This window comes from Astyanax mexicanus, chromosome 6, assembly GCF_023375975.1.
Source record: "Astyanax mexicanus isolate ESR-SI-001 chromosome 6, AstMex3_surface, whole genome shotgun sequence".
Classification (NCBI taxonomy): domain Eukaryota; kingdom Metazoa; phylum Chordata; class Actinopteri; order Characiformes; family Acestrorhamphidae; genus Astyanax; species Astyanax mexicanus.
In genome coordinates this window covers 6838261-6910349 of record NC_064413.1, presented here as the reverse complement: position 1 = coordinate 6910349, position 72089 = coordinate 6838261, and the positions used below count along the sequence as shown (strand labels likewise).

At 37.7% G+C, this 72089-nt stretch overlaps 1 protein-coding gene across 2 annotated transcripts; it reads right to left on the bottom strand.

The window, feature by feature from the left end:
• Positions 1 to 28616: 28616 nt before the first annotated feature.
• rasip1 (Ras interacting protein 1) lies at positions 28617 to 66186 on the bottom strand. Of its 2 annotated transcripts, none has more exons than XM_022673992.2 (16): positions 65843 to 66186; positions 58122 to 58243; positions 53875 to 54332; positions 53201 to 53458; positions 51256 to 51488; positions 49009 to 49167; positions 46910 to 47114; positions 44725 to 45023; positions 43472 to 43633; positions 40147 to 40187; positions 39162 to 39316; positions 37973 to 38085; positions 36141 to 36432; positions 34468 to 34631; positions 33224 to 33365; positions 28617 to 30809 (listed from the first exon to the last, which is right to left on the bottom strand). In XM_022673992.2, the coding sequence occupies exons 2-16, from the start codon at positions 58241 to 58243 to the stop codon at positions 30631 to 30633; spliced, it is 2982 nt and encodes a 993-aa protein (XP_022529713.2). In that variant the 5' UTR covers positions 65843 to 66186; the 3' UTR covers positions 28617 to 30630. The 2 variants fall into 2 exon arrangements, with proteins under 2 accessions (XP_022529713.2, XP_022529712.2); XM_022673991.2 differs by having other exon boundaries at positions 65859 to 66186.
• Between the last annotated feature and the right edge of the window lie 5903 nt (positions 66187 to 72089).

The following is a 72089-nucleotide window of genomic DNA, read 5'->3' as shown; positions in this document are numbered from 1 at the left end:
ACAAGCTAACTTAACTAAAAGAGCAGAAACTGTACTAAAGCAAAAGTACAAATATACTATCAGAATCTAACTCAATTAAATTTAAAAGAGCAGAAACTTCACTACTGTAAAGTTATGAGAATCATATCAAAAGCTAAGTCAACTAAAACAGCAGAAACTGTACTAAAGCGAAAGTATAAATATAGTATCACAATCTAACTCAATTCAATTTAAAAGAACAGAAACTTCACTACTGTAAAGGTATGAGAACCATATCACAAGCTAACTCAACTAAAATAGCAGAAAACGGACTATAGTGAAACTGTAACCCATACACTATCACAATCTACCTCAATAAAAAACAAGGAAATTGTAGTAAGGAGAACATATGAGTACTGCATCACAATCTGACTCAATTATAAGAATAAAGAGACTGTACTATAGTGTAATATGGGTATTGTATGAAAACCTAACTCAATTAAAAAAAAAAATAGACTGTACTATATTATAACATGGGTATTGTATGAAAACCTAACTCAATTAAAAGTGAATAGAATTTTACTAGAAGATTACTAAAGTAAAAGTATGGGTACTACATCTTAATTCAAAGCAGATACTATCATATTGAACAGGGGTCGGTAATTAAAATTGGCCGTGGGCCAGATATTTTCCAAGTCATTATGTGCCAGGCCACAAAAAAATAAAAATCTGTTTTGGAAAATGAAGTGTAATGGGATGGAGTGCTACAGACTAGTAGCTCTCCAGCCCAGTGGGTTGTTGAGCCCAATTGCAGAACAGTTTATTCAAAGCATGTAAACCCAAGAAAAAAAAATAAAAAATGAATAAACACACCGCTCCTCACGCGGGATCGAACCTGTGTCGTCTGTGTCGCGGTCAAATACACTACTGCTGCCCTGGCTAGTGAATTGGGACACAGACGAGAAAAAAATGCCCTCATAAGGAGATAGGGAGCCCAAGAACGGGCGGGAAAACAAAGAACAGGCGGAAACTAAAGTCACGCTGAGTGCAACAGAGAGGAGAGGAAAGTAAACAAAAGCTCGCCAGAGAAGCTTTTTATTTATTTATTTTTTTCCATTGTTGTTCTTTATATAGTTCAAGGAAACGCACGGGCCAGATGTTTCATGCTTGCGGAATACATCAATTAATTAGCACTACGCTAAAAGTATAGGTACTGTTACACAATCTAACTCAAATAAAGGTGCTGAAAATAAATAATAATGAACATATTGGGTACTTTATCACAATCTAACTCTAATCTAGGAGTGGAGAAAGACAAAAGACTCTGACGTAGTGTACTAAAGTATGGACACTGTATTACACTCTAACTTAATTAATAAGTTTAGTGTACTAAAGTATGGGCACTATTACAATCTAACTCAATTAATAAGTTTAGTGTACTAAAGTATGGGCACTATTACAATCTAACTCAATTAATAAGTGTAGTGTACTAAAGTATGGGCACTGTATTACAATCTAACTCAATTAATAAGTGTAGTGTACTAAAGTGTGGGCACTATTCAATCTAACTCAATTAATAAGTGTAGTGTACTAAAGTGTGGGCACTATTCAATCTAACTCAATTAATTTGTATAATGTACTAAAGTATGGGCACTGTATTACAATCTAACTCAATTAATTAGTGTAGTGTACTAAAGTATGGGCACTGTATTACAATCTAACTCAATTAATTAGTGTAGTGTACTAAAGTATGGGCACTGTATTACAATCTAACTCAATTAATTAGTGAATTGTACTAAAGCATGGATACTGAATTACACTCTAACTTAATTAATTAGTGTAGTGTACTAAAGTATGCTTACTCTATTACAATCTAACTCAATTACTTAGTGAATTGTACTAAAGTATGGACTCTAACTCAATTAATTAGTGAATTGTACTAAAGTATGGACACTGTATTACACTCTTACTCAGTTAAAAGAGTAGAAACTGTACTATGTTGAATGTATTGGATATTATATCACAATCTAACTTAGTTAAAAGCAGATAAACTGTACTGTAGTATAAGTACAGTTAGTGAATCCTGATCTAACTATTACAAAATACAGAAACTGTACCATATTGAGAGCATAGGTACTTTAGTACAGTATAACTCAATTCAAATAATACAGCTTTTAATAAAATTGAACATGGGAGTGAGGACTTTTGTGATCGTTGTTGTACAGCAAAGGCAAACCTTTTGTCCAAAGTTGTTGAATTATTGGTAAGCAATTAGCAAACTTACATAAAGTATCTACATTTTTTAATACATTTTTTTTTATCGGTTAGTTAACACATTTATATATGCCAAAATTACTTATTTAAGAAAGCTCTGGTCTTCGCTTTTTTACTGGCCACCAAAGTCCAGGCAGTGGCTCTCTGATCTTATTTATTTTCCTTAAATTGAAAAAAATAAGTTTTTTTGTCTTGGATGACATCTGTATAATTTCATAGAACCAGGGATCGTATGATTGCATATTTTGAAAAACTCATAATGAAAATGATTTAATTTTCTCCTGTAAGTTTTTCTAAATATTATTGGTATGTGAATAATAACCTGTTCATCATTAATAATACAGTGATACATAATTAATGATGATAAATTATGTCATGGTTGGTTTATAGCCTTTGTTTGTTATTGTATATGTTTTTGACTACATATATGCATATTGCCATGAATGCAATACAAAATGGTAAAAGTAATTTGAGGTGAGTAATGGCTAGAGGAGATAGCAGCAGCTGAACTCTTGCCTCACCCTGCTCTGGTAAATACACTCCCACCCCAACCCCCATTAATTCTCTCCAGATCACTGAATGGAATGTGTTATATGACCCTCATTGGGACAGATGTATTTTTAGAAATCTGTTTACATACCCAATAACCCTCCCACGCAGGCAGGGTCAATGTCCATGTACAACACTGATCTCAACTCATACACAAACACCCATGCCTGTCTCTTATTAACATCGCCCACTCAGTCTCTCGCTTTCTTCTCACCCTTCCATCCTCTCCTAGGTATGACAGGAATGTGAGGAATGGCACAGTCATGGATAGAGGGAAATTCCCCGAAGGAAAGACAAGAGGAAACCAAGAAACAGACAGACAGTTGAGAATGGAGGTGGAAGGAGGGATGAAGACATGAGAAAAAGGCCAGGCGGAGGGGTCGGCCGGATGGGCGGCGGATGGTGAGAGCTAGGGGAGAAATGAAAACAGGCTGTCTTTGATGGAGCAGGATCAATTGGCTTGGCGGCCAGTAAGGCGCCAAGAATGACTCACCCCAAACTGACCGCAGGTCAGGCACACCTCTCACTGCACCTTCTGCAGGACATCTCTCAGACCCAGGGCCTGCACTGCACACTACCCTCATACCTAACCAGTCTGGCTTTGTGGGTCAACTGTCTAGGTCATTGGAAAGGCGAGAAAATATGTCCTGGCTGACTGTAGCCCAACAAAGTTCTCTCTGAATCAGAATCAGCTATACGCCCAAACAAAATCTGTCCGACGTGACTTTAGCGTGGCAAAATTCTGTTTCATTTGAACCCACTGGTAACCCAACAAAGATCTGTATGTATTTAAGTGAAGGCCAAAACATTTTGCATTGCCTGACTGTAACCTCGCAAAATTCTGCCCAATCCAGCTATTCCAAACAAAGTTCCATCTGAACCTAACTGTAGATGCCAAAGGAGTGTAGCCCAACAAAATTCCATTTCTACCTTACTGTTGCCTAAGAGAATTTGATGTGAGACTGACTGTAGCCCAACAAAATTCCATTTATACCCGACTGTAGTCCAACAAAAGTCCATTTATACCTGACTGTAGCCCAACAAAATTCCATCTATTCATGACTATAGCCCAAGAAAATATAATCTATACCTGACTGCAGCTCAACAAAATTCCATCAATACTTGACTGCAACCCAACAAATTTAATCTATACCTGACTGTAGCCCAACAAAATTCCATATATTCCTGACTATAGCCCAAAAAAATCCATTTATACTTGACTGCAGCCCAACAAAATTTAATCTATACCTGACTGTAGCCCAACAAAATTCCATCTATTTCTGACTATAGCCCAACAAAATTCCATATATTCCTGACTATAGCCCAACAAAATTCCATTTATACTTGACTGCAGCCCAACACAATTTAATCTATACCTGACTGTAGCCCAACAAAATTCCATCTATTTCTGACTATAGCCCAACAAAATTCCATCTATTCCTGACGATAGCCCAACAAAATTCCATTTATACTTGACTGCAGCCCAACAAATTTAATCTATACCTAACTAGAGCCCAACAAAATTCCATTTATACTTGACTGCAGCCCAACAAATTCAATCTATACCTGACTGTAGCCCAACAAAATTCCATCTATTCATGACTATAGCCCAAGAAAATATAATCTATACCTGACTGCAGCCCAACAAAATTCTGTCTATACCTGACTGCAGCCCAACAAAATTACATTTATAACTGATTGTAGACCAACAAAATTCCATCTATTCATGACTATAGCCTAAGAAAATGTAATCTATTCCTGACTGTAGCCCAACAAAATTCCATCTATTCCTGACTATAGCCCAACAAAATTCCATTTATACTTGACTGCGGCCCAACAAAACTCAATCTAGACCTGACTGCAGCCCAACAAAATTCAATCTATACATGAATGTAGCCCAACAAAATTCCATCAATGCCTGACTGTAGCCTGACAAAATTCTCTTAACCCGAAATTTAGCCTGACAAAATTTTGAATTATAAACCAGACTGTATCCAGACACACTTCTGACCTTGACTTATCTGTAGCCTAAACAAGTTTGTCTGAACCTTAGTATAGTCTAACAAATATATGCCCAAATATGAAAACACAATTTCACTTTATTATGGCAAAATTCTCAAAAAAATCTATACAACTATACCTTAAAAAAATGATGAACCAGACTAAAGTCTTAATGTAATTTTCAGTGCATCCAACATTAAAGGAAGTGTTTTATACAGTAATAGAAACTGTACTCAGTGTACTGTGTGCCCCAATCCCACACAAGCAGCACAGACACGGAAGGATTGGGGATCATGGTGTTGAGTGATCTAGAACTAATATAACCCAACTCTGGCTTAAACCAGAGCAAAGCTGAACGAGGGAGATTGGATTATGGGACCGCCGGTGTAGTTTCTCAGTGTTACATCACCATTTACACTGCAACAGGCCGTGAGCAAGGGCATGCCGTCTTCCTGTCACCCTGACAAGGAACACACACATACAGTTCTGACCTCACACACATGAGGCCCTGATCCCTTATATCGGGGCTTAATGCGATGAGTCGAAAAGAAAGAAGCAGGAGCAATGTATCTTGGGCGGAGGCGCAGACGTGTCTGCCAGTAAAGAACGGTCTGGAACGGCGGTTGTGGAGACCCACAGGGAAAGAGAAAGAGAGAGAGCCCCGGCAGAAAGGGAGGAGCAGGGATTCTGGTTAACGAGGCATTGCCCAACAGATCGGCAGGAAGAAACAGCTGTGTCATCTGCCCATCAGGATAAAAGGAAGAATGAAAGGATTGCTTAATGTTTTCTTTCTCCGACAGTCACTGATGTGGAGAGCGAGACGACTTTTGGCCCCGTATCAAGCCACGCCCAGTCGATGATTTACAAACGACATGCTGTAATTTGCTCAAATGAGAGTGCGAAGGGGAGAATGATGTCAGAGGGTTTTCCGTGCTGCTGCAGAGCTGTTAGCTTTCACACACACATACAAAGAATCCCTTTTTCAATAGCCTTCAATTAAACAAAGAAATTGCTAGTGAAGCAGCATCATGGAGCCCACCTGCAGAAGGTCTGCTCAGGTTGGGACATCACATGAAAGAAAGGAGCCAGCTACCGAGCTCCCATTAAAGTACAAAGTACATGTGTACATGCTACACATAACCTATGCTCAATTATGTTCAATTAAAATCGATTTATATAGCAGCTTTACAGAGATACAGGTTCAAGACTCTAATGCAGTGGTGTCCAAACTACGGCCAGCGGGCCATTTGCGGCCCGTTTCCTTTTTTGGAGCGGCCCGAGAGGTATTTTAGAAATAGAATGAAAGTTGGTCCGCTGTTAAGCAGGTTTTTATGATGTGAGATTCAAAGTTTGAACGCTAGGTGTCAGAAACGGGCCAAAGAGTCTAAAAGCGGCGAGATTGAAGTTGTAGCGCAGAAAAACGGGGCAAAGTGTCCAAAAGCGAAAAGAGTGCGCAGTTATAGCGCAGAAAAACGGGCCAAAGAGTCTAAAAGCGGAGAGGGTGCGCAGTTGTAGCGCAGGAAAACGGGGCAAAGAGTCTAAAAGCGGAGAGAGTGCGCAGTTATAGCGCAGAAAAACGGGCCAAAGAGTCTAAAAGCGGAGAGAGTGCGCAGTTATAGCGCAGAAAAGCGGGCCAAAGAGTCTAAAAGCGGAGAGGGTGCGCAGTTGTAGCACAGGAAAACGGGGCAAAGAGTCTAAAAGTGGAGAGAGTGCACAGTTATAGCGCAGAAAAACGGACCAAAGAGTCTAAAAGCGGAAAGAGTGCGCAGTTATAGCACAGAAAAATGGGCCAAAGATTCTAAAAGCGGAGAGAGTGCGCAGTTGTAGCGCAGGAAAACGGGGCAAAGAGTCTAAAAGCGGAGAGAGTGCGCAGTTATAGCGCAGAACAACAGGCCAAAGAGTCTAAAAGCGGAGAGGGTGCGCAGTTATAGCGCAGAAAAACGGGCCAAATAGTCTAAAAGCGGAGAGAGTGTGCAGTTATAGCTCAGGAAAACGGGCCAAAGAGTCTAAAAGCGGAGAGGGTGCGCAGTTATAGCGCAGAAAAACGGGCCAAAGAGTCTAAAAGCGGAGAGGGTGCGCAGTTATAGCGCAGAAAAACGGGCCAAAGAGTCTAAAAGCGGAGAGAGTGCGCAGTTGTAGCACAGGAAAACGGGGCAAAGAGTCTAAAAGCGGAGAGAGTGCACAGTTATAGCGCAGAAAAACAGGCCAAAGAGTCTAAAAGCGGAAAGAGTGCGCAGTTATAGCACAGAAAAACGGGCCAAAGAGTCTAAAAGCGGAGAGAGTGCGCAGTTATAGCACAGAAAAACGGGCCAAAGAGTCTAAAAGCGGAGAGAGTGCGCAGTTATAGCACAGAAAAACGGGCCAAAGAGTCAAGACTCAGTAAGAGGAACCTATCCTCCTGTGGTTGAGAAAAGAATAGAACAGAAACAACTGTACAAAAGATAATGTGGAGCTATAGCTAATGTAGAAACAGGTTATGAGTTATGGGTGTAAGTCTGTGTAAATATTTAAAAACTTCAGTTTGAAACAGTTTAAGCATCCATATGTTGGCTGGGCAACATCAGAAACAGTGTGTTTAGGTGTTTATTGTGCAATAAACAAATCAGTTTGTCCCTTGCCATTCCCTTTAAGAGCCAGGTGTGCTCTGACTTTGGCGCATTGCTGCAGTACTGTGAAAATGTATTTGCCCCCCTATCAAAACCAATCTAGCACTGTGTGAAAAAGTATCTGCCCCCTAAACCCAATACCTTGGTTGTGCAACAACTGCAATCAAGCTTTACCGATATCTAGCAACGAGTCTTTCGCATCTCTGTGGATGAATTTTGGTCCAATCTTCTTTGCAGAATTGTTCAAAATTGTTCAAATTCAGTCAAATTAGTAGGTTTTCAAAGATAAACCACCTGTTTAAGATCATCCCCATCCTCTCAATCAGACTTTGACTTTTCCTCTCTAAAAACTTGAATTATTATTATTATTTTTTTTTAAAGTCATTTAGAAGTGGACTTGTTTTTGTATTTTTTGGGTTCATTGTCCTGCTGCAGAACCCAAGTACACCGAAGCTTGAGGCCTCAAACAGATGTCCGGACGTTTTCTTTCAGGATTGTCTGGCAGAATTCCTGCTTCTCCAGGCCCTGAAGCAGAAAAGCAGCTCCAGACCATCACACCACCACCACCACCATGTTTTACGTTCAGTAAGATGTTCGTTTTCTAAAATTATGTGTTACGAGACACAAACGTTCCAAAAAAGTTAGACCTTTGTCACTTTAATCCAAATTTAAGTCCTGGGAATCATCTAGATTTTTTCGGTTAAATGTGAGATGAGCTGTTGTGTTCTTTTTGGTCTCCTATGGACATCATTTTCAACCAGTCTCTTTCTTATTATTGAATAATTAACACTGACCTTAACTGAGGCAAGGGAGACCTCTTTAAATGTTCTGTGAATGTTGTTTAGGGTTCTTTTTTGACCTCCTGGATGAGTTGTCCATGCCCTTTTGGAATCATTTCAATTAGGAAAGGTCCACCAGTGATTCATGTTTCCTTCATTTGTGAATAATAGCTCTTACTGTGGTCTGCTGGAGTCCCAAAGCCTTGGAAATGTCTGATTTGAAAGAGTCTGTTTGAAAAGATGTGATAGAGGAAGCACATGCTAGTCTTTACCCTCCCATTACTAGGGGAATTCATAGCCAGATGGTAGAGACTACAAATTGCTAAAAAATTGGGGAATTACGTTAACATTACATGAGCCTTTCAGTATTAAGTGATTATTTTCAGTAGCGTCAATTCCGGCCTATGGAATAGGGCTGGAGTCCAGCACTGTTTCACCGCTAAGTTGAATCAGGTGTATGTGGGGAAATCCTTATGCCTGTAAATCTCTGACCTCACAACAGATTAAGTCAGTTCTCATTCTTCAGGATTTGGTTACAGTTTCATTTGGACTTAAGTTTATATCAACTAAAAATGTCATGCATCGTAATGATGATCGATCGTAATCCGCTGCATCTTTACACCCTTAGAAATGACCAGACTGTGTTGGACTGAGGTCCTCCAGGAGCAGTTAGAGCAGCTGAGAGAGGATTTACAGTGCAGGGTATTGTAACGAAATTCAGGTTAGAGAAAACAAAGCGGATTTTGTGAGTAATGCAGGAGACAGGAGTAAGCAAGGAGCTCAGGTCTCCTGAAGCGTCCAGCAGCCTGAAGGGTTTAAGTGCCTATTAGTGGATTGTGGAGGCGTAATAAGGGTTGATGGAGTAGACGGAGGGCTGCAGCCGCAGCCAGCACCAGAAATCCTCACCATGCTTCTGGAGTAGAGAGGGAGAACCAGAAAGTGAGGGAGAAAGAGAGAGAGAGAGAGAGAGAGAGAGAGAGAGAGAGAGCAAGCGCTCCCCTTTCTGACACTAATATGGAAAAAACCTTGTTTGGAGTGAATACGAGTGCAAATATTATTCTTCCTGGGTATTACCACTGCGAGCGCCTCGGCACGGCCAGCTAAAGCGGCACAGGACAAAAAGCCCAAAGACTTTCTCAGCACCTTCAAAGGGAGCCTACATAAAATAAACAGGGCCATCAGATTACAGGCGCTAACTCGGCTCACTGTTGGGCCCGGCAAGTGTGGGGTCCGCTCAGTCAACACGATGACGCAGGACGGAACAAAAGTGCGACAGAAAAAGCAAAGCCTGTCGGAACACAGCCCCAGCCCGCAGCACTGCTGACCCTACTGACCAGCGCTCCATACAGGAGAGAAAAGAGGAGAAAAGAGATCTGAGAGAAGAGGAGACGAAAAAAAGAGAAGGAAAGGGAGGGAGGAAGCAGAAAGAAAATTAAATCAAAATTTGAGAATATCTGAGAAAAGAAAAAAAAAACACAAGACATGAGAAATGAAAAGATTTGATGATATTTGAGAAAAGGTGACATTCGAGAAGATTTAAATCCCATGGGAAGCCCATTTCTAATTAAGTTAATTTGGCTCCTCTGGTCCCTTAAGTTAAATCTAAACTGACATGCCAAATTGACCTCTGCCATGTTCAATCCACAGTTTTTTCTTTGTGTATCTTAAATCTTGGGATCAGTTCCTAAGGGGAGAGAGATATAGTAAGTGCTGGGCAGTTTGGGTGATTCTCCTCTGTGGGATGTAGCTGTAGGTTTGTAGCTACAAGAGCTTGATAGATGTGTTGCTAGTCGCTTTATGGGAAATACTTTGATAAAGAGGAGTCTAAAAAGTCATTAAACTAGCAACAACAATCACTAAAAGTTGGCAAACACTTTGTGTAACTTCTGTGGATGAGTGCATATTATGGTGCAGTGCATGCTGGGGATTGTAGCGCAAATTTGAATAGAATACCAAATAAATCCTGTGGGTCCAACTGGATTTGACTTTGCTCTAATTAACCCTTGTGTGGTGTTCGGGTCTGTGGGACCCGTTTTCATTTTTCATCAAATGATACTAAAAAAATATTTTTTCTAACTCAAACTCATTGGCATTGGCTTATTTTTGGTGAAAAACATATATCAAAACACATTTTCAATAAACACACACTGTACACCCCCCCCCCACACACACATTTATATTACATACAGTATGTTTGGCCAAGGGCTAATAAACATTGCTTCATTTTTTAAATTTGAAACTAAACAAATTTTCTACTCATATCTTGAGTTTAATTCATTTTCTTTTACATTTTATTAAAAAACTAATAAAAAAAGAGTAGCACTTTTTGACTGCTGTCAGTCCTACACTGTTTAAATCCACAGTTTGATTTTTGCTTTGTGTTAAATATATATATGTATATATATATATATATATACATATATTAGCTAGGCCAATTGTCCCACCCATTCAGCTGTTACTCTATACTGCTCTATATCTTCATCACTAGTGATGCTTTAACACAAGAAGGGTTAAGATTAGCACACGCCTCCGCCGACACATGTGAAGTCAGACTCCGCCTCTTTTCTAACTGCTGCTAATGCAGCATTGCCGAGTAGCATCACAGCACACTTGGGAAAAAAGGGGACAAATCACACTAGGAGTGATGAGGGGAAAGAGCGCCATCTACCCACCCAGAGAGAGCAAAGCCAGTTGCTTTCTCTCAGGGCTCCAGCAGCTGATGGCAAGCAGCATGACTGGGATTCGAACTGGCGATCTCCCGATTCGTTTAAACTTGAAGCTGAATGCTTCATATAACATTCATGTTTAGTATTATATTAGAATATTAATATATAGAGATTTAGAAAAGGAAAGAGAACATCTGAGAAGTGAAGAAAATATTAAGCAAATCGAATTAAGTGAAGAAAGAGGGGAAGAGAGTATATATATACAGTGTATATACTGTAGCTATAGAGAGTGGCGGAGAGTAGAGGACGGGTCAGAAAATAAACTGTGTGCTGGAGGGGTCTGCAGTAAAAGAGGGCGGTGCAGGGGGAAAGGTGGAGAGGGAAATGGAGAGTAAGGGTGAGGGTGGAGTGAGAGAAAAAAGATGAGAGATGGAGGGAGTGGAGGAAAAGGTAGAGCGAGAGAGTGAGAGGTAAAACGGATAGAGACAGGCCAGACAGAGTCTGGGGCTGAGCGACTGGAGAAAGTAATGATATTTAGAGGTTGAGTTTGTGTGTGTGTGTGTGTGTGTGTGTGTGTTGAGGTTTTCGAGGGTAACCCCAGTCACCTCTCTAACACTGGGCAGCCTCTCTCTGACAGTATGACATCACAGGGCCCTTTTATACGGCGGCCCGTTGATGACGTAATCGACCTGGCAGCGGGAGAAAGTGAATGTGTCTCTGGAGAGAGCCTGGGTGTTTCACTCGCCCTGAGTCTAACCCCAAACACACACACACACACACACACGTTTGTTTTCAAACCTTGTCAGGACATGGGGTCACATACACACACAGTACTGTGCAAAAGCCTCAGGCCATCAAGAAAGACCTAACTCAGCAGTGTGTGTGTGCGCGCGTGCGTGTGTGTGTGTGTGTGTGTGATTAAACTTAATATAATATTAGAATAAACACAAATAAACATAAAGTCTGTGGTCACTAATTGTGAATACCAGTAATAAACTCTATATAGCTTTAGAATTGTGGTCTGTAGTCAGTAAGTGTGTTTACCTGTAATAAATTCTATATAACTTTAAAATACTAAACCCAAATAAAACTAAAGTCTGTGGTCAGTAAGTGTGTATACCTGTAATAAACTTTATATAACTTTAAAATACTAAACCTAAATAAAAATAAAGTCTGTGGTCACTGAGTGTGAATACCTGTAACAAACTCTATATAGCTTTAGAATAAACCCAAATAAACATAAGGTATGAGGTCCATATGTATGCATACCTGTAACAAACTCTATATAGCTTTAGAATTGTGGTCAGTGGTCAGTATGTGTGTCTACCAGTAATAAACTCTATATAGCTTTAGAATTGTGGTCTGTGGTCAGTAATTGTGTATACCTGTAATTAACTCTATATAGCATTCAAATACTAAACCTAAATAAATAAAAAATCTGTGGTCAGCATGTGTGTCTACCTGTAATTAACTCTATATAGCATTTAAATACTAAACCTAAATAAATAAAAATCTGCGGTCAGTATGTGTGTCTACCTGTAATAAACTCTATATAGCTTTAGAATGGATATAAATGAACATAAAGTCTGTGGTCAAAGAGAGTGTCTACCTATAATTAACTCTATATAACTTTAAAATACTAAACCCGAATAAAAATAAAGTCTGTGGTCAGTAAGTGTGTATACCTGTAATAAAATCTATATTGCTTTGGAATTTATGTAAGTAAAAATAAAGTCAGTGGTCAGAGAGATTGTCTACCTGTAATTAACTCTATATAGCATTTAAATACTAAACCTAAATAAAAATAAAGTCTGTGGTCAGTAAGTGTGTATACCTGTAATAAACTCTATATAGCTTTAGAATTGATCTAAATAAACATAAAGTCAGTGGTCAGTGAAAGTGTCTACCTGTAATTAACTCTATATATCATTATACTAAACCCAAATAAACATACATTTTGCAATCAGTCATATTGTCTAGTCATAATGAACTCTATATAACATTATTAAAAAACATAAATTTAGCAGTCAGGAAGAGTGTCTACCTGTAATTACCTTTATATAACTTTGAAATAAACATAGTCGGTGTTCAAAGAGTGTCTACCTGCAATTAACTATACATAACATTAGAATACTAAACCCAAATAAACATAAAGTCAGAGGTCAGAAATCCAAATCCAAATAAACATGAAGTCAGTGATCAGAGAGAGTGTCTACCTGTAATGAACTTTATAAAACATTAGAATTCTAAACCCAAATAAACATAAAGTCAGTAATCAGAGAGCGTGTCTAACTTTAATTAAATCCATATAACATTATATTAAATCCAAATAAACACATAAAGTCGGTGATCAGAGAGTGTCTACCTGTATTAAACTTTATATAAAATAAGAATACTAAACCCAAAAAAAACATAAAGTCAGTGGTCAGTGAGAGAGTCTACCTTTAATTAACTATATATAACATTAGAATAAATCTGAATAAACATATAGTCAGTGGACAGAGAGCGTGTCTACATGTAATTAACTCTATATAACATTAAAATAACCCACCATAAAACATAATTGTAGCAGCCAGTGAGAGTGTCTACCTGTAATTAACTCTATATAACATTAGAATAAACCCGAATAAACATATAGTCAGTGGACAGAGAGCGTGTCTACATGTAATTAACTCTATATAACATTAAAATAACCCACCATAAAACATAATTGTAGCAGCCAGTGAGAGTGTCTACCTGTAATTAACTTTATATAACATTAGAATAAGCCTGAATAAGCATATAGTCAGTGGACAGAGAGCGTGTCTACATGTAATTAACTCTATATAGCATTAGAAACAACAACCCATAAAACATAATTGTAGCAGCCAGTGAGAGTGTCTACCTGTAATTAACTCTATGTAACATTAGAATAAACCCAAATAAACATATAGTCAGTGGACAGAGAGCGTGTCTACATGTAATTAACTCTATATAGCATTAGAAACAAAAACCCATAAAACATAATTGTAGCAGCCAGTGAGAGTGTCTACCTGTAATTAACTCTATATGTAACATTAGAATAAACCCAAATAAACATATAGTCAGTGGACAGAGAGCGTGTCTACATGTAATTAACTCTATATAACATTAGAATAACCCCCCATAAAACATAATTGTAATAATCTACCTGTAATTAACTTTATATAACATTAAAATAAACGTAAAGCCAGTGGTCAGTGAGGCTGTATAAACGTAATTACATCTATACATATATATGTATGTGTGCACTCTATGAAGTCAGAATCTTGCAGCTGGCACAGTCGCTGGTGTTTCTACAAGTCAGGTTATTTTGGTTCTGAAAATGTATAAAAACAAACACACACACACACACACACACACACACACACACACTTTTGTGCATATGCACAGAGCAGTGAAGGAAAGTATGGGCGGCTAGACTGAACTTACCACAGTGGGCCCAGACATGGCCAGTGCTCACACACACACACACACACACACACACACGCACACACACACACACACACACACACTAGCAGAGCTTTCCAATTAAATCATTGTTGATCTATTGATATGTTTTTAACCCTTGTGTGGTGTTTATATTTTTGTTACTCGTTTACTTTGTTACTTGTATTTAATTCAGCAAAATTAAGCAATTTTACATTAAAATGCTTTACACATGCTTGCTTCACCTAAATTGCAAGCAATATAAACAGCTTACATGGTTAATATTTGCCCTTTACCTTTCTTATGTTACATTTCTTTCAAAAAGTGCTACTCTTTTTTTTATTAGTTTTTTAATAAAATGTAAAAGAAAATGAATTAAACTCAAGATATGAGTAGAAAATTTGTTTAGTTTCAAATTTACAAATGAAGCAATGTTTATTAGCCCTTGGCCAAACATACTGTATGTAATATAAATGTGTAGGGGGGGGGGGGGGGGGGTGTACAGTGTGTGTTTATCGAAAATGTGTTTTGATATACGCTTTTAAAAAAAAATGAGCCAATGCCAATGAGTTTGAGTTAGAAAAAATATTTTTTTAGTATCATTTGATGAAAAATGAAAACGGGTCCCACAGACCCGAACACCACACAAGGGTTAAACAGTGTTTTGCAGTTCAATTATCCAATTTTCAAATCCAAAGAATAAATTAGCATCAGCTTACTGCAGTCTGGTCTAAATTATGGAGTAATTACGACAGCAGCCAAAAGAATTTTAAAAGTCTTATTACGTGAAAATGATTTACATTCATAAAGAATGTAGTGCAGAGCTCTGCATATTTCTGGCTCATTACCAGATCTCTGCTAACATTTTACTAAATAAATAGAGTCAGCTGACACTTTCATACATCTATTAATTCTTTGCCACATTGTTAGCATTGTTAGCACTGTTTGCTCAAGGTCTTCTTCTAAAACCAGAAAGTCTCTCCTACATCAGTTCAGCCCCCTTCAAAAGGAACAGCTTCTGTATTAAAGCTAACAGTAAAAGCAAAGTAATCCAAGGATATAAAGTCAGTAATCCCCTCTGATCGCTCAGAGCTACAGCTGGCTAATATGACCATATATTATCTGTTGTAAAGAATTAGTGTAATTATACACTTTTTTTTGTTCCTGAGGGCTGTTTCTTTCCAAAAGTACAGGTTGACATTGCAGTTGGAAAAAAAAGTATGTGAAGCCTTTGGGATTACTTAGAATTCTGCATAAACCATTTAAAATCATTTAATATGTTCTGATCTTTATCTATGTCACAACAATAGACAAACACAGTCTGCTTAAACTAATACCACACAAAGAATTATGTAATATTATAAAAAAAATGCATGGTTTTATTGAACACAACATGTTAACATTCACAGTGCAGGGTGGTAAAAAGTATGTGAACCCCTATAGGCTAATGACTTCTGAGAGCTAATTGGAGCCAGGAGTCTCCAATTGCAGTTGCTACTCTGCCCAGGCATGGTGGTCCTGTAAAGATGACTGCAAGAGCACAGCGCAGAATGATCAATGAGGTGTCCACCAACTGAAGCTCAACAGAGGATGGATGATGCAGCAGGATAACGACCCAAAACATAGAAGTAAATCACCACCGAATAGATAGATAGATAGATAGATAGATAGATAGATAGATAGATAGATAGATAGATAGATAGATAGATAGATAGATAGATAGATAGATAGATAGATAGATAGATAGATAGATACTTTATTGATCCCCGGGGGGAAATTCTTGAATGGCTTCAACAGAAGAAAATACTGGGCCTTCTGGAGAGTACTGACTTCAACCTAATTGAGATGCTGTGGCATCAGTGATTCACACCAGATATTCCAAGAATATTATAGCTGAACTGAAACAGTTTTGTGAAGAGGAATGATCCAAAATTGGAAAAGGTTATAAAGCCATTTCTAAAGTTTTGTGACACCAGCGAACCACAGTGAGAGCCATTATCCACAGAATTACTCCAAAAGTGCAGTGACAACTCTTCCAAGAGGTCGCAAAATACGCCACAACAACATCCAAAGAACTGCAGGCCTCACTTGCCTCAGTTAAGATCAGTTCTCATGACTCCACCATGAGAAAGAGGCTATGCAAAAATGGCCTACAGTACATGTAAAACATGGTGGTGGTAGTGTGATGGTCTGGGCCTGTTTTGCTGCTTCAATACCTAGAAGACATTCTGTGATTAATGGAAGCATGAATTCCAAACTATCTACCAAAAAGTCATGAAGGAGAATGCTAGATGTCCGGCCATTTGTTCGTGACCTCAAGCTGAGAAGAACTTGGGTTCTTCAGCAGGACAATGATCCAAAACCTACCACCAAGTCCACATCTGCTAGTCAAAGACCTGACCTGAATCCTATTGAGATGCTGTGGCATGACCTTAAAAGGTGGTTCATGCTGGAAAATCATCTAATGTGGTGGAATTGCAACAATTCTGCAAAGAAGTGTGGGACAAAGTTCCACCACAGAGATTGAAAAGACTCATTGCCGGTTATCGCAAACACTTGATAGCTGACATAATTTCTTCCAAATTCCAAATAAATTTAAAAAATAAATATTGACATTTAAAGCATTTATTTGCAGAAAATGAGAAATGGCTGAAATGACAAAAAAGATGCAGAGCTTTAGACCTCAAATAATACAAAGAAAACAAGTTCGTAATCATAAAGTCATCTCAGTTTCTGAATCAGTTTCTCTGATTTAGCTATTTATAGGTTTATATTTGAGTAAAATAAACATTGTTATTTTATTCTAGAAACTACGGGCAACATTTCTCCCAAATTCCAAATAAAAATACTGTAATTTAGAGCATTTATTTGCAGAAAATGAGAAATGGCTGAAATATAAAAAAAAAAGATGCAGAGCTTTCAGACCTCAAATAATGCAAAAGAAAACAAGTTTATATTCATAGTTTTAAGAGTTCAGAAATCAATATTTGGTGGAGTAACCCTGTTTTTTAAGCATCATATTCTCCTCCACCAGTCTTACATACTGCTTTTGGATAACTTTATGCCTTTACTCCTGGTGCAAAGATTCAAGCAGTTCAGCTTGGTTTGATGGCTTTAATTTGGTAAAATCAAAGAAAATCTTTTTTAGTGTGTTTTTTTTTAGTGTTTTTTTTTTTTTCAGAGCTGAATATACAATATATTGCATTTCTGTGTGTGGAAACTCCATTAATAACAGTTTTAAAAGCTCATAGTTTACTGTCACTTTTACGTCACACTTATGACACTGCAGTTCTGCCTAGAATATTGCTTGGGTGCCGGCAATCTCCTGAGAGCCTGAAGGCCTTGGCCTGGAAAGTCCCAGCAGTGCCTAATCAGCATTTCACAACAGAGAGAGAGAGAGAGAGAGAGAGAAAGAGAGAGAGAGCAGCATTCCAGAAGCACTGAGAATGAAAGCTGATTACAATTAACACTGTATGGGGAACCTCTGACCCAGTCTGACCTGTAGTTTTAATATGTTTTTTAAGGCTGCATTACTATAAAAAAAAAATCTATCCAACACATTAGGAATCATTGGACACATTTTCTCTGTATGATAATATTATCACCCCTGTTCTTTACCAGAGCTATAAACCCGACAACAGCTGTTCCTAATGAGACTGAGCACAGAGGTCCTCCACATCTCTTAGCTAGCCTTTAAACAGCTGCTCTTTATGAGAGCTTGCTAAACAGCAGCCCTACAACAGCTAATCCTGATGGTGAGACATCCTTCAGATCAGCCAGCTAGCGTTAACCCTACAACATGTACAGCTCTGGAAAAAAATAAGAGACCACTTCAGTTTCTGATTTTTCTATTTATAGGTATATGTTTAGGTACAATGGATATTATTGTTTTATTCTATAAACTACAGACAACATTTCTCCCAAATTCCAAATAAAAATAATGTCATTTAGAGCATTTATTTGCAGAAAATTAAAAATGCCTGAAATAACACAAAAAAGATGCAGAGCTTTCAGACCTCAAATAATGCAAAAAAAAAAAAAAAAAAAGTTCATATACATAAAGTTTTAAGAAATCAGAAGTTCAGAAATCAATATTTGGTGGAATAACCCTGGTTTTGGTATCATGTTCTTCTCCACCAGTCTTACACACTGCTTTTGGATAACTTTATGCTGCTTTACTCCTGGTGCAAAAATTCAAGCAGTTCAGCTTGGTTTGATGGCTTGTGATCATCCATCTTTCTCTTGATTATTCCTGTCTGTCCTCGTGCCTGAGTGTTCCCCACGTGACCTGTGCTCCTGTGTTTCTGTCTTAGTACTTTTCCACCTGTGTTAATTTGTAGCTCCGCCCCCTAGCCCCAGGTGTTTCCACTTCCCGTGTTTGTATATATATATATAGTCCTCCTGTGTCACTTTGTCCTCGTCGGTCTTTGCACCTTCTCCTGTTGTTTTGTCTATCTGCGTTTTCTCTTGTTTATATCTGCGTTTCCTCAGTTATTTACTCTGTGTTTATTTCTTGTTTATCTTTTGTTATTGTCTTGTTCCTTGTTTATTTCCTTGTTCTGTTTTGTTTTCTTTATCTAGTTTAGTTATTAGTTTGTTTCCTTGTTTAGCTTCCCTGTTGTATGTCAGTGGCTGAACTGCACGTAGCAGGGCATTATTACACATGTTGTAAAGTAACATATGACATTGCAAAGACTGTTATTAGTGTAAATATTTCTTTATTTGAAAATGTTTCCAACTATTGTTCGTCTCGCTGCCTCACAGTGCTGTTAGCCAATCAGAGTTGATATGTTTGCATGTATGAATATTGATGAGCAAGATCGTTTCTCCCCCTCCCCCCCACTCCTCCACCAGACTAAAGCAGCGTTATACAGGATCACCAGAGCACAAAAATACTCTCTTTTAGCTACAAACCTACAGCTACATACCACACACACACACTCTCTCTCACACACACACACACACACACACACACACTCTCTCACACACACACACACACTCTCTCTCACACACACACACACACACACACTCTCTCACACACACACACACACACACACACACACACTCTCTCACACACACACACACACACACACTCTCTCTCTCACACACACACTCTCTCTCACACACACACACACACTCTCTCTCACACACACACACACACACACACACACTCTCTCTCACACACACACACACACACTCTCTCTCACACACACACACACTCTCTCTCACACACACACACACACACACACACTCTCTCTCACACACACACACACACACTCTCTCTCTCACACACACACTCTCTCACACACACACACACACACACACTCTCTCTCACACACACACACACACTCTCTCTCACACACACACACACTCTCTCTCACACACACACACACACACACACACTCTCTCTCTCACACACACACACACTCTCTCTCTCACACACACACACACACACACTCTCTCACACACACACACAATCTCTCTCTCACACACACACACACACACACTCTCTCACTCACACACACACACACTCTCTCACACACACACACACTCTCTCTCACACACACACACACACACACTCTCTCTCTCTCTCTCACACACACAAACATGCACACTCTCCCTCTCTCTCTTTTTCACACAGTCTCTCTCTCTGCTTTCTTTCTCACACACTCTCTCTCAGACATCACTCTCTCTCTTCTTCATTCTCTTTTACACTGTCTTTCTCTTCTTCTTTCTCTCTCTCTCACACACACTCTCTCACACATGCACACACTCCCTATCTCTCTTTTTCACAGACTGTCTCTCACTCCTTTCTTTCTCTCTCTCTCTCTCTTTCACACACATGCACACACTCTCAAACACACTCTGTCTCTCTCTCCATCTTTTTTGTCTCTCACACACATGCACTCTTTCTCTCTCTCTCTCTCACACACACATGCACTCTTTCTCTCTCTCTCTCTCTCTCTCTCTCACACACGCACACACACACACACGCACACACACACTCTCCCCTCCTCTCTGAGTTTACTGACTCAGCTGTTCTGTAGGAAGCCGATGGTCTTTGAAGAGGGGAAGAATCTATCATTACGGAGAGATGGAGGAAAAGCGAGGGAGCAGAATAAGCGCTCTATTGTTTGCTGGCTCTCCCCCCGTATCCCGAAAGTAATTGTGTTGCCCTAATTACAGAGAGTTTCTTTAACAGGTGTGGGGAGCTGCACCTGGAGGCATGCATGTGTGTGTGTGTTTCTGTGTGTGTGTACAGTATATGTGTGTGTAAGTATGTGTGTATATGTGTGGCATTCTTAATGGGTGCAGATGAGGGCATACACACATCCTTGTACTCTCTCTCTCTCAATCTCTCTCTCTTTCTCTATCCCTGTGTGTGTGTGTGTGTGTGTGTGTGTACAAAAGTATTAGAACGCCTCTATTGTTTAGTAGTTCAGTAGCAGTGCAGTATGATCCAGACAAGCTGCTTTTTTCTTATCTTATCAATGACTTTATTACTGCAACATTACACCCCCGCTTTTTACACACACATGAATATGCAGCAGTGCACAAACCCAACTTTTACATCAACAATGAACAGAATACTACATAAAATAACATTGCTATTCCCATTTATAGACCTGCTCATTCAACTTTACAGCATGAATGAGCAGCTCAGTTTCCACTGCTGAGATCATTATTCCTAAAATAAGAAAAAAAAAATTACACTTATGTAAATCCGTGATCCAGATTTTTAATTATTATAATATATATTTTAATACGATTGTAATTGTATAATTTCAGATTTTAGATTGACTTTATTTGTCTCGATATCTTTATAGCTCAGTCGCTTTAAAACATTTTAATGTAAGTAGAATTTTAATGTTACAAAACTTGAAGGTTATTTGGTTTGATACACATTAGCAAAAAATAACCTTAAATTAAAAACACAATTTGCAAATAGTAAAACTATAAAAATATGTAATACCCACTTTCCATTTCACTAAAATTCATGTGACTAAAACTATAGTAATAAATTTTTTTTGGGTTTAGTCAAAACTAAAATGTTTTTTTTGTTTCCTTTGACTAAAACTAGACTAAAACGTTTTTTTTTTGTTGCCTTGGACTAAAACTAGACTAAAACGTTTTTTTTTGTTCCTTCGACTAAAACTAGACTAAAATGTTTTTTTTGTTTCCGTTGACTAAAACTAGACAGAAATTCTTTTTTTTTCCTTTGACTAAAACTAGAAAAAAAATATTTTTTGTTCCTTCGACTAAAACTAGACTAAAAAGTTTTTTTTTTGACTAAAACTAGTATAAAAAGTTTTTTTGTTTGTTTTTTTCTTTTGACTAAAACTAGACTAAAAAGTTTTTTTTTTTTTTTGACTAAAACTAGTCTAAAAAGTTTTTTTTTTTTTTGACTAAAACTAGTCTAAAAAGTTTTTTTGTTTGTTTTTTTCTTTTGACTAAAACTAGACTAAAAAGTTTTTTTTGTTTTTTTTCTTTTGACTAAAACTAGTCTAAAAAGTTTTTTTGTTTGTTTTTTTTCTTTTGACTAAAAGTAGACTAAAAAGTTTTTTTTTGTTTTTTTTCTTTTGACTAAAACTAGTCTAAAAAGTCTCTTTTTTTTCTTCAACTAAAATTAGACAATTTTCTTTTGTTTCTTTTGAATAAAACTAGACTAAAATATTTCTGTTTTGGTCGACTAAAATTACACTGAAAATGTTTTTGTTTGCGTTAACAGGACATTTTTACACCAGCACTATTTGGTTAAATTAAAACAGACTCTGGTTAGTTTGTACCCTTAGTGTGGTTTGATTGAGCATGTGTAAAAACAGTAAATGCACTTAAGTTCAAACCAAAACAACCGGACCAAGACTAGTGGTAGTGCTAGTGGAGGTGATCTCGGTCTGGTCTGGACAAACGAACTTTGGAGCTGGATTCGCTTGTGTTAAAAACATGATCCGATCTCGATCTGACCCAGCTATCAAATATACTCATTTTATTTGAGCATAATAGTTGTTCAGGTGCAGCAATAATCTGATATATTACCCAGATAATCATGCTTACATGCTTATCAAATTAATAAGATTTATTGTCTTTAAATTAGATCATTTCACATGCTCAGATTTAGCTTTTTTCAGTGTAATAATGATTAAACTGTGGACCTGCAGTAAAACAAGTCAAAACACCCCAAAAACAGGCCTGTGTGACGGCCAGGCACAGTAAGACATTACACTGACTTTTAATGGGGTGGCTCAGACACAGAGGTCAGAGGTCAGGGAGGTCAACTGTAAAGTTTCTCATCCCAGCGGTCACACAGCACAGCTACTGTCTGACCACTGCCCTCAAAAACATCTGTATTTCCCTCCAAAGCTCAGAAATCGTGCGCTCTTTTCCCCGGAAAGTGGACAACAGGCTAAAAACAGCCGCGGGGGAGCACTGCCTGACGACCGCACGGCGCTTAAGAGTCAGAGTCGCGCACAGTCGCTTTAATTGATTGAAGCTGGACCGCAGAAGCTCATCATGATTCACGAGTTCAATCGGCAACCAAATTACGTCGGGCGCACACTCAGCCACCGGACTGAGATGATGTCATGGGCTCCCGTGGCATCCGGCTTACCGGAAAAAGAGCAAAAGCTCAGACACTGACAGGAAGTCAGAGATTTGGCACTGAGCCAAATGGGGGGAAAGGCTCCCAGACTTGAAAATATCTATATATAATTGTTTTCTTTTCTTTGTGACGTCAGTGAGCGTACTCAGACTTCTCGATCCCTTTGAAATGAAGCTTCCCTGCCTTCCCTCCCTTTCACTCTCAGAACCGCGTAACTGCGCAGTATTACTGAGTAATACCAATAACTGACCCGCAGTTTCCAGGGTTAATCACACAGCGCACGTGGGAGCGCTACGCTAGCATGACCTACGCACTCTTCACGCTACTTCTTCGAGACCTGGAAAGCATGCAGCACATTATTTGTTTAGGGTGGATGAGAGGGGCTCCGTTGTGTAATCTGGGTGGATTCATAGCATTCGTGTGCGTGCGTAAAATTTGTGTTCGAACTGAAGTTAAGAGTCAGCGACGATGGCGGCACGTTCCCACTGACTGACCTGGCTACTGACTTCCTTTCACACTGACTTTATGTGGATACTAGAGAATATTAATGCATACTGTATACATATTACAGCTGTTTCAACCAGTTCCTTACAATGTACAATAGCCAAAGGTGTAAAAAATACTTCCATTCATTACTCTGTAGGTAGAAGTATAGATAGTAGGGTTTAAAAAACTTCTGTAGAAGTTAAAGTATCAACTCAAGCTTCTTACTCAAGTAAAAGTGTAAAAGTACTGATTTCAAAGCTTTTATTCAAATATAAGTAAAAGTATTGACAGACGAAGAAATGCCATTGAGGACAAAAGCTTAGGCCATGCCACAGGGTCCTATAGAGCACTACCCACCCTGAGGGCTAAGAAAGTATTGGACGGCTGACTGTTGTCTGGGTTTTAATCAGTCTGTGGCGCACCTGTATTTCCCGCTGTCAAGATAGAAGCACGCCAGATATTTACCTGAACACACCTCACTTCCAGACCGCCACACCTATCAGAGTAGATACAGTATATTTCTAAACTCCTTAACTGTTGACGGGGCGATAAATGTTAATTTGGGTGAGTAGTGCTTCTGTTTATCTGCAGTAAACTTAGATTCCCAAATTTCTCCAGTACTAAGGCTGAAGCCTTAGCATTAGCCATCTTCTGCTTGAGGATGACCCCAAGGAGTTTTCTATTGGGTTTAGGTCAGGAGACATGCTTGACTAGTCCTTTACCTTTACCCTCAGCCTCTTCAATAAAGCAGTGCTTGTCTTAGAGGTGTGTTTGGGGTGATTATCACGCTGGAACACTGTCCTGTGACCAAGTTTCCGGAGGGAGGGGGGATCAGGCTCTGCTTCAGTATTCAGTACTGTGTAGTACATATTGGACTTCATGTGTCCCTCAATGAAATGTACAGTAACTCCCCAACACCTGCTGCACTCATGCAGCCCCAGACCATGGCATTTCCACTACATGCTTGACTGTAGGCATGACACTCATGCTTGAGACCATCTAAACCAGCTAAACATTAATATTGGTCTCATCAGACCATAGAACATGGTTCCAGTAATTTATGTCCTTTGTTGACATGTCTTCAGCAAACTGTTTGCGGGCTTTCTTGTATACAGACTTCAGAAGAGGCTCCTTCTGAGGTGACAGCCTGACCTCATCAACCTCTGCAGCAATGCTGACCCCCCTCCTCTTCAATCTCTGCAGCAATGCTGACAGCACTTCTGCACCTGTCTTTATAAGACAGCATTTGGATATGATTCTGAGCATGTGCACTCAACTTCTTTGGATGACCAATGCAAGGTCTGTTCTGAGTGGACTCTGCTCTTTTACACTCTGGATGATCTTGGCCACAGTGCAGCAGCTCAGTTTCAGGGTGTTGGCAATCTTCTTGTAGCGCAACAATTTGTCTTTTAAGATCCTCAGAGAGTTCTTTGCCATGAGGTGCCATGTTGGAACTTTCAGTCACCAGTATGAGAGAGTGTGAGAGCTGTACCACAGAATTAAAAAAACACCTGCTCCCTATGCACACCTGAGACCTAGTAACACAAGCAGTGCTCAATTTGGACATTTAGGGGTGAAGTCTCGTAGGGGTGTACTCACTTTTTTTTGCAGGTGGTTTAGACATTAATGGCTGTATATTGAGTAGTTTTAAGGGAAGAATAAATTTAAACAGTTATATAAGCTGCACACAGACTACTTTTAATTGTGTCAAAGTGTCATTTTGTCAGTGTTCTCCCATAAAAAAAGTTAAACTTAAATATCTGCAGAAATGTGAGGGGTGTGCTCACTTTTGTCATACACTGTATACACACTAAGAAAAGTAAGTACAGATTTGTACTTAAAAGAGTACAAAGCTTGTCACTGGGGCTGTAGGTTATATTGAGGGACAAAAAAAGTACATTTCAGTGAAAGTCCTTTTTTGTATCCATGTTTTATTTGCCAGCAAAGATTATAAACATTATCATCAACTAAATATGGCTCAAAAACTTGATGATCCAAAATTGTCTGGCTTTCAAATAAAAAATGTGCAATTAAAATATATATTGTTTATTAGTGCAGTGATACAGAATACTGAATGTACCCTTTGGCTGCAGGTTAAATGGTACAAATCTGTACTTATTGCTGTTAGAAATTACTTTGTACTTCAGAGGGAACAAATCTGACCCTGTAAAGACCAATATTATACCTTTGAGGATACAATTATGAAGAATGTACCTTTGGGTACAAAAAAGTACTCATATCGTACCTCTGTTTTTTAGAGTGTACAGTTCATGTGTGTAATCTGGATAAACTGGAGTTCCAACTGCGCAGCATTATGGCTGGAGTCCAGCGCAGTTTGCAGCATTAACCTACACACCTACTAATTACCCTGCGAGCTGAATCACGGGGATATCGCTAAATTTTGCAGCCGGAGCTGAGAGCCCCTAGCAACTAGCCAGTATTTACCACCTGTAGGAAACAGTTTACAGGAGGGTTTCCCAACTATCGTCCTGCAGCCCCACCTGCATTACCCGGGTTGGTGTTATTCTCTTCACCTGAGTCACGTCATTTGCTAATTATCAAGTCCTTCTTGAGCTGAATCAGTGTGTTAGAGCTGGAAAAACATGAAGCAGGGCAGGACTAGTGTTGGGAAACGCTGCTTTAGACTCTGTTTGGAAGCTAAATAAAGAAAATCTCGCTATTCCATTTCCACCTGACCTGCCCGAGAACAACAATGAATGAGGTCAATGAATGAAGTCCTATAATAGTGTGTGAAGCAATAAAACGTGAGGGAGTTGTGATGTTGTTATGGTGAATATCATCATAGGTTGTGATTTGGTCAGAGTAGATCGTCACAACCCTCAGGTTATTTACCATAACACACACAGAGCAGCATTGTTCAATTACTTTTATTACTATTTTTTACATCTTTAACTTTTACTTAACTTCCAACTAAAACACAAAAGTGAAATAAAAAAGTCTAGAATATTTTTTTTTATTTTAGTTTTTAACAGTACTTATTATTTCCACCCACCAAAAAAAAAATAGATCTAGCAATAACTAGAACTAGACTAGACTAACCAAAAAAATAAATAAAAATACAGCAGCCATTGTTACTTAGCAACTGCATGTGTAATGTAATGTGGAAAATAAACATAACCATTATAAGTGGCTGGATCGCAGATAAGTCATATAATATAATCTGTACCCAAAACAAAAGCGGAGAGAGTGCGCATTTCTAGTTCAGAAAAACGGGGCAAAAGAGTCTAAAAGCGGAGAGGGTGCGCATTTCTAGTTCAGGAAAACGGGGCAAAGAGTCTAAAAGCAGAGAGGGTGCGCATTTCTAGTTCAGAAAAACGGGGCAAAGAGTCTAAAAGCGGAGAGGGTGCGCATTTCTAGTTCAGAAAAACGGGGCAAAGAGTCTAAAAGCGGAGAGGGTGCGCATTTCTAGCGCAGAAAAATGGGCCAAAGAGTCTAAAAGCGGAGAGAGTGCGCATTTCTAGCGCAGAAAAACGGGGCAAAGAGTCTAAAAGCGGAGAGAGTGCGCATTTCTAGCGCAGAAAAACGGGGCAAAGAGTCTAAAAGCGGAGAGAGTGCACATTTCTAGCACAGAAAAACGGGGCCAAAGAGTCTAAAAACGGAGAGAGTGCACATTTCTAGCGCAGAAAAACGGGGCCAAAGAGTCTAAAAGCGGAGAGAGTGTGCATTTCTAGCGCAGAAAAACGGGGCCAAAGAGTCTAAAAACGGAGAGAGTGCACATTTCTAGCGCAGAAAAACGGGGCCAAAGAGTCTAAAAGCGGAGAGAGTGTGCATTTCTAGCGCAGAAAAACGGGGCCAAAGAGTCTAAAAGCGGAGAGAGTGTGCATTTCTAGCGCAGAAAAACGGGGTAAAAGAGTATAAAAGCGGAGAGGGTGCGCATTTCTAGCGCAGAAAAACGGGGCAAACATCAGGCAGGTCTTTCGAGTCTCTTTCAATTTTGTACTGTCCCATTTTAATATAGTATTTGTGTGCATGTCTGTATGACTGTATGCTCAGATATGGATTGGTACTCTCTGCTGGGTCAACTTCTCAGTATCTGATACAGTCCTCCAGGTGGACAGTTGTTTCTGGTTGACAGTACGCTGGGCGTGATTGGCTGACACTTTTTATCTGTGTAGAAGCATCCTTGCATGTATAGAAAGGCACTATATAAGTGTAACTTCATTCATTCATAAGAGGTCAGGATGAAGTGACTGATGGCTTTCTCTATAAAAGCTTGTCTGACATAAATGGAGTATTTATAAGTATTTCTTATGAAGATGATCGCTGGTTTGCAGAGGCGTCCTTACTTAAGTAAGGCATATATGCAGCTAAAACAGGGAGCCTAGTGCATCCCAAATGTAATTTGTCTATAGGTTCTTGTATATACTCACCTCTGAATGGTGAAAGGGCTAGTGCTTAGCGTGCTTAGCGTTAGCGGCTAATGATAATACTGATCCAGCCTCGGTGCTGGAAACTTGGCAAAATGAAGCTCCTGTATAACTCTGTACTTGAGCAGAGTGGCTTTACTGCTCCTTACAACCTGACTGGTAGAATTTATGCATTGGAGCACTGGATTATAAGACGCACTGACGATTTTTGGGGAAAATTAAAGAATTTTAAGTGCACCTTTGGTACAAAAAATACGGTAACTAATGTCAGACATGGGCTAGAAAAGTATAAAGTCCTCAGTATTGAGCTGTGGAGCAGTGGAACTGTGTTCTCTGGAATGATGGAGCTCCATCCAGTGGTTTTGGGATGGAGTGTGGGGTAGGAGTGAGGTCATGATCATCCAACATCCTGACCTCACCAACGCTCTTGTCTCTGAATACAATCAAATCCTCACAGCGTTTAATAGCTCAAAATATCTAGTAGAAAGCGTAGAGGAGAGTAGAGACAGTTTATTCAACAAAAGCAGCTCACATTCTTTCTTTATACATTTATATATTTTTTATTTTTTGGAGGAAACATCAAATCAGCAGATCCTCCAATAATTTTGTCCACAAAGTGTAATTATTAATTTAATTTATGATATAATTACATTCTAAAAACTACTCAGTGTTTAATGTTAAACACAAGTTGGCCTCATCCAGTCCAGTCTATGCAAGGCTTGGTAAACCGCCCGCTTATCTTTGGGCAATCCTTTTGTGATCATTTGTTCATTAGGCCCGTGTGTATTGCGATCACGCCCCCCAGTGTTGATTAGCAGAATGACAGGATCAGAAAAAAATATAACAGACCAATACAAAATGAATCAGCTTCATACTGTTAATATTTATTAGGAATATATGAATATACAAAGCACAGCCAGAACATGGTGTTGGTATATTAATAATTCAGTATGGATTCCGTCTCGGGTCCCAAAGCCGATTCATTAAACATATATTAACGCCAACATGTCTTTTTTATGTGTTTTAACCAATAGAAGTAACACAATGCATTAGAATAAACACAAACACATAGTTTTTACAATATGTAGTTGATATGTTTTAGACTAATTAGAAATAAAGCCTGGATTTCTCTTTAGTGCACCCATAGATTGTACATATTTGTTCAGTTCCACCTTTTAATTAAAGCACATAAAATATACAGAAGTATATATTGAATAGTGCTGGATATCCTCAGTCAGTGTAACGTTTATCTATGTTTATATTTTCCAACTTTTTTGAAGCTAAATTTGACATAAGAAAATTGTACGCAAAACTGAATTATTTTTATTATTTTTCCATTTAGTATATTGAAGAAATTATTATTGTAAAACTAATATAAATTTGTATTTTTTAACAATTTTCTAGTTTTTAATTTCTGCCCCTTACAATTTTCAGATTCGTTCAATTTTTGCATTTTATCTAGGCTGGATTATACCATCAGATGTCCGATACATGATGCAAAAAAGATAGAAAGAAAATTGAGAGAAAGCTTTTTTTTTATAATTATTATTTTTCAATTTTTCTTCAGTGAAAAATGAAACACTTTGAAAACAATTGAAACAATTAATGTGAGCTCTTTTCCTTTTTACTTTATTAAATAGAAAAAAAAACATAAGTTTTACTCACAGATTTCTATTTTTGAATTTATGGCCTTGTCTTACACCCTGTGGAAAGTACATTGTGATGCTCATTGCTGTCTTACACTCCGCCAGCGGTCTATTTTCAAACCTTCTTCCTGTGTTGTTCACATACAGAAAATTTAAATTTGGTGTGTTCAGGTAAATTTCTGCTATATTGCTATCTTGGCACTGGGAAACACAGGTGCGCCACTGACTGAAAACAACCTAGACAGACGCCCAAAACACCCATGATTAATTAAAAGAATAAGTGCATGTCATAAGCACATGTACGTGGCTTGTTTCGTGGTGTACGTTTCCTGTTGTTATAATAGTAAAGACACGCTGAAACGCCCAAAATCAAGCTAAGGGCCATTAGCTTTAAATTGTCCGAAAATTTAGGTGATAAACATTACAATGATCATCCTCTTCTTCTATTTGTATTAAAGGTTTTGCATTTGTTCCATAAAATTAATGTTTGCAGCCCAGTAATCAGCTTTTAAAAGAGTTTGGCATATTTTAAAACAGTAAAACACCATTTCATAGCACAGTAAGGACGCTATAAGTTTATAACTAAGCACTTATTCACTCTAATCTCACTTTAAGTGTTAAATCAATCCTGCAAGTGTTAGAATGTAAACTGTAGCTTTGTATTAGATCTTTCACGCTGTCAAACTGTTATAATATAAGATTGTTATGTCAGATATGTATCATATAATCTATGAAGCAAGTGTTATAAGCGTTTAGTGTTATTTTCTCATTTTCTATCATTAGTGTGCATTAGTGTGTACCTGGTACAGGTTTTTCACTAAGTGACAATAATAAAACACTGCATATATAAAAAACTGCTATCGCCACCACAAAGAAACAACACTAGTGGATACACTTTTAATTCTAAGTAAACCTAAAATGAAAGGAATCTAATCATTGCAACCAGGCAACGAGTCTCCTGCGTTATATAATTACGTGTAACATACTGCTAAGGTGCATAAATGGGCGCCTTTCAGTTTAAATGTAAAATCATCCTGCACAGCATATCAATGATGATGTTCAGCAGTTTTAAAATACTACAGGCTACTAAAGCAGTAATACTGGAAGGTATCTGGTGATACGAATTCAAGCTGTAATAAATCTAATGAACTGGCCAAAGTGAAGTGAAGGCTGTGTGTTCTGTGTGCTTTAAAGCCACAGTTTTACAACACCTCGCTACATGTTCCCTGTCCTACAGTCTAGTTCTCTGATTGGCGGGGAGCTCGTCCTGATCCAGCCCCCACAGGAACGTCCGCAGGGCTGTCACTTCCTTTTGGAGCTCTGGGGTCGGGATTGGCTGAGTGAGGTCCAAACTTGGAGCCTCATTGGGCAGGATGAGGGGTGGGTGGTCCAGAAAGCTCTCGAAAATATCTGAGGTAAATCAAAGACAAATAAAGCAGTAGATGAGTGAAATATACAGTGGCAAGAAAAAGTATGTTTTCTACATAAGAAACCTCATAGTTATAATGGATAATGTATGTGAAACCTTGAGTTAATGACCTTAAGAAAACTCATTAGAGTCAAGTGTTAGCATATGTGGAGACTTGTAATTTGTAGATGAGGACTAGAGCTAATTTGACACCTAAACCTTTTGAGTTTGCTCCACACAAGAAGGGTACATATGGAGTGAATTGTGTGCCAAAGGTTTTACAAAAAAAAAAAAAAAAATTCAGCAATCCAAATTTTTAGAATAAAAAGAAAACGTATGTTGCAAATACAAACAAAGGGGAAAAAAAAGCAAATATATATTTTTAAATATACTTTGTTACTTTATTATTCTTTAGAGTTATTTTTACATTTTTTTCAGTTTGGGCTTTGCCAGTCTTTTCATTATTGTGTTTTTGTGCATTTTATGTGCATGATTGTGGATTTTTGTGGATTTTATGTGGATTTTACGTGGATTTCTGTGGATTTTATGTGGACTTTTGTGGATTTTATGTGGATTTTAAGTGGATTTTTGTGGATTTTATTTGGATTTTTGTGGATTTTATTTGGATTTTTGTGGATTTTTGTGGATTTTATGTGGATTTTTGTGGATTTTATGTGGATTTTATGTGGATTTTTGTGGATTTTATGTGGATTTTAAGTGGATTTTTGTGGATTTTATTTGGATTTTTGTGGATTTTATTTGGATTTTTGTGGATTTTTGTGGATTTTATGTGGATTTTATGTGGATTTTTGTGGATTTTATGTGGATTTTTGTGGATTTTATTTGGATTTTAGTGGATTTTATTTGGATTTTAGTGGATTTTATTTGGATTTTATGTGGGTTTTATGTGGGATTTTTGTGGATTTTATGTGGATTTTATTTGGATTTTATGTGGATTTTATGTGGGTTTTATGTGGATTTTATGTGGATTTTATGTGGATTTTATGTGGATTTTATTTGGATTTTATGTGGATTTTATGTGGATTTTATGTGGATTTTTGTGGATTTTATGTGGATTTTATGTGGGTTTTATGTGGATTTTATGTGGATTTTTGTGGATTTTATTTGGATTTTATTTGGATTTTATGTGGGTTTTATGTGGATTTTATGTGGATTTTTGTGGGTTTTACGTGAATTTTATGTGGGTTTTATGTGGATTTTATGTGGATGTTTGTGGATTTTGCTGCTGAAGATTTTATTTTCTGGAATCTCTCGTTTGCTTCTCCTATATTTTTTTTGCTTCTGAGTTTTGGCACAGTTTTCACAGGTCATTCATTGGTCACCTGATTTTGGATTGATCGGTACCCTGAACCCTCGTCTGAGTTCTGCCACGCCATGAACGAGTTTCAGTGCACAACAACAGCAGCAGCAGATACTTTTACAATTAAATTTAATACAAACGTTATGTTTGTTATATCTCTTTTTTAAGTAAAAGTTTCACTCCTTTAAAAAAACAACCTGTTTAAGTAAATTAACTGTTAGCTATAGTAATAAAAAGGCTAATCAAATAACGCTAACCAGTACTCACTTTGCTTTACCTAGAGGCATAATAACTAGCTAACCTTAGCTAACTCACTCATTAGCTCACTGGCTAGGTAACTATGTAACTAGCATATATAAGCCTGAACATTTAGCACACCTTGCAAAATCAGGTGACCAATAAAGACCCGCCCACCCGTAAAAACTGTGCCAAAACTCAGAAGCAAAAATGAAGCAGAAGAAATGGAAAACGGGAGATTCCAGAAGCAAAAGTCTTTAGCAGCAAAATCCATAAATCCATAGAAAATCCACAAAAACACAAAAACTAAAGCAAATTTTGGCAAAATCCAAATCTAAATAATTTTCAAATAACTGCAAAGAATAATAAAATAACCAGTACAGTAAGACAAACAATCTACAAAAGGAGACAATTTGGAACTGTGTCTATCTGCTAAGAAGTGGGCGCAAAGTCAAATTTACCCCAAGAGTCCAACAGAGACTCATCAATAAGGTAAAGAAACACATATTTGAAGGCGTCATTGGTACAATGATGGAAAAATTTGGTTAAAATCCTTCTGTATGATGTGCAGATCTGATCTACTTTTACAAGAAGTGCCTAGTTGAGGATGTTGCTGCCAGGTGGGGCAACCAGCAATTGATTCTAAGGGTTCACTGACTTTTTACACTACCACTTTAAATGTTGAATGAGTGTGCTCTATAAAGACAAGATTTTATATATTTTCTGTGTTATTATGTGTTATTTATGACAAATTTATGCAGAAAACCATGAAACTCCAAATACTTTACATTTTTTTTTATTTTCCACTGTAGCTAATCAATTTTTGTTAATTTGACCTAATAAACCAGTTTTCCTTACCGCCTCCTAGTTCAGTGCCTGGGGGTGGAGCCCAGCAGGAAGGTGTGGCTCTGGCTGGTCCCAGCTTGTAGTGAGTCAGAAGGTGGTGAAGCTGGGCGGGGCTTAGCAAGGCGTGGTCCTCCTGCAGGCTCGCCCAAGACGACTGACCAAAAAAAGAGATTTTTTATTCTTTAAAGAGTAATGTTTTTTTTAACATAACGTTGAGCTTTATTTTTGGCCCCTCCTCCTTTTTTGGTCCCCCCGTGTAAAAAGTGTACAAAGTATTTCTTACGAAAATTACTATTATTAAGGAACAAGGGTGTCACCATGTTTTCCTTTTAATTCAGCAGGTCTTTCTGCTGGGGGTGGCTAAGTAAACAAAACAGTAATTCTTAAAAAACATTTTCTTTTAAAATGAAAACAAGTGTTGGATGTTATTCTACACAGATTTCTCTCCTGAAAACTGTTTATTTGGGTGATTAAAGCACTTCCATCTATTAAAAGTAAGCTTAAATTTCCAGATTTCCACTAAGCATGAGTGCAGCAGCTTTAGTATTAGCACAGACTAACCATTAGCGGGACGTAAATGCCGCACAACAGCGCTACACTGAGGAACCCTGATTGCTTCAGTAAGCCAGGGTGATATTAGCTAGAAGTTTGTGTCCCATAGCTTGTTTTAACACAGTAAACGTGCAGATTAGTGTTTGATATACTCACCTCTAAACAGCAATAGAGCTAGCACTTAGCAGGGTAAGCGGCTAATGCTAATGCTGCTCCAGCAGTGCTTTCTGGGGTTAGCAGCAGTCTACAGACTGATAATACTCACCTCTGAATGGCTAAAGAGCTATTGCTTAGCATGGTTATTGGCTAATGCTAATACTGCTACAGAGAAATTAGAAATATTAGCTATTTAAACTACATTTAAGAGGATTTTACTTGCAAAGATCACCCCATCCAAACCCTGTCTGATGTTTTGAAGATGTTTTGACCTGGTGGTCTAGCCATCACAGTTCGGTTCTTGTCAAAGTGTCTCAAACATCATTTCTTGATGACGGGACCAGTAGAAATAGTCCAAAATGATCTGAAATAAACTCTTTTTACACTGACTTCCATTGGAAGTTTAGAAGTTTTTTTTTTTTCTCACTCCTTTAAAGATGCTGTTTTGGAAATACTTGTTTTTCATTAGAAAGCTGGTGGTATTCACCCCTTGACATGAGCCAGCCATTTATACTAGATCTATACTAGTATCAGTGAAGAAGTGTTACCTGGATAAGGCGGGTCTTTGGGATGCACAGGAAGTTGACAGTGACAGAAAGCTTCTTGAGGAATTCTGATGCGATATCTCCAAGGCCGGCCCCCTGCAGCCAGTCTAGAACCAGGTCCAGATTAGTGCGGATCTGCACCGCCCGAGACCAGGAAAACAAACCGTCTGACGTAGCAAACAGAAACATTGAGTCATACAGTGTCAGAAACGACGTACGGACGTCAATTAGAGATTACTGAACAAATCCACACGGTCCGAGACTACACCCTAAGCCTGGATAAGTAGAATTTACTTAAAACGTTTTTGGGTAATTAGATGGATAGATGGATGGATGGATGGATGGATTGAACAATAATAGGGGTGGTACAGTAATAAAGCACAGCAAGAAATAGAAGACTATGGAAGATGCTAACTGAGGCATGAAAAATTAACTACACCTTATAAGATATAAATAAAAATAAAAATGCTGTAACCTCAGATAAGTATCTCACCTACTACAGTGATCAAAGAATACATACAACAATTTATAAATACAAAAAATATACAAAGTATGAAAGTAACCTAATCGTATATATGAGGTAGTGCAGTAATACATTATAAATTAAGTATAATGGATAGCAGGTACCAGCAGATATGATGAATACTGAACATTAACCTGTATTTAAAGTGTTGTATTTAGATGTAAGTAGTGACCAGGAGTGTGAAAATGTACAGGATGTCACCATAAAATGACAATTGGTTGCTTCAAATTGTTCAAATAATGTTTACTGAAAACTGTTTTACACTTAAAACTTTCAGTTTTTATGCCTAAATTGTAAGTTAAGTTTTAATTTATGTTTATTTGATAAATCACTTGCTTTGCATAATAATTCTACTTTGGATTTTATTGTCAGGTAATAAAATAGATTTGAATTTAGTCTTCTAATTGATTTTATTTAAGCAAAATATTGATTTAAAATACTCATGGAACATTAGATTGAGAAAGCTAGGTGGCGCTATCACATAAACGCAAATTAAAAGGCTTCTCATCTCCTTTTCTTCCTTCATTAATGTTCCTGAAGTTTTGGGAGAACATTGCAACTTCAAAGAACTGGACAATAGACAGCGAATGAAGAAATTTTCTGGCATGTTGGGAAAATCATTCAGAGTTCAGAGGGAAGTGTGTATGTTTGATGTCAGGAATCAGTTGCCGTAATGAAGACACAATCTGTCAAAAAAGACAGCAACTCAAGTAAAATTATGAGTAAATGATAGTAATAAAAAATATATTATTATAAGTAGTATATTTAATTATTAAAATAATAATATTTTATCAGTCTGTGGCCCGTAACGGCACATATATTTCTCCTTCTGGCCACCAACAAAAAAAGTTTGGACATCCCTGGCCTACAACATAGAGACCATCCAGTTTATTCTAAAACATAATCTAAGAGAGCCTGGGGGGAATAACTACACACTGAAGGTGAGTGTCAGAACCTGGGGGATTCATTCAGTATTCAAATAGATTGTTCCAAAAGAAATTTGAAAAGTAGTGGTCAATGGCAACAGACTAAACTTAATACTACAACATTTATTAAAAGTTGACTCAACTCAAAGATCTCAAATATTTGAGTAATGTTTGACTGTGGGTTTACAGTGTAAAATGCTGTGATTAAAACACTGTAGTGTTGCTACCTCTCTCCAGAAGAGTGTTGAGGAGCGAGGTGTTGGTGAAGAAGAAGAGGTAGCCGAAGGTCTGGGATGTGAGAGGAGGAGAGAGGCAGGCTTCCCGGGAGAGCTGCAGAGAGCAGTGATAAACCTCCACTAGCCCGGCCACTGTGGGGGGCAGAGAGGCCACATCCCCCTCCTCGTGCCCCTCTTCTCCATCTCCATTCGTTCCATCTCTCACTGCAGTCTCCTCCTTCTGCTTCTCTTCACTCGAGAAAGGGTTGGTGTCCAACAGGGTGGGGAGGAGGGAGTACAGGGTCTGTAAGGAAAAAAAAGAGAGAGGGTAAAACCATATATAACTTTTTTATTGCAATCAATAGATGCATTTTATGAATCGTTTTCTAACCATTTGTCCTTTAGAGTTAACAAAGCTGCTTTTGTCACTGTGCCTTAAAGGTACCAAAACTATACTTCTTTTCTCATTACCTTTATCTTAAGCCCTATTTGGACAGGATTAGTTTCTCAGGGGGTTCTGGGGTAATTTTTTTTCTCTTTTATGGGGGGTCTTCTGTGATTTTATTCCCATCCAGAATGACCATATACATGTTTTTTTTCAGACGTCCTCTGAAAAATTACAGGCTGAATTATCTACTGTTTTTCACTGAACTCTGTGGTCCTCCAGTAATTGTAGTCCCGTCCGGACGCACATCTCTGAGTTGTGTCACCTCACATTTAATAAAATAGCTATTTGTCCACTGCCACCCACTGTAATTACACTTTGGGTGCGCTTTTCCACGGAGATCCACATAAACACAACAGCGAGTGGACATGGAGGCGCTACTGAACGCAATGTCATGTGACCAAGAAAGCCAAAAAAAACTTACTGGTGCTCCAGTTTTTTTAATTACAGTCTGGATGCAAGAGCTTTATCACGGATAGGGCTTTAGTTGTAACAAAACACACACAACCTATTTATTTTAAAGCCGACATGACTAATCTCATTCTCATATTGTCACCATGAGGCCACCATATTTTTGGGTATTTGTCGGCACAAACAAACAATTAGCATTACTTGTGCTTAAGAATCACTGGCAACATTATGGCACAACCCATAAATTTCAGTACTTTCCCTAATCTATAGTTTTACTGTTTTATGGCCATTTACTTAGTAACAAGCATAAAAAAGCTAGTAGTAACTAGTAGTTTGTCTTAGTAGATAGCTAGATAACTTTCCCGTTCCACCTTAAATGGTGTAACAGATGGCAGAAGTCTGCTGCATTTAAGGTGGAATGAAAAAATAAAGTAAAAGCTAATAAAAGCTCATTTCAGCTCCCTATCACAAAGAGATTAAGGAATTTACTATAGTAATTAACCACATCCCCCCTTTCTGAAGACAAATGATGAAGCCCTAAAGTTAACTAGTTAACCAGCAGCTAGGTTGGGCTTTAGGCTAGGTAGGGTGTTTTAAAACTAGCCATTTTCTCGGACCTGGGTGTGCTTTCTCAGTGGGTTCTGTAAGCTTGGTCAAGTTTAATAGCTGCTTTCCTCCTAAAATTGGTGGTCTGGGGTTCACTTTAGGTGGACTCCAGATGTGGAAGCTAACCGAGTCCATGTGGGAGCTTGTTTCCTTTTTTATCTTTTCCACTACACTTTAATAATAAGACTCCTGTCTTATTAATCATTTCCGCTGTCTGCGATTGGCTGCTGCTTCTCACGGGTTGTATGTTGATTGAAGTGTTAAGTATAACTGGTTGTTTGTAAATCGTGATTGTAAAGCATCCTTGGGTGTCTAGAATATATAGATGTAACTTCATCCGTTGATTCACTGATACTAAATCATATAACAGCCTGTCTCTCACCTTGGTCAGGTGATACACACACTGCTGGAACGTGTGCATGATGACATCATCAAGCTGCGCCAGTGCCTCAGAGCAGGTGTCCATGTCAGCAGACAGCACAGGATCACCGGGGGCTGAAGAAGATCACACATGATACAGGTCTTAGATACAAATGCAACAGCAAATCTGCATATAAAACCCCAACTAAACAATAAATAAATGTAATGTAATTAAATGTAATTAAAAACAAGATTGCAATTATATGCAAGTCTCTTATACGCATATTTTATTCACAATAGAACAAGAAAATTTAACCATTATTCGTCAGCAGTAAGTTAAGTAAACAAAAAAAATATTTAAAAGTTAAACGAGAGCTGGATGTTGATCTACACAGATTTCTTACCTGAAAACTGTTTATTTGAGTGAGTAAAGCACTTGAGTTTATCTACAGTAAGATGTCGGGTTAGCGGCTAATGCTGCCTAAACCTGAGTGTTCCGGTTAGCCAGGGCGATATTAGTTAGCGGTTCCTCCCACGTAGCTTGTTTTAACAGGTTAACGCCTCTGAACAGTACAAGAACTAGCGTTTAGTGCGGTTAGTGGATAATGCTAATGCTGCTCCAGCAGTGCTAGCCAGGGTTAGCAGCAGGCTACAGGTCGTTAATTCTCACCTCTGAACAGCGAAAGAGCTAGTGTTTAGTGTGGTTAGCAGCTAATGCTAATACTGCTCCAGTCTTGGTTCTGGAGAACTAAAATGAAACTCCTGGATAACGCTGTACTTCAGTAGAGTTGCTTTACTGCTCCTTATAACCTGACTGATAGAATTCATACATAAGGTTCAACCGATTATGAGGCATTATAAGGATTTTCTGGAAAATTAAAGGATTTTAAGTGCGCCTTATAGTGTGAAAAATAAGATAATTCAGGACATGGTTTATTAAGTGTACACAAAGCTGTGTATTTATACTGTTACAAATAATTAGGTGGAATAATAACACACAGTGCTCGTCTGCTTTGACCTAAGTGTGGAACCAAGAGGCCAGAACTGGAAAAGGACATGCAGAGACAATAGCCCGGACACACAAAGACAAAACAGCTTTATCTCCAAAGATACACAGCAGCATGTTGTGTAAATTTCTCACTGTATTTCACAGTCTGTCTGTTTTTAATTTGAGAAATGACGATGAAGTTATTTACTTCTTTTTTTCTTACCCTCAAATTCCCATTCCTTCTCCATGGCCTCTACTTTGACCTGGAAGAAGTTGAGGAGCTCTGTGGCATTGGACATCCAGAACATGAGAGGTCGAAGGTCTGAGGAGAGTTTCTGGACACTGGGTGGAGGGATATCTGCCTCAGAATCTGGAGAACTGGACAAACAAACATTTTGCTATTTATAGCTTTATGTTTAAGTAAAATGAACATTGTTGTTTTATTCTAGAAACTACGGACAACATTTCTCCCAAATTCCCCAAAGCATTTATTTGCAGAAAATGAGAAATGGCTGAAATACCAAAAAAGATGCAGAGCTTTCAGACCTCAAACAATGCAAAGAAAACAAGTTCATATTCATAACGTTTTAAGAGTTCAGAAATCAATATTTGGTGGAATAACCCTGGTTTTTAATCACAGTTTTCATGCATCTTGGCATCATGTTCTCCTCCACCAGTCTTACACACTGCTTTTGGATAACTTTATTCCTTTACTCCTGGTGGAAAAATTCAAGCAGTTCAGCTTGTTTTGATGACTTGTGATCATCCATCTTCCTTTTGATTATATTCCAGAGGTTTTCAATTTGGTGAAACTGATCATGATTTTAGTAATGCATGATCAGTTCTAAATAAATGTTGTTCTTAAATAATAGGCCTGTGCTTCTTCAGTGTTGCAATGTTAATTAACATCATTCTGAATGGATTTTGCTCATTTGAAGAGCTCAAACTTTTTTTTAAAGCTCAGTTTTAACACTCAACTTACAAAAAAAATGTAGGGGCTCAAAAGTACAGTGTATGGGGCGGGTCGGGCTGGATTTTTTGGGGCCCTATCTAAGCTCTATTCCACTGGGGGCCACCTGCAACATCTGATCAGCATGCACTATACGCCATAGAGACAAATGTAAGGCGAAGACACAGCAGTCTCACTCTCTCAATAAGTGACTGTGAAGTGCAGCAAAGAATGTGAGAAAAGAAAGTGTGTGTCTTACGTTTGGGTGGGATGTTTGTCTCCGAATTCTTTAATGTTGTCCTGAAACATGAATAATGGAACAGGGAAAGAGAGAGAGAGAGAGAAGAGATTAGAGCAGCCTCGGATGAATGCTTGGGCGGGTGTGTTTGGCCGATGTGTCCGGACAATGACAGCACATTTTCCAAACGGTTGGAAATGACATCAGTCAACCTCTGTTTACAAACTTCGGCGAAATACCAGTGAATGCCCATGTGTGTGCAGCTGTGGCTCCTCAAACCACAGCCTGCCCTGGCCCCAGCTCCTTCTCAGAGCACACAAACACACACAAACACACCGCACTGGCTATATCAGGTGTTCTTCTATAACAACTTTGTGTCTGTGTGGCTGTAACTGTACAGTAGCACAACAGAGTGACTGTGCATTATGGGTAATAATTAGAGGTGGCTGTATTTTACACAGTATGAGCATCTACACTGAAAAAGTGTACAACAAACCATGTCAATAATTTAAAGTGCACTTTTATGTTGGTGTAATAAAAAAAAAATATGATATCTGGTTTAAACCTGTTTTCCTCAGTTTGTCTAAAAGAAAATCCATTTCCTATTAAAACAACTTAAATAAATTAAATAATTTAACTCAAATTTCAAATTTAACTGATTTCAGAGGTTATGAGATCACATCAGATCACTCCTCCAGGATTTTTTCTGTCAGTAAGTCTCACAAGTTTCCCATTGGTTCCCGTCACCACTATTACAATACATGTAAGGGGCGTGACCTCCCTCACCATCATTGTGAAGCTGTTCCCCTCAGGGTATCTTCTCTTAACTACTAAGGGAAGTTTTTATAATGTTTTTTTTTCCTTTTTTCATAATTTTCTTTCAAATTTTTCCCCATTTACTCCCAATTTACACAGCCAATTACCCAACCCACTCATTAGGACTCCCCCTATCACTAGTAATGCCCCAACACACCAGGAGGGTGAAGACTAACACATGCCTCCTCTGATACATGTGAAGCCAGCCAGTGGCGGACTTAGCAATTTGGGGGCTCAAGGCGAATTTAGCTTGGGGGCCCATCAATAAAAAAAAAATTGATCAATAAAATACTAAAAATATTTAAAATGAATAAAAAATAATTCATATAAAATAAAAACTCATTTAAAACACAATCAAAAGCTATCTAATAGTGTGCAGAATAATATCTGTTTCAGTTAGTTTCAGTTTCAAATAATTGAAACAGCTCCCCAAAACCTCAACCTATCCTTTATATTTGACGATATTTGATTAACTTTACAGGTCCTCACTCATCTTAATTTATTTAACTAAACTGAGTTTTCAAATTATTTCTAGCCTCGCGCTGAATTCAGTTCCGCGCTGCGGAAGAGAGAGAGAGAGCGAGAGAGCGAGAGAGAGAGCGCGCGGGCAGCGCAGTGCGGCGCGGCGCATTTTGCCTGATTTCTCTTGTTTAAATATCAATAAATATGTGAATTTAATATTTTTACTACCATTATATTTTACTTCACTTGATAAGATCTTATTTATTATTTTTTTTAAAATGCAATGCCGCGCGCGCTTTCCTTGTGACTGACGCTAAACTGTTTGATCCAGCTGTTATATTATATTATGTTATATTAATACCATTTTAACGTTTTTCGTTTCTATGTTTTGAAATTCGTTAGATTATATTTTTGTCAACATTTTGGGTTCTTTTCGTTTGTTATTTTTCAAATAAAAATAATAGAATTTACATCATTTAAAGTAAGTCAATTACTTTAACTAGTTACATTTATAGTGAGGTAACTCCGTTAGTAACTAGTAAATATAACTGATTTTTCAAAGTAAGCCCAACACTGGTTGACAATGCGCAAGTTTCCCGACCCACAACGAGCAGGTTTATTCTATTTGCCTGAATAACATGAAATGTTTAAAATTAATACAGACATGTAGAAAAAACGAAGACAAGCTGTAACCTAGATATAAATAATAATAGAATAATAATAATAGAATAATAATAAATAATAAAATAATATGCCAATTAGGCATATTTATAGCAGTAGGGTATTTAAATTTTCATCCCTGACTCTAATTAATTTAAGTTATATACCTGATTTGATATTTTTCCATACAATCCCTGCTAAAGTTTTAGGTGAAGGAGACCCAAAGAAGGTCAGTGCATGTTTCTGGAAAAACAAAAAAGTGGGCGTGGGTCATAAAGGACGATATGGGTGCTGACACACTAAAAAAGCTTATCAGTTTTGGAAGAGCATCTGTTTTTAGTTTAGCCTCTTCCTTCTTTTTTCTTTTTTCGCTCACATCCCACTTGTACACTTAATTTCACCTTAATTCCGTCTTTCACAAGCAGCGCGGTTCACCGGCACCTGCCTAGCAATGCCTCTATGCAAAGACCGCCTCTGAAGCCAGTTCCGAGACATCAGCTCACAGACGCTCTGTGCTGTGAACATCACCGTAGGAGTGATGTGGGGAGAGAGCGCCATCTACCCACCCGGAGGGAGCACCACTCGGCGCCTCCTAGGTTTTTTATAATGGTTAAATGCTTGAATGCAGTGTTGTTGGCTGCAAGAGCAAATTGTAAGAGCAAGTTGTAAGAGCATAGTTTTTTTGCTTTTACTTAAGAAACGAAAACCTGATTAGAGACTTCCAAAGTTTGCCCAGCTTCAACTGTTACTTAATATTAGAATTTTAAGTCGATTTGAATTATTTGAACATAATTTAGTAGATTTTATACTCGTGACTATATATATATATATATAATGCATTTTGGCTGAAATGCATTTTGGCTGAAATGCAATTACGGAAAGTTTATAAAATTTTACAGAATATAACAGAATTTAAATCATTTAATTAGTTTTTTCAAAGGTCAAATTCTACATTGCTGTAACAGAAAGGAATCTGTTAATCCAGATTTTTTTTAAAAATAAAGGTAAAAAAAAGGTGAAAAAGGATATTAATTATAAATCATCTTTTATCTTTGTTTTAAAGAACTTTTCGGTTTTATGATTATTATTATTATTATTATTATTATTATTATTATTATTATTATTATTATTATTATTTATTTATTCTCTAGACTATTGAAAATTAGCCAGAGGTCAAGGATCCAACAAGTCATGATATTACTAATATATAATATATATATATATATATATATATATATATATATATATATATTCCAACAAACGTGATTCCAACATGATCAGAATAAAGGAATTTTTAAACTGTGTGGTGCCCATGTGGTGCATCAGTTAAACTACAGACTATCCCGTTCCACATGAATATCTCCCAACAAATGTGTTCATTAATGTTAAAGGGTTAGTAGATACGCACCCACACGATTGACTTGATCTGATTGGCAGCTTTTAACAGCAGCTGGGGCGTCAGCGCCGGGTCCAGATGTTTGGAAGCGTAGTCAATCATGAGTGAGAGCAGAAAGGCCGGGGCTAAAGCTCCACCTCCCGAATCCGGAGTTGAATTCTTTGCTATGATTTCCTAAAGAGAAACATCAGTAAAAATAAGCATTGATAAATGAATGAATAAATAACAGAAGATACTGTACAGATCTGTAACAGATGGGTTTAAAGATGGGTTTATCTGTGGATTTATGGATGTATTAAGTTTACTAAAAGCATGTAACCATACTATTCCTTCACTCCACTTCAATATTACCGTACTTTACAGCCTATAAGGTGCACCCGATTATAAGGCACATTTTCAAAGTCAAACGAGTGCTGAATATTAATCTACACAGATTTCTCTCCTGAAAACTGTTTATTTGGGTGAGTAATGCACTTCTGTTTATTTACGGTAAGCTTAGATTTCCAGTATTTTAGCACGGTTAGCAGCAGCGCTAGTCACAGTTACAACACAGCAGTTGTTTTTTTTTTCATTTTAATTCAGAACTCAGCTTATGTGTGTACGCAGTTTTAAACACAATTCAGCCACATGTGTGTGTTTAAGTGACCAGTGAGGACGCATGTTAGTGATGAGGGAGTGTCCAAATTTACTTGTGTTTTCAACACTATTTAGTAAACTAAATAGTCGCTCTCTATATAGTGCAATATTATTAAGGAAATAGAGAGCCATTTATGTCCCAGACAGAGTCTAATCTTTTAAGAACTGCTGGGTCATTTTGCCCTGACCTACCGTAAAACTTAAACTTCGTCACTGCAGCGCTGTTGGGTGGCATTAGCCACGAACCACGACTAACACTAGTGGTTAGCCCCCCTCCCCCGCCATGCCTTATAATCTGGCACGCTAATAGTGTGTAAAATACAGTATGTTTATGTCAGTTATCATGTTAGCTAGCTCTATGCTAATATTAGCTATCTCTGCACTAACCTTAGTTCTCCCCCCAGTAACATTAGCTAGCTCTCCACTAACTTTAGTTCTCTTCCAAGTACCTCGCCACTAAAATTAGTATGTGTTTTCCCACTGGCATTAAACGGACCATCCAAAAAACAGAAAATTTACAGTAAATTTAAGACAATTAAAGACTTTAAATATCAAGATTTTAATTTAAGACATTTTAAGGCTTTTTAAGGACCCGTGGGAACCCTGTTTTTGCAGCGGGTGGGTCGTACCTGCAGCAGGGCATCTGCCTGCTTGCCCTGGAACTTCAGCACTGCCTCAGAGGATCCCAGATACTGCCTCAGAGCCTCCTGCCTGTCCGCCACACTTCCAGCCACGAAGGAGGAGGCAGCCTCAGCCTGCCAGGGTGAGGCAAGGGCTATGGGTGGGGCAGGGGTCACTCGGGGGTCCCGGTACAGGAAGAGGAAGTGACTGCCTAGGCCAATAAGGTCTCCAGGCTTCAGCACTGCCTCTCTGTACAGCACAACTCCGTTGTGAGTGACGGCTCCTCCTCTGAACGGACGCACCAGAGCTGTGGATACAACAGCAGATTAGCATCCAGATTTATACTTTATATATTTTTTACACTTACAGAAGCATTAAACAAATACATTAAACCAGTTTTGGCATCATTACAGTGGGTTTGGGTCTTTTTTTAGGATATATTTAGTACTGCTATTAGTTTTAAAGGCTGAGCACCAGCTAATATGAAATTGTCAAACACATAACTACAGCTTAAGCTGAGTCGCTAACTTGTGATTGTCGATGATTAGAAAACTTTTAGAATTTTTTTTCCCCCACAAATTCAAGGAATACAGCTTAAAAGACTATTGTTTGGCACTGTACCCACTGTAGATGATGGAAAACAACCTGTAAAATTGAACTAGATGAACTGAAGATGATGCAAAATGACAAAAAAAAAGGTGTGTGGTTTTTGGCTGCAGTAATTTGATGTACCATAGACTGTGTACAGCTGGACAGAGCATCGTCTCTCAAAAGTCAAGCCACCACAGGTCGGGCTCCCCCTGCTGTTCGGTTTCAGAAAGCTGTGTAACCCCACCCATCCCCATAGGTTTCAATGGCAAAACAGACAACTTTCAGTCACGTTTTTTTTTACTAATATACTGTAATTCTACCTCCATTATTTAAATGCAGCAGCTAGTGTAACCTCTGCTTATATTGTCAAATTTTATATCCCCACAGAATTCGGTTTTTAAAACGTTATTCAGCTCTATTCAAAAAAGGTGTGGTTATTGTAAAAGGGCTGGTTATGGGCCGGACCAATAACAGACCGTCAGCTCCGCTCCGCTCCGCTCTGCAGCCTGTGACCTCGAGGCAGCCCTCAGGGGCGGGGTTATTTAAATGAGTAGGCTGTCTCTCCACAGTCTTTCTCCCTCCTCTGGTCTCTACTGCGCAGACTTGGGTTTCAGGATCGCCAACATGGAGGAAGATTTTGGCTTTATTTTCATTGAATGAATGGGAACGGAGACACGGCATCCATCTTTTTTATAGTCTCTGTGATGTACAATGGGCCACCGTGCACAAATGGCCCAAAGACGCCAATATACCCAGAAAGTGGATAAGGTAGGACCGTTTGCACACTCTATTGTCTGTAGTGCTCATTTTACTCCTTAAGATTAACACAACTATGGCATGTGCCATAGCTAACTGTGTTTATAACTGGTTTTATTCACTGTTTTTACACCTTCTTATTCAAAGTTTTTCTTCATTTAATTTATTTTCTACATTGTTTATTAATATTCATGATGTGAAAACTATTGAGGGACACATATGGAGTTAAGGAGGTGTGTTTTACACTCTTTGTTTACTAAATAATTCTGCATGTGTTCCAGTATAGCTTTAATATAGACTGATATAAAATATTACATTTACAAAGTAAAAAAAATCATAAAAGAAAGAAAACACATTAGATAATGTGTGTTAGAGAAATAGGGTTTATCCAAACTTTTGACTGGGACTGTGTATTATTAAAAAATAGTGAGTTTAGTTCTTTCCTTGAGGACGAGTGAAACCGGACAGCTTTTTAGGATAATTCAACAAAAAACTAGTTCAGTAGGTATAGATCCCTCCTTCAGACAAAGTCTACTGGCCAATTCTGCAGTGTTCTGTCAGAAATGCTGTTTTCTCAACTGATCTCCTTGGACTGGGTGGGAGCCATAGAAATGGCTCATAGAAGCATATGATTCCTGACACCAAACTCTTTTAACTAATTTATTATTTTAGAAAATAGAAGGATGGATTTTCTTTGGTGTTTTTTTGGAGTGTTTATAGGGGCAATCGAGACAAGCAAAAAAAATGATTTTTTGCATAATATGCCCCCTTTAAAAGTCAATTCATCTGTTTTTTTTTATAGTATAACATTGTGATTTTACGTTCCTAATGTGGAGACTGACATACCTTGACCACGGGGTTGGTCAGGGACAGCAGAGTCCCTCCTCACCAGCAGGTGTCTGGCGAGGAGATCTGGAGCTGAGAGGAAAGTGTCCACTCTGAGAGGCCTCTTTCCCTTCCTCTCTCTCTCCCTGTCCTTCTCCCTCTCTCTGAACGTAGGCTTCCGTCCAAAAACGTGCGTGTGACCTGCCATGATGTACAAAACGAAGTCCTGGACAAAAACAAAGGAAATAGTTCAGTCAGAAACCCTTTAGAGCTGGATTTAATTATCTATTAGGATTCTGCAGAGTGTGTGATTTCTACAGTGGTAACTTAATTCTGAAAATGTGCAAATAATGACTGAATAGTCATGTGATACAAAATCCAATATATACATATGTATGTAAGTACAGGGGTATGAAAACGTTTGGGCACCCCTGATCATTTTCATGATATTACTTTATAAATCATTGTTTTTTTTTAGATCAGCAATTTCAGTTAAATATATCATATAGCAGAAGAACACAGTGATATTTGAGATGTGAAATAGGAAGCATTTAGAGGCTGTTTTTTCTGCAAAAAGCAGGTTTACTAAATATTGATGTAATTTTTCTTTTGGGGAGCCCAGATTAATGCAGCTGCCTAATTTAGTTTAAAGATTTTTTGCACACTTTCTGTAAATCCTATAAACTTTATTCCACTTCTCAAATATCACTGTGTTTATCTGCTATACGATATATTTAACTGAAATTGCTGATCCGAACAACCAATGATTTATAAAGAAAAATCATGAAAATTATCAGGGGTGCCCATTTTTTTTTCATAACACTGTACATATGTGTGTGTGTGTGTGCTTTCAATGTCAACATGTTTTTAAAAAAAGTATAATAATTATAAATATAATAATATGTTAAATATAATAATTTTCCCAGGTTTGGCCCCAACATCATCGCTGTCCAGTTGGAAACAAGTATCTCCAAAACAGCGACATGAAAGAAGAGAGTTAAATTCTTCTTAACATTAAATAGAAGTAAATGTAAAAATAGTTCATTTCAGGTCATTTTGAAGAATTTCTACTATTTGTCAAAAAAAATTGAAAGGGAATTAAACTAAAGATCAACAAAAATGAAGATACTTGTTCTTCATTGTGTGTATATATATATACACATCTAGAAAAAAAAGTAAGAGACCATATAAAATGATGAGTTTCTTTGATTTTACCAAATTGAAAACCTCTGGAATATAATTAAGAGGAAGATGGATGATCACAAGCCGTCAAACCACCAAACTGAACTGCTTGAATTTTTGCACCAGGAGTAAAGCAGCATAAAGTTATCCAAAAGCAGTGTGCAAGACTGGTGGAGGAGAACATGCCAACTGTGATTAAAAACCAGGGTTATTCCACCATGTGAACGTGTTTTTATTTGCATTATTTGAGGTCTGAAAGCTCTGCATCTTTTTTGTTATTTCAGCCATTTCTCATTTTCTGCAATTAAATGCTCTAAATGACAACATTTTTTTTATTATTTGGAATTTGTGAGAAATGTTGTCCATATTTTATAGAATTAATCAACAATGTTGCAACATTTTAACCAAACATAAACCTATAAATAGCAAAATCAGAGAAACTGATTCAGAAACTGAAGTGGTCTCTTATTTGTATTTTTTTTTACAGAGCTGTATATATGTATATGCAATTTTGACTGGTAGTGTGTATATATAGTGTATTCACTGTTTTACACAGTCAGACAGACTGTTATATGAAGGTGGAAGAAAGACTGTTGTCATTTATAGCACAGTTGTTATGAAAACGACTGTAATCTGAAATCTTAAGTTGTTCAGAAATGCGGGGCTGATAAGGGATGAAGTGTGTTACAAGTTGTCGACAATGCGCTCTTGTGTGAGGTCATTGTGCGGCAGGGCCAGATGTAGACATAGCGGGTGTGTGGACGTATTGTGCGGCCCGTGTGGTCATTGTGTGGCTGTGTATAGCTGTTTTGTGCTGCTATCGGAATGCCATATCAACTGAAAGGTATGAAAGAGGAGATGGTATGTTGCGATTAGAGGGAATGCAGGTATGATATCATGAGGCGCTCGGTGTGATAGGGTGGTGCTGCATGTCTAGCCTTGCTTTGGTCATAGCCCTGCAGCAACAGGAAATATGGGCGGTCTGTGGGTGGGAGGATCAGGCTCTGCGACATCACTTCCAGGTCACAGGTGTCTCTCTCTTCCTCTGATGCTCTTGAGTGTCTCTCTACATCACCTCGCACCCTCTGCCCGGTGACCTTCAGACAAAAGAAAGAAGAAATAATGAAGCCATGCTTTCTTTATTATTGTTATTTTTTTTCTTTCAAATTTTTATCCCATTTTCTCCCGAATTTACAAGACCAATATGCAGCATTGCTGAGTAGGATCACAGCACACTTTGAGGAAAGCACAGCTACTCGGTTCTGATACATCAGCTCACAGACGCCTCGTGCTGATCTACATCACCCAAGGAGTGATGTGCTGGAAAAAAAACGTCATCTTCCCACCCAGAGAGAAAGCAATGCCAATTTTGCTCTCTCAGGGCTCTGGCAGCTGATGGTAAGCTGCATAAACAGGATTCGAGCCAGCAATCTCCCGACAATAGTGACAGCGCCTTAGTCTGCTGGATTTTTTGAATGGAAATAATGTAAACATTCTAAAAAGAAGTTTGTGTTTTACTCAGATTAACTAATACTATAATATAAGTTCACAGAATTTCATCCTGAGAACAATATTTGTTGAGCTAATGAAAAAAAGAGTTTTCGACCAACTTTTCATTTACTAAACATGCGATAAAGTTCTTTAATCAGTGTTGGTTCATACACTTTCTGTATTGGCTCATGGGACCTAATATATGCACATTGGGTTTATGATTTTCCTTCACTTTCCTTTAGTGTGGTTTCTTTCACATGAAGCTATCTCCCCTTGGGTGAGCTTTTGTATTTTATACCTTGATTAGCTGACAAGCCTCAGTGTTGTAGACTGAAAGAGCAAGTTACCTTTAGTTGTGTTGCTCAGGTGTTGCTGTGTGTTGGCCTGGTGCTACACTATTTGCTTGTGTGCTATCCACAGAACATTTTGTGATTTATCCTTTATTGATTAAATAAGTTTGGAAAACCAATATCAAAACTAAATTATTAAAAGCCATAATACTTGGAATAGCCAGATGAGCTGTGATAACTAAACCTAGTTCATTTGTTTACTTAAAACTTTTAAGCATAAGTTATCATGCCTAAACTGTAAGTTAAATGAAATTATGTTTTTTTGTTAGATTAGTTGCTTTAAACAGTAATACTACTTCTAATTTAAGTGAACAAAATAGATATGTAGTATAGATTTTAGATTTCATTTTGCTGAAATACAGATTTCAAGCATTATACCGTATTTTTTCGCTCTATTAGGCGTACTTAAAATCATTTCATTTCCCCAAAAATCGATAGTGTACCTTATGTTTGAATTTTACCAGTCAGGTTGTAAAGAGCAGTAAAGCCACTCCAACTAAAATACAGTGTTATAAAGAAGTTCCAGGCTGGAGCAGTATTAGCATTAGCTGATAAACTCTTTTGCCATTCAGAGGTGAGTATATCGGACTGTAGTCTGTGTGTTTAACGTGTTAAAACTAGCTACGTGGGACAAACCACTAGCTGATAGCACTAGATGTTTGTCACAAATCCTCAGTGTAGCACTATCCGGAGGCATTTACTAGCGCTAAGTGCTGGTAACCATGGCTAGCGCTGCTGTTAACTGCGCTGTGGAAAATATTAGAAATCTAAGCTTACTGTATATAAACAGAAAGCACTTTACTCGCCCAAATAAACAGTTTTGAGGCGAGAAATCTGTATAGATTAACATCCAGCACTCGCTTGACTTTAAAAGAAAATATTTTTTCGTTTTTAAGAATTACAGTTTTGTTTACTTAGGCGCTTCCCTCAGCTTCCCCATTAGAAGAGAAACATGGCGACACCCTTGTTCTTTACTATTGTCACTTAAAATACACCTTATGATCTGATGCACCTTATGTAAGAAAATAGACCAGAAAATAAACATTTGTTGATATTGTGCCATAAAAAAGGGCGCCTTATAGTCTGTAAAATGTGACATATAATGCTATAGAGTAAACAGTATAGCGCACAGCCAACCCAGAGTTAGCAGCTCACACAATGATGCTCAGTTTTACAGCCTACAACACCAAAGCCAGGTACTTACTACAAGTTTAGCTAATCTCGCCTGGGGGAAATGACTACACACTGACATGGACTGTGAGAAACTGTGATTGAAACATCAACTACATGTAGTATCATAACCTATGCATTTATTATGCTCCTTTTTTCTCTCCTGGTTCTCACCTCTCCTGCTTCTGTGGCGATCATGCTCACAATATTCTTCCTGTCCTGAGGACTGCCATTTTTTGGTGCGTTTCCCCCATGTCTCGGGTCATTGGCGGCCTGGTTGCCTTGACGGCGCCTTAAGGTCAGGTTCATATCGCTTATACTCCTCCGAAGCTCAGTGTTTCTCCCCCGGTGACCGCGCTCCTCTTCAGGACCGCTACCTGAGGCCATCCTGCTGCGTCTCCATCGCACTGCAACAGCAAAGCATGCTTACATTACATAACATTAAAGACCAAAAGATAAATGTGCAGTACCAGTCAACGTTTGAACACAGCTTTACATTCAGTGCTTTTATTTTTATATATACTGTATATTTCCTACATTGTAAATAAATACTGAAGTCATTCAGACTATGAAGGAACACATAAGGAATCATGTAGTAACTTAAAACTTAACTTAATCAAACCAGAATACTCTGTGAAAGAAGCATTTAGGTCAGGGGTGTCCAAACTACGGCCCGTGGGCCATTTGCGGCCCGTTTCCTTTTTTGGAGCGGCCTGTGAGGTATTTTAGAAATAGAATGAAAGTTGGCCCGCTGTTAAGCAGGTTTTTATAATGTGAGATTCAAAGTTTGAACGCTAGGAGTCAGAAACGGGCCAAAGAGTCTAAAAGTGGAGAGAGTGCGCATTTCTTACGCAGAAAAACGGGCCAAAGAGTCTAAAAGCGGAGAGAGTGCGCATTTCTTACGCAGAAAAACGGGCCAAAGAGTCTAAAAGCGGAGAGAGTGCGCATTTCTAGCGCAGAAAAACGGGCCAAAGAGTCTAAAATCAGAGAGGGTGCACATTTCTAGCGCAAAAAAAATCGAGCCAAAGAGGTTAAAAGCGTAGAGAGTGCGCATTTCTAGTGCAGAAAATCAAGCCAAAGAGGTTAAAAGCGGAGAGTGTGCACATTTCTAGTGCAGAAAAACGGGCAAAAGGGTCTAAAAGTGGAGAGAGTGCGCATTTCTAGCGCAGAAAACGGGCCAAAGAGTCTAAAAGTTGCCGTAATTAAGGAGTTTAATATTAAGAGACATCATGAAATTAAACAATTTGAAAAATCTTAGTTTACACAACACTGGCTAAGATAAAGATAGTAAGTCAAGTAAAATGGTGTGTAAATGAAATAATCAGAAAAAAGTATTATTTAAAGTGGTATATTTCATTATTTGTTTTATTACAGAGTCTGTGGCCCGTGACTTCAAATATATTTCTCCTTCTGGCCCCCAACAAAAAAAGTTTGGACATCCCTGATTTAGGTACTCTTATATGGGGAGCTGTTAACTTGTGTTTCTTTAGGCTGGTTACTCTGATTAACTAATCCTGTGTAACAGAGGGAACTTTTGTTCTTTTTTTTCCTGGGTCAGTCCTGATGAGTGCCAGTTCCATCCTAACTTTTTGATGGTCTTTGCAACTGCCTTTGAGGATACTTTCAAAGTTCTTAAAATGTTTCAAATTGACTGACCTTCATTTTTTAAAGTCATGTTTTATTATTTACTTAGTTGAGTAGTTAAGATGGTTCAAGAAATTCAAGTAATTAACTCTTGACGAGTTCAGCACAGCTGTTAACTGAAAGCCTGATTTCCAGGTGACTGAGAAAATCCAGCCAAGATGAGCAGAACTGTCTCTATCTAAGCAAGAGGTGCTACTTTGAAGAATCTAAAATATAAAACATATTCTGGTTTGTTGAACACTTTTTTGTGGACTTAATAACTCTGTATGCCTTTCTACATAATTTGGATGACTTTACTATTAATCTACAGTGTAGAACATTTTAAAATAATAAAGAAAAAAAAAAACACTGAATTTAAGGTGTATCTTAACTTTTTACCAGTGCTGTATATATGTAACAATATACAAAACTGACTTGTAACCTGGTGTTCCATGTTTGTACACTAGGAAGGGACGTGGGTGACCTAGTTACGTACCTTGGTTCTCTCCGTCCCTCTCTCTCTCCCTCTCTTTCTCTCTCTCCTCCCTCTCATACTCGTCACGTCGCTGGATCTCGAAGCGACGCTCAAAGCCATCTTTGGGCCTCCACATATCCACCAACAGCAGGGGGCATTCCCAGGGAGCCACGCCCCTCCGGCACTCTGTCTGCCATTGCACAGCTCCATCTGCCTGCTGAATGGGCTTTCCAATGACATCACACAACAGGAAGTCCTCCGGGGAATGCTTCTGGAGAACTGTGCAGGTGCACAGGAAGGTGGAACACACAGGGGGGGGGGGGGGGGGGGGAAGGTTTGGGGGCGGTTTATATCATTTACCAGTTTAGAAGATATTACATCCTTATGATATAGTCATAGTCAGACATCCACTACTGACACTAATAATATCAGACACAAACACAAGCAACCAAACACCAACTTATTATAAACTAATGTTTATTATCAAATGCACAAAAAAACATATTTATATGTTTTTATATATTTATATTTTCCTGTAAATTACAACGACTTTTTATTACAACGACCAATAAAACATTCAATAACAAATATAATTATAAATATAAATGATGTGTTAAATTGTTTGCATTAGTAAAATTAGTGCTGCTACATAGTCTGTCTTTTGCCACCCAGATTACCCATAATCCTCCACTTACCGCTCAAGTCCTCGGTCTCGTTCTCCCGCTCTCTTTCTGTGTATCGGGTGATGACCTGCTGGATGAGCTGCCGGGCAGTAGAGTGGATGTTGGCCAGCAGGCTGCGGTAATTGGCTCCACTTGAGAGAGCATCGCCATAGATCTTCACCAGCCCCGGGGAGGAAGAAGAAGCCGAGGGCAGGAAGTGATGCGATGACGGGGCGGCCGAGTGCGCCCACAGCTCTCTCTCACGCTCTCCGATCGCTCGGTCCCGGTCACTGTTGGAACGCCCCCTTAGAAAAAGGTTGGACAGACGCTTGGCCCGAGACTGCGGCTGATTGGCTGGGCGAGGGCGAAGGAAGGTGGGGGCAGGGGATGGGGACGATGGGGCGAGAGAGGGACTGGAGAAAGAGAGGGAGGAGGGCGGGGCAGGGGACGGGGCTTCATGCACTGAGGCCGCATCTGAGCTGGTGGTAGATCTGAAAAAAGTGAATACAGAAGAGAAGCTATAATATTTATGCTTATGGATTAATCAACATACATTACAGCATATATAGCTTATAAGTATGTAGTAGACAATTGGGACACAGCCTTAGTTTTAGGGTGTTTTACTCACACTAGGCACAGTTTGGTTGAATTGCGCTCCCTTCCCACTCCCTCACTGGCCTGCACTCACACTACGTTTAAACAATCCGTGCCTGAGCACGCTTACTCCTTTTGTCCTTATTCACTGCTCAGTGGGCTTGCCAGTGTCGTGCCGAATTTGACATCCCCGCCATGAAAAGCACCCTCTCTCAGGAGCACATCTTATTGATAAAAGCATCTTATTGATAATCCGCTTTAACTTACCAAGAAATAAGTGCCAAAATCATGATTATCTCAGTCACGGTTAAATCGCAAGCTCCCAAGAGGGGATGCTTTTTCTGATGGGGATGCTGAATTCGGCACAACACTGCCATGTTTTGGAGCGATCACACTAGTCAATCAAGTCATGCTTTAAGAGGTAACCAAGTGAAATTGTGTAGTGTGAGTACACCCTTACTCTGTCATTCATCAGAGTATGAGGTGAATGATATGACTATATAATTTAATATTTTCTTGGTGGAATCTCTTTCATTGGCCAAAATAAAACAGTGACAGGCCTATCAAGTCCTAATCAGGTCATATCGGTCATTGACAGTCACATGCTTTTCTATGTGTAACATTACCAAAGTGCCATGTTTAAGGTATAGTAACATTGAGCCTTGCAGTAGAATTACTACAAACAAAATTGCTTTTCTAATATTTGAAGAATCTAAGGCAATAAAACTGTAGAAACAGAAGTAACATGAGGAAACAGTTCTTCTAGATGATCTGAGTGAAGATGCCAGAGACTCTTTGGATTAATTCAAATCTGTTAACAACACTGAGTGGTTTTAAGTGCAGCCAGGATATTGTTGATATAATCGTATTTACAGAACAACTGTTTACACCTGTGCAAAGCCATAGACTTTTTTCCATTTTAGATGAAGCACCAAAACACAATCTGACTGTTCTAACAGTAAAGCTCTTTTAGGCTCTAATCAACCCTAAAACCACAGCTCTGGAAAAATTAAGAGACACTTCAAATGATTTTGCTATTTATAGATATATGTTTGAGTAAAACGAACATTGTTGTTTTATTCTATAAACTACAGACAACATTTCTCCCAGATTCCAAATAAAAACATTTAGAGCATTTATTGGCAGAAAATGAGAAATGGCTCAAATAACAAAAAAGATGCAGAGCTTTCAGACCTCAAATAATGCAAAGAAAACAAGTTCATATTCATAAAGTTTTAAGAGTTCAGAAATCAATATTTGGTGGGAAAACCCCGGTGGTTTTTAATCACAGTTTTCATGCATCTTGGCATCATGTTCTACTCCTCCACCAGTCTTACACACTGCTTTTGGATAACTTTATGCTGCTTTACTCCTGGTGCAAAAGTTCAAGCAGTTCAGCTTAGTTTGATGGCTTGTGATCATTTATATTCCTCTTGATTATATTCCAGAGGTTTTCAATTTGGTAAAATCAAAGAAACTCATCACTTTTTAGTGGTCTCTATTTTTTTCCAGAGCTGTATGGTAAAACTGTGTGGGAGAGCAGGCAGTGTATTGATAACTATTCAGTGTAATAACTTACTGTGAGGGAGTTTTTAGAGGTTTAGAGATTGCAACTGTATGACAGTCTCAAATATGCACATACATTTCGATTCCAGAAGTGTGAAGTCAAATATACTCCTAAAATACATCACAACCACTGAAATATACAGAAATTTAAAAACATGGTTGGAATTCCCCTCAAGAACTGTGCGAACCACACGCAGGTCTACAGACGCCGCTGAAGAAATCCGCTTAGGCTTAAAGAGCATTTCAAAAAAGTGGTGTGGACATTTCCCCATTATCCTCAGAGCAACTGACGCCTGTGAATCACGTCACTACTGTTAAATAGTGCAGCAAAACCAAGGAAATAAGGGCCTAAATAGACTAGAAGCACAACGACTCAGTAGACTAAACCTGTTTTAGTTCATTCCTGTTTCCCCACTGCAGACCTTCACGCTCGGCTTGGCCTTTCCAGACGTGTTTCCTAATTGTCTGAAACCTGGAATTAACTTAACACACAAAATTCTAAAACCTCATACACTCTACAGTTTTCAGAGCTGTTTATTACGCTATTTATTACTGACACACATCATTATTACACACTGTTACAATCACGTTAGCGTCTGTTGGTCCTGTAGCCGCGTGTTTCATTTGGTAAACAGCAGCAGAAAGAGACGCGTATTTATTACAGGTTTTGGAAATACAGACTTATTGTGACGGCAGTTTGATGTGGCTGAACTGGCCAACTTCTTTGGGATTTGTGTTTTAAGGTTTTGGAAAATGGAGCAATGGTGTAATGCTTTTAGACCCCTCTGTTGAGTCTGAGAGACGCTGGGGCTGGAGTGGTGAAACAAATACTGTCCAGCCTGGCTCGTTGCATTCAAAGTCACAGGGTTTTAGCATCAGTTAAAACATATAAATCAGTCATTTTTTTAAACTTTTAAAGGCCTAAACCCCTGTAAAGCTAAAGGTGAATTTTGTTTTTTAATTGAGTTAGAAACAATCTAGTTTTCGGGAAACACTCATTATTATACGAAGGTTTACAAAGTTCTTAGCCTTAAAAAAGTTTTAGGAAAAGCAGTCCATGGTCCTTATCGTACACCCTGCACAAGGCATGTTGCAATGCTCTTTCTGGTTTCTTGCTATTTTGGTGGTGGAAAACACAGGTGCGCCACTGACTGATTAAAACCTTGACAACAGTCAATCATGAGAGTCCATTCCTATAGATGCATCCAGCACACTGCATACATCCTCACTCGTTAAACACAAACACAAAAGTGCTGCACTGTTAAGATACGAACATGCCAAAGTCAGAGCTCACATGGCTCTTAAAGGGAATGGCAAGTGACAGTTTTTTTGATTGGTTTCTTTTACATTACGCCAAAACATACCCATGATTATTTAAAAAAATTAGTACATGCCTTTTGTGGGTTTCGAGCTGCACTAGGTGTAATTTTTTTTCCGCAATTGACCGGTGCGCTATAGATCACTAAAATAGGGCCCCAGGTCTTATTGCTGCTGGACTTGGAGCAAACTCTGTCCAAACTGTGGTGTGAACTGAACCCTGACCTCTGTATAACTGTCACACCTCCTACTCCAGGGGTTTGAACTATAATAAAAAGTTTTTTTTAGCCAGCTTTTGTTTACATTCCTTCCCTGTCTCTCTGTCCTTTTCACTCCCGTACTTGGGCTCCCATATCTCCTTAAAATAGTGTTTTTTCCTGGCTGTGTCCCAGTTCACTAGCCAGGGCAGCAGTAGTGTATTGGACTGCGACCCTGAAGACATGGGTTTGATCCCGCGTAAGGGGCGGTGTGTTCATTTATTTATTTTTTCCTTTCTGCTTGGGTTTACCTGCTTTGAGATCAACTGTTCTGCAATTGGGTTCAACAACCCTCTGGGCTGGAGAGCTACTAGTCTGTAGCACTCCATCCCATTACACTTTTTTACACATTTTACAAAACTGATTTTTTTTGTGGCCCTCCACATAATGGCTTGAAAAATATATATCTGGCCCACAGTTAAACTTAATTGCAGATCCCTGCCCTACTCAGTCCTATCAAAGAAAACACCTGTGGAATGTTTTTTTTACTATGACAGAGTGTTTTAGCTAATGAATGCGAGATTGAGAAACTTCAGGAACACTGACTTGACTGAAACTGCGCTCGGCCAGCGTGCACCCAGCTTGGCGAAGTGTTTCCGTGGGGAATTTATCCACAGGCCCATGGGGAAATGGAGCTTGCTGAAACGAGGACTCCCAGACTCCTCCATCTTAAAGGAAAAGAGATAGAGAGAATGATTAAGAGATGGAGGTGGATATAGAGCAGGATAGAAACAGTAGGAAAGTTTATAGAAATACTTAAATGAAGTCATCCAGATTATGAAGGAACACATAAAGAATCATGTAGTAACTTAAAAGGGTACCACTTTAAAATAAGACTACCTTTATAAAGGGTTTATAAATGGTTTACAATTAGTTTATTAATGCTTACTAATTAGGTTGTAAATGCCTTAAAATCATTAATAATCAGTTATAACACATAAATAGAAAGGACAACAATGTAGACGGCTGTGGGTTCACTATTTTGCAAACAACAGGTCATTGTTGCCCTTTCTATGTATGTGTTATAACTGATTATTAATGATTACTGATTATACCTAATTAGTAACCATTAATAAATTAATTGTAAATCATTTATAAACCCTTTATAAAGGTAGTCTTATTTTAAAGTGGTACCCTTAAAAGTGTTTAAAACAAAAACAAAATACTTTGTGAAGAAGCATTTATGTGCTCTTATCTGAGGAGCTGATAACTTGCAGTTTCTGAGGCTGATAACTCTGATGAACTTATCCTGTACAACAGAGAGAACTCTTGCTCTTGATTTCCTGGGTCAGTCCTGATGAGTGCCAGTTTCATCATTAAGTTTTTGATGGTCTTTGTGACTGCAATTGAGGATCATTTCAGGAACTAAGTTCTTGAAATGTTTCAGATTGGCTGACCTTCATTTCTTCAAGTATTTTGTTTTCGTTATTTAGTTGAGTAGTTCTTGCTTCTCATAATATAGATTAGAACATTACTCAAATAGAGCTATTTACTGTATACCTGTAACTCTACCTCTTCACAACTTTACAACTGATGCTCTCAAACACATTAAGAGACAAGAAATTCAGGTAATTAACTCTTGATGAGTTCAGCACAGCTGTTAACTGAAAGCCTGAAATTCCAGATGACTATAAAATATATCTAAATAAAAAATCTAAAATATAAAAAAGATATTGTGGTTAGTTTACTCTTTTTCTTCATAGTTTGAATGACTTTAGTATTAACCTACAATGCAGAACATTTTAAAATAATGAAAAAACACTGATTTTAAAGGAGAACTCTGGTGGAAAATTGATTTTTTGTATGTAGTAATACATGATTAAAAGTTCTTACCTTTGATGAATAGCACACCTCTGTTCTCCCACAGCGTTCTGAGATCCATACATTTTAATAGTTTGTCTAAAACCCTTCAGACTGGGTGACACGGGGCATAATTTACCCCGATAAATAGCTTTTTCCACTGTTATCCAGCTCAAAGTAGCTCCACACCTCCTTGCTAGAATCTGAAGAGACCTGACATTTAAAATGAGGCATTAATAACTTAAAAAGTGCACAAGAAGCTGATTAAAAACCACTGTTTACATCCTACAATGCGAGCTTCAGCTCTGAGCGCCGCCATTACTGTACTGATAATAACATAACATAACGTATATATACATAGAATCCGCATAGCGTAGCAGATAAAGAGTGTTTTTTTAATAAGAATCTTGTGCACTTTTTAAGTTATTAATGTCTCGTTTTAAATGTCAGGACTCTGGAGCTACTTTATACTCTGGATAACGGTGGAAAAAACTATTTATCAAGGCAAATTATGCCCCGTGTCACCCAGTCTGAAGGGTGTTTGGACAAACTGTTAAAATTTCCGGTTCTGGGAACGCTGTGGGAGAACGAAGGTGTGCAAATGATCAAAGGAAATAACTTTTTATCATGTTTTACTACATAAAAAGAAAAATTTTTACACCGGAGTTCTCCTTTAAAGTGAGTCTTAAGTTTTTCCCGGTACTGTATAGGCATGTATAAAACAAAAGCAACAAGAAACTCATGTAAAAAAAAAGGCAATCAGTCTCTGAATCAAATACCATGAGTCATATTTTGAGATTGTAACATAATTAGGGAATTCTCCCTCTTGCTCGTGTCATTAATCCTTTAGCCCCTCTATTGTCCTTCTCCTCTAAATCAGCTTACAGGGTTATTGGCAGCGTATGACATCAGTTGATAGGCGACGGGAAATCCTGAAATACCCTTTCGAGTAATCAGGACATGCAAGGTCGCGCGTTTTTCCTGCTTTGTTCAGCTGTGAGTAAAGCCTTTGAGGATGTTAGTGGAGGAGAGCTGGAGGGGAATGCCACAGCAATAGAGAGGGAATAGCTGAAGCTTCGACGTGATCATGTGATCAAGCCTGTCACAATAAGTGCAATATCGATTTATCGTACAATAAATGAACACGACCTCAATCATTTTTGATAATCGTGATATCGCCTACTGTGTTTTTTGTATGTTTGTTCACATATATAATAATGAACATAATTTTAGCCAGCCATGCTTAAATAACTGTGACTCCACACACACAGTGTGGACAAAATATGTAAAGAAATAAGTATAGAATTCCCAAAATTATTATAATAAATGATTCATTCAAATTTTGTGGTCTTTAAAAAGCGTCTTAAAATTACCAAAAATATTGTGTATCGCAATAATTTCTGGGACAATATATCGTCCACAAAAAAAAAATATTGTGACAGGCCTACATGTGATTTATTTTATCATTTTTTTTCCTATTAGCTTGGCCTTGATCTTGCGCTGCAAAAAAATATCTTTAATAAGTCTTAGAAAGTTATATCCTCTTAAAATTTAAATTGGTAACACTTTATAATAACTTTTATTAATATATGATTAACTAATGAATGCTAATGAACTGTTATTTTTTCACATTTTAAGGAACAAAAAAGTTGGGAATACTAATAAACACATTGGCAACAATAACTGCAATTGATGAACATTTATCAGGTTTAAAATTCTCATTACTAGTGATGTATTAATGTTCAAATTCTGACGAGCTAATGATTTTTTAAAATGACTAAATTAAAAAAATGCATGCTGATAACTAATTGTCATGTGTAAGCATTTGTTCACATTTGTGTATCATTAGTTAAAAGTATATTAATGAAACTTATTATAAAGTGTGACCCTTAAATCTGTTTAATGATCTGCTATTTTTTTACATTCTTTTTCTTTGTTTAAAGTTTTGCTGTAATGCAATCAGTAATACCTTTTATCTCTTAAAAACACTTTTATTTCTCTTAAACCAATTTTATATACAGCTCTGTAAAAAAATGATGAGTTTCTTTTATTTTTACTAAATTTAAAACCTCTGGAATATAATCTAGAGGAAGATGGATGATCACAAGCCATCAAACCAAACTGAACTGCTTGATTTTTTGCACCAGGAGTAAAGCAGCATAAAGTTATACAAAAGCAGTGTGTAAGACTGGTGGAGGAGGAGAACATGATGCCAAGATGCATAAAAAAAACCAAATATTGATTTCTGAACTCTTAAAACTTTATGAATAAGAACTTGTTTTCTGAAAGTTCTGTATATTTTTTGTTATTTCAGTCATTTTTCATTTTCTGCTAATAAATGCTCTAAATGACAATATTTTTATTTGGAATTTGGGAGAAATGTTGTCTGTAGTTTATAGAATAAAACAACAATGTTCATTTTACTCAAACATAAACCTATAAATAGCAAAATCAGAGAAACTGATTCAGAAACTGAAGTGCTCTCTTTATTTGTTTCAACATTGTGACTAAGGGTCAGTAATAAACATTTCTGTTTTGATTCTAATAGATTTAGATTAATATCTCAGCAAAATTAACCCTTGTGTGGTGTTCATATTTTTGTTACTCGTTTACTTTGTTATTTGTATTTAATTCAGCAAAATTAAGCAATTCTACATTAAAATGCTTTACACATGCTTGCTTCACCTAAACTGCAAGCAATATAAACAGCTTACATGGTTAATATTTGCCTTTTACCTTTCTTATGTTACATTTCTTTCAAAAAGTGCTACTCTTTTTTTTATTAGTTTTTTAATAAAATGTAAAAGAAAATGAATTAAACTCAAGATATGAGTAGAAAATTTGTTTAGTTTCAAATTTACAAATGAAGCAATGTTTATTAGCCCTTGGCCAAACATACTGTATGTAATATAAATGGTTTGGGGGGGGGGGGGGGGGTGTACAGTGTGTGTTTATTGAAAATGTGTTTTGATATATGTTTTTCACAAAAAATGAGCCAATGACAATGAGTTTGAGTTAGAAAAAATATTTTTTTAGTATCATCTGATGAAAAATGAAAACGGGTCCCACAGACACAAGGGTTAAATGTAAATGGTTCTTTTGGATTGGATGGTTCCTTATGGGATTGTTGGTTTCTGTGGTTTATGTGAACATTAACATCCTTATTTCTTCCTATATTTTTATACATTGTGTCATTTTCTATTAGGAGTAAAAAATAACAGGTTTTAAGACTAATAGTCACTTTTTCCTAGTTATTCTTATTAACGGCATAACCTTCTGTACAGCGAACTGCCAACCAACAGCAAGTAATGCTTTGTAAAAAAAAGAAAACTTAACAAATGTTGATTTACAGTCAAATCTAACCAATTTGGCCATTTCCCTAAATCTGTCACGTTTAAATAATGCAGCAAATGCTTCTTACTCACTATTGTGATATACTGAATTGTGCTGGTTAGATAAACACATCTTGTGTAGTGCTACAATGCCTATTCTAATTCCAGTGTTTTCTCACATTTTAATAACAGGATATGTAATTGTCCACAGTGGCTGTGGCCCTGACCACCTGCATCCTCACTGGCAGAGAGGAAAACACGCAGATGCAGGACTGAACTCACTACAGGATTTATTATCACTCTTTTTTATACTCTAATTACTTTTTTAATCTACTAATTATTTCTCACCATCTTTTTAAAGATTGGTTCTAAGTAGAACACTTATCCTTAATCTCTTAGAGCAGGGGTGTCCAAACTTTTTTTGTTGGGGGCCTGAAGGAGAAATATATTTGAAGTCACGGGCCACAGACTCTGTAATAAAACAAATAATGAAATATACCACTTTAAATAATACTTTTTCCTGATTATTTCATTTACACACCATTTTACTTGACTTACTATCTTTATCTTTGACAGTGTTGTGTAAACTAAGATTGTTGAAATTGATGTTTAATTTCATGATGTCTCTTAATATTAAACTCCTTAATTACGACAACTTTTAGACTCTTGCCCTGTTTTTCTGTGCTAGAAATGCGCACCCTCTCTGCTTTTAGACTCTTTGGTCCGTTTTTCTGCGCTAGAACTGAGCACCCTCTCCGCTTTTAGACTCTTTGGCCTGTTTTTTGTCGCTAGAAATGCGCACCCTCTCCGCTTTTAGACTCTTTGGCCTGTTTTTCTGCTCTAGAAATGCACACTCTCTCCGCTTTTAGACTCTTTGGCCCGTTTTTCGTCGCTAGAAATGCGCACCCTCTCCGCTTTTAGACTCTTTTGCCCCGTTTTTCTGCGCTAGAAATGCGCACTCTCTCCGCTTTTAGATTCTTTGGCCCGTTTTTCTGCGCTAGAAATGCGCACCCTCTCCGCTTTTAGACTCTTTGGCCCGTTTTTCTGCGCTAGAAATGCGCACTCTCTCCGCTTTTAGACTCTTTTGCCCCGTTTTTCTGCGCTAGAAATGCGCACTCTCTCCGCTTTTAGACTCTTTGGCTCGTTTTTCTGCGCTAGAAATGCGCACCCTCTCCACTTTTAGACTCTTTCTAAAAGTTGTGTGAAGTTTCCAGCCAGTACAACTCCATAAAATGAGTTCAGAGAACTTCAACCTGGAAACTTAATAATGATTGTTGGGCCAATTAATAAAATGCATTGAATTTGCCAAGGCTCTTTCATTTGTGTTGGTTTATACAGCTTTTTGCATATATTTGCATACTGGTTGTGGCCTCTGTCTTTCTTTACCCTTTTGCATTATTATTGCACATGTTTGATAATTGCCAGGCCTCGGTGTTGTAGGCTGTAAGAGCAAGTTACCTTTATTCTAACTAACCTTTATGAGTTCCTAGTGCTTACAGTATGTTGGTTTGGAGCTACAGTGTTCACTCTTGTGTTTGTTTTTTTTTTTTTTTTTTTTTTTTGCATTATTTGAGGTCTGAAAGCTCTCCATCTTTTTTTTTATTTCAGCCATTTCTAATTTTCTGCTAATAAATGCTCTAAATGACAATATTTTTATTGGAATTTGAGAGAAATGTTGTCTGTAGTTTATAGAACAAAACAACAATGTTCATTTTACTCAAACATAAACCTATAAATAGCAAAATCAGAGAAACTGATTCAGAAACTGAAGTGATCTCTTAATGTTTTTCCAGAGCTGTATATTTTAAATTAACTTAATTGCTTAAGACAATAATATGTGAGAACAAAACACTTTATACAGAGTTAATTAAACTATTGTTGTGTGAACAAAACTCAGTTCAGTTGAATTGGGGTAACTTATTCAAGTCATCTTCCAGTTTTAACTAAGTTAAGTTGAATAAACTTAAAATTGTATATATTTACTACAATTTAAAGCAGTCACAGCAAAATGATGACTTGACTGAGTTAGGTTGAATAAATATTTTTGTTTTCAGTGTATAGGAATAATCAGTAGCTATTACTTAGGCTCAGAGGTGGAAAGTAATTAATTACATTTTTTAAAATAGGTAATTTTACTTTTACTCAAGTACATTTTGACACAAGTAATTTACTTTGCTACACTGGAAAACTCCCCATTACTGAGTACAAAATAAAATGCTGGGGGGAAAAAAAAACAATTGTCTAAATAAAAAAAAAAAATGCAATCTCATGCAATACAAAATGTGCCCCGCCGGACAGAGCTGTCAGTTTTCAAAACTTCCACATCAAACCGGAGAAAGCACGTGATGGTAAGTATTTTCATCATTAAACAACAATCTGCTTAAATGTAAAAAAAAAAAAAAAAAAATAGCAGTTAAAGCACAGCAATTGCAAGTTAAAAAATAATGATGAACTGTAAAACTATAAAATTACAGTTTATAGTCGCCTATATGACCATAAACGTTTAATAGTAAAGAAAAAAATGGATCATAGAAACCTATAATCTATGCCACTTGTTTTATGGGGTGTTCTGAACAAATACTGCCTGAAAGGTCCAAATTATTATGTGGAATAATAGTTCATTAAAAACTATTTTTTTATTTAATTTATGATTTGTTTTTACTTTTTTACATTAAATAATTAAAAGTAACTATGTAACTTTTACTCAAAGTACATTTTAAATTGAGTACTTTTTTACTTTTACTCGAGTAGATTTTTAGATGGGTACTTTTACTTTTACTTGAGTAGAATTTTAGCAAAGTAAAGGTACTTTTACTTAATTACAATTTTTCAGTACTGTTTCCACCTCTGCTTAGGCTACTAAGTAGTGTTAGTGCATTTAATTATTAGTCATTAAAGATTAGTAACATTTTAGGTTTTTTAAAACCTGGGAATCAAGGGGTTAATACTAATATCTCACACTTTAGACACTGTCCAGCGACTCCAGTCTCCAGTGTCCAGCCTAGGCCCAAACCTACGGCTTGTACTTTTTACAGAACGGTCAATTTAGCAGTTTGATGTGGAAAAGGCATAAAAACGCTAACAATAGTTCAAAGAGCGTCTATTCTTTAGTATAGCGTAATCGTTTCCCCTCACCAGTAATGTGACTCACCCACTGCGACTCGTTAAAGGATGCTGTTCTGATGAAAAATTGGGCTCAAACTTTTAGTCTCTTTTAGTACGCTGTCCGGCTCCTTATTCCACAGTAGCGACGTTTGATTAGTCCATGTTCTCGGAATTGTCTCTCACTGCTGGATACTGAAAATTATTTTACTTTTTTCCGACTTGATAAAATAAAATAAAATAAAATAAAAATTCACATCCTTCTCAATTTGAGTTTGTCTTTTCTGCGACTCTAATAAGCCTCGCTTTTGCTTTCCCCCGTCTGCCTCTTTTTCTTTCTCTCTCTCCTGATCCCAGTCTATAGATAGAGAAGCAGGCCTATTGTTCTTAGTGACAGAATTTCCTTCCCCCTTGCTGGACAACACCTATATCCTGACAGAAAGAGGGAGAGGGAGGGAGGGATGGAGGGAGGGTGTGGGGGGGGGGTGAAGGGAGAGAGAAATATTATAATGTATGATGTATGAGTGTGTAAAATGTTGTTAGGCCATAAACATGCATACATATACTACAGTAATGTATGTACAGTATGTATAGATTTAAGGCTAAGTACAGTTCGCTAATAGTACAGTACGCTAATAGTGCTAATTTTGAATGAGATGCTATCCAGTTCCTGCTAGCTTGAATTTAGCCAGAGTTAGAGAGAGCGCTCAACATGTGGTCAGTCAGTGTTGGAATTAGAGATGTCAAAATGTATTCTTATTCATTACTCTGTAGGTAGACGTATAGAGACTAGGGACAAAGAAAAAGATAGGCTAAAGCACTACTAGGAGTATTACAATCGTAAATCTTTCCAACAGGTGCTCTTTTGAAGCAGGGCAAAAATTTAAATATAAAAAGGTACACCGTAAACCCAGAAGTTGATTGAACTCAAATGAAGTCTGTGTTACATAAAATTGGATATTTCTAAACAATACTCAACTATTTTAAGTGAGTTGAAAGTTTTTTTGAGCACATATAAACATTCAAACTGAGATCTTTGAGTTGAACCAGTTTATAATAACTGAGTTTAGTCTGTTTTGTCATTAACTGCTTCTTTTCCATTGGCTTCTGTCACAATCTATTTGCATACTGGGTGTGTCCAACAGTTTCTGACTAACACTCACCATCAGTGTGTAGTGATTCCCCCTGGGCTACCTTAGAAATAAATCAACTTCCCCTTTAGTTGTAATAACTTGATGTTTTCATTTCTCGTTATTTAATAAATTTGAGTAATCCAGCTGCCTTAAAAAAGTTAAGTAAACTCAACTTATCTGGTTTTACAGTATAACAAAAATAAAAAAGTTAAATCAACTTCCCCTTTAGTTGTAATAACTTGATGTTGTAAGTTATGCTAACTCAAGTTTTCATCCCCATTACTTGACTTTTTTTTTTGGCCTTCTTCAGGGCATGAAACAAAACCTCATACCTGTAGAGCCAAACTGGCCTCCCTATAGCCTATAGTGCTACAGGCCTTAGTACTGTATTGTTATGAGCTAAAAGAGCTTATATCATTTCATACTATATAGCAGGGGTCAGCAACAGGTGGCCCACAGGCCAGATGTGGCCTGCAAGCGTGAAACATCTGGCCCATTAGGTTGTTTAAACTATAATGAACGATAATGAAAGAAAAAAATAAAAATAAAATGCTTCTCAGGTGACCTTCTGTTTACATCCCTTCCTGTGTGTCTTTGTCAAACTCGGCGTCACTTTAGTTTCCGCCCATTCTTGGGCTCTGTATCTCCTTATAAGAGTGTTTTTCCTAGTTTTGTCTTAATATACTAGCTAGGGCAGTGGTGGTGTATTTAGCCGCGACCCCACGTCATTTCTTTTCCTGCTTTCTTTTCAGAATTCAACTGTTCTGCAATTGAGTTCAACAACCCTCTGGGCTGGAGAGCTACCAGTCTGTAGCATTCCATCCCATTGGCCTATCTCCATCCCATGGCCAAACTTAATTGCCAATTCCTGCTATATACGGTTGCCTGGTTAATAGGTTTGTTGCACATAGGGGTGTTTGTAGACAATTCTTCACAGAACCATTTAAAATAATATTGCAGATAGCACCAAAAAGGTTCCACTGCTGTTTTTCAGTACAGTTTAAGGCGTATTCTACCGAAAACATTTTATTATTACGCATAGTGTCTTGGACATTGATCTAATTGCAAATGTAAAATAGGTAATTAAAACATAATAAACCTACTTAGAACACTGAACAAATAGCATTTGTTATCTGTCCTGAAATATAAATATTAAAATCCTTCAGAGATGTATGTTTTTGCATTGTTGTGTGACTCCAAATCCCATCTGTGCTTTCATAATAAATCCATAATATTTAAGTTAAAATACACATTTTAGTTGTGTCCCTGGCTTTCACTCAGTCGTGTTACTGTAACAGATTACCCTGAATATCTGAAACATCTGGAACATTCTACATCTACATCACATCTACAACAGGAAGTGACATCAGCTGCTTTTTCTGAAGACTATGGGAAGAACAACATTAAATTCCCTCATTAGTTTTTTCTGTATATTTTATTTTATTGTAACTATGACTGAGGAGTTCAATCTCAACACTCTGTCCTGTTACCCAAATTAATACTTATTAGATCTTATTTGTTTATTTTTAAAATAAAAAGTTTGGGAATGTCTCAAGAATATTCTCAGTGTCCTTATGCTATTAGCATAGCCGCTATTTAGCTATTTTCATGTTTTTGCTAATTCTATGCTAAAAACTCTGTCCTGTGACTTTCAGCCATGTTACTCATAACATAAACAGTAACAGGAATGAATGCCAGTAACAGGAGTCAGTAGAGTCCCCTGGTTTATGGATTCATTAATGTAAATATTAGTTAATGTAAAAGATAAAAAATAGCTTTGCAAATTTTAGAAAAATTAAATGTGCATGCATATATAGTGTTTTTATTGTCATAAATATCAATTATTTGAATGTGCAGTAAACCATTTCATTAAAATTAATACTTTCTTGAGAGACAATCAAAGGAATTAGTGGAATCTTTTTTCAAACATGCTTTTTAAATGTCACATGAGTTTTGGTTACAAGGACTAAGACTTCCGCTTAGAAAACATGTATAAAATGAAGTAAAGCTGCCTGAGTTTGACCAGTACATGTTTTGAATGGTTAAATATGTGTGTTATTAAATTTAGAGTTGAGAAAAAGATAAAAAAATTAAGTTTAATTTTAATACACCAAGCAAATGGCACCCTTTCTGTGGTAGAACGTGTTATTACAGGCAGTGATAGGGCGAGTGCACACAGTTACGCTTAGCTCAGCATGTTTTATACTTAGTCTGTTTTATTTGATTTGGATCGGGGGTCTTTTCTGACTACAGGAAGTAGGAAAGCTTGTCCAACAGGAAGTTGCTGAGAGAAAGGCACCTATGACCTTTGACTTTGACAACAACAGGATGATGGTGACAGGAAAGAGGGAGTGTGTGTCTATGTGTGTGTGTGTGTGTGAGAGAGAGAGAGAGAGACAGAAAAAGAGAGAGAGAGAGAGAGAGACAGAGAGAGAGAGAGAGAGAGAGAGAGAGAGAGAGAAAGAAATTAAATACAGACCTTGTTTTGAAGAGGTTTGTAAATACAGGCCTTTTTTGTACACTTAAATATAGTTCTTTAATGGTTCTTTAACCAAGTCAATCATTGTACTGAATACAGTAGGATATTTCCACTCTCACACTGTAATTAATTCCTGTATTTTTCTACAGTAAAATCACAGAATAAACAACTGTTTAACCCTTTCAGACCTGAATTATCTCCAGTGATGGAAAAAATGTAAGAATGCTGTTTTCTATCTGTAATGCAGAGAAAAGAAGACTCTTATAGAATATTTTACTATAAAATCTATATAGACAAAAAAATCGAATTAAATAAAATATTTATTGTTATTATTATTATTATTATTTTTCTATTGCATTGGGAGCCTGTGTGTAATATTTTGCATTTCATCTTGACCTTTTTATTTCATGAACTATCCCTAAACAGTTAAAACATGATTAAAAGGTGTTCTAAATAACATAAAATTTGTAAAAATTGCCTCTATTTATTAAGCTTAAGTACTACCCTTTTACCAGTGCAGTGGGCGGGGCCAAGTTACTGTTTCATTTGTTTATAAACGTGTTTATTGGCTGGTTTGTGGTCTATTCTGATGGACAACAGCTCACAAATAGTCATATGTGCAACAACACATTTAAAAAATAAAGAAAATACAAGGGTTAGCGATGTTCTTTAATAAACCATAGTTGGCCCTTATTTTATTTTAGTAGAGATTGTTATATATTTTGAGTAAATATCATGTACATTTATCATGTACATCATGTATATTGGGAGATGCGAAAGAAGCCATTTCTGCAAGCACACCACAAATATCGCCTGAGGTGTGCTTTTGCTTTTGCACACCTCAGGCGACTCTGTTTGTGGCGTGCTTGCAGAAATGGCTTCTTTCGCATCACTCTCCCATACAGCTTCTCCTTGTGCAAAGTGCGCTGTATTGTTGACCGATGCACAGTGACACCATCTGCAGCAAGATGATGCTGCAGCTCTTTGGAGGTGGTCTGTGGATTGTCCTTGACTGTTCTCACCATTCTTCTTCTCTGCCTTTCTGATATTTTTCTTGGCCTGCCACTTCTGGGCTTAACAAGAACTGTCCCTGTGCTCTCCCATTTCCTTACTATGTTCCTCACAGTGGAAACTGACAGGTTAAATCTCTGAGACAACTTTTTGTATCCTTCCCCTGAACAACTATGTTGAACAATCTTTGTTTTTAGATCATTTGAGAGTTGTTTTGGTGAGCCCATGATGCCACTCTTAAGAGGAGATTCAAATAGGAAAACAACTTGCAATTGGCCACCTTAAATACCTTTTCTCATGATTGGATACACCTGGCTATGAAGTTCAAAGCTCAATGAGGTTACCAAACCAATCTTGTGCTTCAGTAAGTCAGTAAAAAGTAGTTAGGAGTATTCAAATCAATAAAAGGATAAGGGTTCCCATACTTTTGCACCGGTCAAATTTTGGTTTAATGCATATTGCACATTTTCTGTTACAATAAACCTCATTTCAATCCTGAAATATTACTGTGTCCACCAGTTATTAGATATATCAAACTGAAATGGCTGTTGCAAACACCCAAATATTTAGAACTAAAAATGTTAAGATTAATAGGGGTGCCCAAACTTTTTCATATGACTGTATATTTCCTTATCACATATTCTAAAGTATGCTATGTTATTTTTTATGTTATATAATGTTTTATGCCATGTTATTTTATGTTGTTATGTTACAGGAAGCAGAGATAAGGAGCATGACAAAAATAATCTGACTAATTGACGGGAAACGGGAAAAATAACCGGCAGATTAGTCAACTACAAAAAAAAACATTAGTTGTTGATGTTGTCAATAAATGGTCATTGTCGTTTACAGGAATAATTGTTGTTGGGCTTTTATCTTTTGTCATAAGTGTTTGTCTTTATCACAGGACTGTTCCTCCACTGATCTTCATGAAGGTGAGGCATGCTTATGGATCACAGCAGCAGAACCCTCTCAGACTGGAGGCCTGAGGATGAAGCTGTAGGATTCTCAGACAGGAAGTTGTGACAGCAGGCTGTGAACGGCTGGTGTGCGTCATTCAGCCATGTCCCTCCATGTTTGTTTTTGGCGAGCGAGTGAAAGCTTTTCCTGACTGGAGAAGAGAATGTGCATGGAGTGAGAGAGAGAGAGAGAGAGAGAGAGAGAGAGAGTACAGTACAGCAGTGTGTTCTCTGAGCTGGGGGAGCTCCAGACTGCTCCTGTGCTACTGTACGCTTCATTTCCATGTCTGGGAGGCTGATGCCCTGTCTGGTGGTATACAGCGCCCTGCAATGGCAGAAATGACTTACTACACAGTGTCTCAAAACTCAGACCCCATTCATACCTGGCTCTACACCCATTATCCGTTTATCAGCTCCACTGGTCATGTACACTGGACACTCTGTAGTTTTATAATAATTACAGACTGTAGTCATGTATCTGTGTCTCTGTATACTTTATTATTATCCTCCTCCTCCTCCATCCTCACCCTGTTCTTCAATATTCAGAACCCCACAGGTCATTTAGCACTAATTGATTATGGCGTAGCCAACGAAATCCCAAAAATCAGTGTCTCAGAATATTAGAATATGATATAAAACCATTTCATTACTTTTGGCTGTGTTCCAAGTCCTGCTGGAAAATGAAATCTGCATTTTCA

Coding starts and splice junctions, on each gene's coding strand:
- rasip1 (XM_022673992.2), bottom strand. CDS start 58,243: ATGGAGGAGTCTGGGAGTCCTCGTTTCAGCAAGCTCCATTTCCCCATG. Junction 54,333..58,121: donor CCGAGCGCAGTTTCAGTCAA/GTCAGTGTTCCT, acceptor CACTTTTTTCAG/ATCTACCACCAGCTCAGATG. Junction 40,188..43,471: donor AGATCAAGTCAATCGTGTGG/GTGCGTATCTAC, acceptor TTCATGTTTCAG/GACAACATTAAAGAATTCGG.